Below are 72,089 nucleotides of genomic sequence, written 5' to 3'. Positions count from 1 at the left end.
GGACTCATCAATTCAGTTCAATTTATTTCAACAATATTTTCAATATCTCACACTTCACTTTTCCTCCTTTTCCTTTCTTCCCTCTCTTTCCTTTTCTCCACTTTTCTTTCTTCTTCTTCTTCTTTCTTTCTTGTCTCTCTTCTAGCCTCTTCTATCTGGCATCAGTTTTCTTCTTTCAACTGTACAGTGTATCTACCATCTATATGTACTGTACATGTACTAGCATACAGTTGTATTTGTATTTGTTGGCATGCTAGCAGTGTTTCATAAATGTAACAGTACTAAGCACAGGTGCAATATAAATAATGTCTATTACAAAGCAATGTTTTGAATGAAACTGTATATGCATCATCTCACACTGAACTGTTCCTCTCTTCTACTCTCTCTCTCTCTCTTTCCCTTTCCCTTTCTCTCTCCCTTTCTCACTTCCTTTCTCACTCTCTTGTTCTCTCTCTTGTCTTTCCTCTTTGCCATCCAGTATGATGTACTTTTAGTTTATGTCTGCTACTCAAAATAAACAGTTTTTATCTGAAATTTTTAACAATTGATGCATAATGGATTTTTAGATCTTTGCTGTGACTTGTTATATTTATATGTTATATGACATTGATTGTTGTCATGTACATTTTCTGCTATTTATTTAAGTTAATATTGTCTGTTGGGAGCCAGGGGAGTACAAATAATCAAATAATTCCTCTGGCTCTCAACAGAAAGGTTAAATTACATTACATTGTTATGTTATTTATGTTATTTGTAGTTACTGTCTATGATATGTTAATGTATTGTTATATTTATACAAATGTGAGCTGTAAAACGATTTTTATGCCTTCATTTTATTTTGTGCATGACAATAAAGAAATTCAATTCAATTCAATGAGTAATATTTTAGCATTGATAAAAAATAATGTGTACAAAACATTCTTCTCATCAATCAAATTTAAGCATCGAGCTTTAGAAAAAGTGATCCTTACAAGAACAAAATTCAGATTTAATGCAAATTTATGCCTTAGTTATCGATGTACAGTTATCTTTTTGTGACATTCCACAATTTAATAATAATTCCTAAATTCCTTAATTCCAACACATTTCTGTACAACGTAAAGATTCTTATTCACTCTAGGTATACAATGTAATTATTAACGCTTTTGTCAAAATATAATCCTAATTTCCCTGATAAGACAAATACTATAGTGCAGCGGGAATTGTGCCATATAGAGGGAGGGGGAGAGAGAGCCATGGTTAGAGGGCGAAGGGAGAGAGAGAGAGAGAGAGAAAGAGAGAGAGAGAGAAAGAATAAAGAGAGAAAAGGGCGGTGAAGACTGGAGAAAAGGGGGGAAGGGTGCATGGGATAGACAGAAAAGAGAGAGAGAGAGAGAGAGAGAGAGAAGAGAAAGGGGAAGGGAGAGAGAGAGAGAGAGAGAAGAAAAAAGAGGGAGGGATTGAGAGAAAGAGAGAGAGAGAGAGAGAGAAAGAGAGAGATACAAGGAGGGGGGGGGGGTGTTGTCAGCTTACTACTAATTCCATGAAGAGAATATTGACACCTATATCATACCCATTTTGTAGTTTTTTCCTCACAAAGAATTAAGAAGAAATTAAACCTACATTTACAAGTAATCAAACCTTTATGTACAAGAAGAAATTACAATAGGGAGATGACTCGCATTATTTTAATCACAGGTAATAAAAGCATCGGGGCGTACTTGATATGGATGATCAAATTTTGTACCAAAAGACGTAAAACCTAACTTTACCATTTAGCTTTATACCTGTATAGCCAGGGCATTTCATTTTTTTCCTCCAGTGTTGTTTTTTTTTTTCGTTTAATTTTGTATCTTTTTGTCTGTTTTGTCTTGTTATTTGTTTAATTGTAACTTTATTTGTGATGTTTAAAAAAACAACCTTGTTCTCTTTTGAGGAAAAAAAACGAAACCATGACATGGACATTTATCTTGTTTTGTTTCGTTATGTGTTTTTTTTTCCTGTAATTTTTTGTTATTTGATTTTAAAATGTTTATTGTAGTACCTTCTCTCCCGCCCCCCCCCCCCACTCAGTGTTATTTAGGGTACGCATATGCTCGTACCCAATTTTTGAAAGCACCCCCTATCTGAGGACTGCCAACATTTCCAAACCCCCTTTCGCGGGCTTTTCGCGGGCTTTTCCTGCCTTGGAGACCCCCCTAAATCAGGAAAAATGCTCATTTTACCCCCCTAAATTCGGAATAATTTCTCAGGAGTCCAAAGAGATGAGAAAAAAAAAGAAAAACACCCCATTTTTAAAGAAATCTCTGGGTGAAAAGTCAAATACACCCCTTTTTTAACAATTCTCGGGCCGGACTTTGTCGCACGAAAAGTACCCCTTTACCGGACATTTTGGCAACACGCATGCGGTCATTCCGACCTCTGAGTGGGGGGGGGGGGGGGGGGGCCGGTGTGACCGCGCCGTTTGTCCTACCAGTTTCGTTTGTCCGTCGGACATAATATGCGGGTTTTCTGCTCGCACGGATCGTCCGAGGGACGATCCGTGCGGTTTGCTATCCGCACATTTTGTCCCCCATTGTTTTACGTGTATATTTGATAAAAGGAAGCAACTTGGCAAATCAATGTATTTCATATGGCTCCGTTTAGTCTCATTTCACGACGCCCCCTATCGTCAGAGCATGGTCAGCGTCAGCAGCCTAACATGTTAGCCTATGGACGTTTTTTAAAAAAATCGTTAAAAATTCATTTTTTGTTTAAACGAAAAGCACATCCACCCCGACGTACGTTATCGCTAGCTCTTTCATTTGAGCCCTCATGTCTCATTGACTTTTGAAAGCTCACCCACCGTAATTTTTCAAAATAGGTTGCAAGCTCGCCATTGCCTATAATACACATGTGAAACAAGTCTAACTTTGGACTCAGTTTACCAAGCGATTTGAAGATTATAGGTCGAGCACACGAAACATAAAACGCATGAATTATCATAGATCACTTCTGCCTATTTCATTTTGTCCATTTCATCCAACCCCCCACCGTAATTTTTCCATTTAGTAAAAGCAAACATTTTGCCGAGTTTAGCAAAAACATGAATATTCATGAACGGTCAGACAATACAGCCTTTTAGTACGTAACGTATAGTGAATGGGAATGTGCGATAATCCGTTCAGGAGGTAGAGGTCAGTGGTTTGTGCTGGCAATGTTCACGCGAGCGAAAATGAGACAATCGGAGCAATATGTAGACTCATAGCAAATCATGGGGTTGACAATTTTTTCTAGAAATTACATAATAATAACTCTATTTTTTTTTTAAAGCAAATGGACCAGTCCTTTTGAAAGTAGAAGTGAATATTTTCTTTAGAACCTTTATTTTATGAAGGCATACTCGTGATATCGGCCCCACATCTGTTGTAATCGATTATACTTTTGTACGTGGCTTCGTACATCAACCATCTCACTACTAGTATATACTCGTGATAGAAGCCCCGCTCTAAGTATTTGGGGGCGTTTCGAGGTTTAATGAAGGAGTTAAATGGGAAATAAAAGTGATTAAAAATGGGGTTGAAAGTGAGTGGGGGAGGCTAGAGTATTTAAGATAAGGTAGAGCGTAGCACAAATTGGCGGATGCTCAGGGGGTAGGGGTATTTAATTACGGTCAGATGAGCATATTTTAATACCTTATTCATGACACTGGCAGGTCACTAATTGGCGTATGGTGAAGGGGCGGAGTCCCCGGAAGCGCAGGGGTTTTAGGCATTAAAATTAAGATCAGATTAGCATCCAGGGGCCAGCCTTAGGTCCCAAGATGGGGTCCAGGGGGCAGAGCCTCCGGAAGCTTAGGGGTATGGGCATTTAATTACGGTCACATGAGCATACTTTCTTTTCTATTTCTTTCTATTTAATTCTCTTTAATATACTTTTTCTAAAGTGTGTGTGTGTGTGGGGGGGGGGGGGGGGGCTTGAGCCCCCAAGCCCGCCGTAGTAACCCTCTAAATAGTAAATAAGCACATTTCTTGCCTGACTGTAAATTTTGATATTTGTCATTCTCCCACAAACGCATAAAAAGTATAATTTACTAAAAAGTGTGGAAAATCCCGGAAAATTAGGCCGTTTCAGCAGCATCTGTAAATCACTGGTATCAAATTAGAACAAAAATTTCACTTTTAAAGTTTATTTTGGTGGGCGGGGGGGGGGGGGGGGTAGCAACTGGCTGATTACTTAGACCCATGGTGTCGAGGGGCTCTTTCTTTATTTTTGTTCGGTAATAAATAAGGTTAGTTTATGTAGGTGTCACTCAGGCGCGGACATACGGGGGGGCGACGGACCCGCCCCCCCCCCCCTCTTTGAAAAAAAAAGAAAGGAAAGGAAAAAGGAAAGAAAGAAGGGCTAAAAACACGAGTTAGAAGTGGACCAATCAAGGCGCTCACTTATCCGTATCAGGGGAAAAATACACGGGGGCTCGGGGTGAATCACCCCCGAAATGCCAAAAAGAGCCCCCGAAAGTCATAAAAGTAGCCCCCGAAATTTTTAAAGTATTTTTTCCCCTGATCCGTATATAGGACAAGGCCCTTGGGCAGCTAGCCATACTCCGATATTTGAGTCGTTTTCCGATCAGAACTAGCCTTTACTATCATTCCAGGATTTTGTTTCTCAGAACCTGAGACAAAGTCACCCAATCCCTTTAAGTTTCAAAACGTAGACTTCATTGACCTGTACATAGGCTTAGGAACCGGGGGTGCTTGGGGGGCACCGCCCCCACCAAAAAAAATAAAAATATATATATATATATTGGGGGGCTCAGATATCATTGAGCCCCCCCCCCCCAATACTTCGGCCGGGCTCGGTTATCATGAGCCCCCCCCCCTCCCCCCTCCCAAATATTTTGTTCGTGCTGATGAGTTGAGGGAAGTGTATGCCGGAGATATTGACTTTGTAGCATTAACTCGGCAGCTAACAAACCTCCAAGACGTGTATGACGATGAGAGGAAACCTATCAAATACATTAAAACAATCTGTGAGATTTTCAACAACAGTCCAATCTATAAGAGATCATTCTCAGAGGTACACATTCTTCTTCTCATTTACCTTACCATCCCGGTTACAACGGCAACTTGCGAGAGAACATTCTCTGTCTTGAAAGGGATCAAAAATTATCTGATAAGTACAATGACCCAAAGAAAGCTCAACCAAAGCTTAATATTACTCATATATAAATCTCGTACAGATAAACTGGACTATAGTTTGCCCAAAACTTGGTTTCCAGGAACACAAGAAGACAAAACTTCTTTGGCACATTTGTCTGAGGCTGCATGTGCACCTCAAAAGAAGAAAAGTCTGAAATTTTTCGCCGCGATGACATAGACGAGGAACAAAGAATTTATTTCCAGGTCCAAATTAAAGACAAAGGAGGATCTCAGAATTATATTTTTTGGGTGGTGCCACATTTCAGTTTTTAAATATGTCCGTTTATAGGCATTACAATAAAGTTTTGTTTTTCACGTTCCTGGGGTATTATTTTTTCCAAAGGTGTTAAATGTGTGTTATTTTAACACCTAGTACTTTGTCTTACTTAATAAAAATAAACTGAATATCTTACAATTCAACGGTTTCTTCAAGTAGGCCTACTTTTATTAATTTCTTCAACTGCTTAAAATTAAGGCTACAAATGCTTTGTTACTGTAGAGCTGTAGTGTGAATAGGCTACTTAGTAATTCACATTTATAGATTGGTACACATCATTATGCTTGATCATCCTCTCCTATCTGTTTGTTGTCATTCCTCTGTTACTCATCCCTTATTTGCTACCTATGATATTTGAATATTCATGATTTCCTTTTATTGTATAAATAAACATGTAAATACCTATAAATGCAAAATAAACCATGGAGGTTTAAAGTTGTAAAGCCCAGGGCAGTTCAACACACGCAATCATGAAATAAGGGTGTTAGTACAGCCTGTAATGTCCCAATATTGAATCCCGTGAGATAATTGTGCCAAAATTGATTTTTTTGGCTAACTTTGTCAATTTGGGGGTGCTGAATCCAAAAAACTTTGGTACCATTTTTTTCGACCACGTCTTAGGCAGCCATTTTGAATTTCAAAATGGCCACCATAAAAAATGCATTTTTTACCATTATTTCATATTATAGACATTGGAGAAGGTGCAAATGTGGGATAAAATGTATGCTTATGATGTCTGATATATCAATACACATTTTTATAAAATTTTGCTTTATTTCGATTGGCCGCCATCTTGAAATTCAAAATGGCCGCCATTGCTAATCCTATTTTATCTCATGTCTCAAGTTATAAGCACCTGGAAAGGTTTGTACCGTAACAGTATCATAATACTGATGCTGTGTGTGTTTTCAAACAAAACACAAGCTCCCAGTAACTGACCATTCGAATTGGCCACCATTTTGAAATTCAAAATGGCCGCCATGGAATAACATTTGCTATATTAATTCATTTGAAAGTACCTTAGAATCATCCATTTTGAGAGTTCATCTGTATTTAAAGCTTGCAGGACCTGGTACTTAGAATACCGGCTGTCATCTTGATCATCGTATATATGCCTAAACGCATCACCCCCCCCCCCCCCCCTTTCTTCCACCCGGGGGGGGGGGGGCTTAATTATAACATATAACAGTTACTGAATGTGGTGTTAAAGAAAAACTAGAAAAATAAATTCCTTGGACTGGACGTATTAAAACTTCAGTGTGCAAATACAGGCCTGTTATTCCAGAGATAAGACATGATGAGACACGCATCACATCAGAATGCAGTATCACGTGTCTATGCAGATTGCCAGCATACATCTTTGATATGACATGTGCTCCCCATGTGCTCTCACCCACGTGGATGTATGTGTATAGATACACTATGTAAGTCTGTGTCCCATACAGATTACACACAACTGACAGATTGTTTTACTGTCCCACTAAACCTATTTACTTGTGTAAAGACTCAAGACCTCTACAATGTTCTTCTATGCATTCTGATTTTGTCAGAGCAGCTGTCACCATACCACATGATTTGAGAGGTAGGCCTTTTAAACTATTAAATTTGCCTACAATGTACATTTACCTTTGTTGATAAACAGATGTCAGTTGCTGTTGTTTTATAAGAATGTTTAAATAGACATTTGAATATGTGTAATGTGAAGTATTCTCTTTGCTCAAAGTCAATGATGTTACCATCTCGCACATACGTACTGTACAGTAGCTATTTGTATCTGTGTTATTTCCTATGAGTGCTGGGTGTTGAACAGTTTATCAAAGTTATTATAATTAACCCAAAATGATCGGAATAGGCTCCAAGGGAAGCAAATTTATCAATGATGTATTTGTGATCCCTACAATAACAGTGTTTATCAATATGGAATCTAGGGGGAAATTTTTATGCCAACATGGACATCTTAATTCACTACAAACTAGTAACAGATTAGTGAATCTGTAACCAATTGATGCATAATCTTTGCTGTTTTTCCCCTTCACTCCCTTCAGGGTCTGATTCAGATCTTAAATGATGAAAGAGTGGATATGAGGAAACAAAACTGTCTCATGTGTGTCAATTTCCAGGTTAGCCAAGAGAGAACATAAATGATTTATTATTTTTTTATCTTTTCAATACAAAAGTGAGTGATGCATTAATGAATGAATCAAAAATATATTGAAATCTTACTGAAATTAGATTTTGTGAATAAACGTCAACAATACATTACAAACGATTTACATTCCACCTTTATGCTGTCATTGTTATGACTTCATTAATTTGCTCGAAATGAAAGAAAATCTAAAGCTCATTCAGTCATCCGGTCTCTTTCCAGGACTGAACGAGCAGACAAGATGGAGACCTCCGGCCGAAGTTCAAATAAGTGTATCGTATGTTTGCAAGCTGATGAATCAACCCAAATGAACTTGACACCATCCAAATCATCCCTAGAAAAACTCAAAGACTTTGCAAAAAAACGCTCTTCTTTGGGGGAAACTACGATTTCTCCTGTTTGGGAAAGGATAGTAAGTCTTACAGATGAACAATATTTTCAGTCTGTTTTTCATTGGGCATGCTACAAACAGATTGTAAATAATGCGAAGTTGAAAAGGGCAGAGAAAAGGGTTCTTGATGCATCATCATCATCATCAAAGACAGCAGTCCAACCAAAGAAAGGACGGCCTTCAAGATCGGTTTCACCGTCATGCAGCAAAGGAGATGTACCAGGGCGACTAAGAAGATCAAGCTCTGCACCGCATGCCAAAAATTGTGTGTTTCAATGCAAAAATGCACATAGTGGTGAACTACATAGAGTAGAAACAGAGTCTATGGGGAGAAGATTAATGTTCATCAAATCAAACACAAAAGATGAAAAATTACGTGTGGCGTTAGCTCATGTTAATGAGCCTACAGATTGTTCTGCATTTGACTTGATGTATCACAGAAATTGTCTAAGGGATCATGAGCGAAAGGTACAGGGCTACTCCAACTCAGAGATGAGGTCCAAATTAAACATTGGCAAACATATTGCTGATATTGACATATTGAATGCTGTGAAATGTTCTTTGAATGAAGGGTTTACTGTGACGATGAATGAAGTTAATGAGTTGTACGTTTCATTCCTTGCTGACAATGACATCGACCCCGGACCTTATCACCACAAAAAACACCTGAAAGCAATAATATCAGAAAACATTGAAGGAGTAAATTTCATAAAATCACATCGTGCCAATGAAAGTGAACTTCTCGTAGGTGAAAAGCTGCTTGGAAAAACTGTTTCTGAACTTCATGAGCAACAAACAGAAGAAGCTGATGTTGAATGTCTTCAGGAAGCAGCTACGATACTAAGAAAGGCACTTGCATCTTCATCTGCTAAATGGAAATTTACAGGTATCCAGTCGATGTCAGAATTTCAGCATCCTCCTCTACTGACCAGTTTCCTTCGTTGGGTTCTCTTTGGCACAAAATGCGTAGGCATTAAGGGAAGACGTAGCCAATCATCAAGAAAAGCAGTCAATCTTATGGCGCAGCAAATGTTGCTTAACTTCAAGACTGACCGTCAAGCAGCATATTCACCAGAATCAGATGCCGAATTCAGAAGGAGGCATGAAACGCCGTTATCAGTAGGATTGGCACTCACAATACACAAGAAGACAAGAAGTAAAGATCTAGTTGATCTTCTATCCCATTTGAACATTGGATGCTCGTATGATAAGGTGCTGCAAATTGAAAAGCGGATTGCCAGTGGAGTTGCAGAAAGGATGGAGACATCTGGTGGGTTTTGTTTGCCACCTTTCATTGAGAAAGGAAAGTCTCTATTTTTCGCAGCGGACAATATTGACTTCCTTGAAAACACTGCCGACGGTCAGAACACTCTCCATGGTACCATTCTGGTAATCAATCAGAACCAGGGTGGGGATAGTGACTCAACCACAGGTCTCCCGGTCAGTGAACCACTCCGGATTCCAGACGATGTCAAACCCATTGATGTAGACATCAAACTACAGCATCCACCATCTCTTGAAGTCAAAACAATCACTGCCAGTTCATTTGAGTTTGGCTCCTTTCAGCATGCCATCAGCGAAAATGAGATGTATGACAAGGCGTGGTTCATGGCATCCTTTTCTACAAGGTCAAATACAACTTCAAGTGCAACACACCCTGTAGCTGCAAATGAATCTCTACACATTGATATTTCTCAACTGACTGAGCCTCTTGATAGTCAATCACCGCTTACAGAACAATCAAGTGATGATGAGACTAGCCTCCACGTCCATTCTGATCAGAACAGTGATACACAACCTGAGGACGAGCAATCTTTGGAGTCGGTTACTTCAGGTGCAGCTTTTGAACATTACCTTGTTTCGGATATTGAACAGCCTATGGCAATGACAACTCCTAGTCTAGACAATTCAGGTGGGAATTCCAGAGTCCATGGAATTGAACAAAGTGAAGGAAGCACTAAAACTTCTGAAGGACCTGGTGTACACTCATCAGCCAAAGCACTGAAGAAGACAGTAGTGCCAACCTGGGCAGCCACCAATTCCTTACTCGTTCAGGCACAGCAGAAAGGAAATCAATCCTTGACAAAGAGTGCGATTGTTGCTCCTCTGTTACGCCGACCTCCCACTGACTATTCATCTCTCTTTACAATCTTAAGTCTTGCTCAAGGGATATCAGCTGCTGTGGTTGGTCCTCATAAGAAAACAGTCATCACCCTTGATCTTGATTTGTATGAGAGAGCAACCAAACTTCAATCTTCCACAGGGAACAAGAACTGGATTCTTCGAATTGGTGAACTCCATGCCTGCTTCGCATCACTGCATGCAATTGCAAAATATCTCGAGGACAGTGGCTTGGAATCTATTAGCATTGAAGCAGGCCTCTTTTCCCCTTCAACGATCCGCCAAATATTCACTGGAAAGTGGTTCAAACGTGGTATTGAATTCCACATGACCAACATCATGGCGGGCTATGATCTCCTGTTTGAAGCATCAGTACATCATGAGCACTTGGACAGCATGATTAAGAAATGCGAAGAGCTTCGTAAGAAGTTACACGAGAGAGATAGTGACATTAAACAGGTTTTTGAGGAGGTAACTTCGATGATTAAAGAGCATTATCAAACCACAATCATCCAAGAGAATGACGAGATGGCAACATTCTTACTCAACTACATGAAGCAAGTTGAGAGTTTACTGCATGTGATTCGAGCTAGCAGACAGGGGAACTGGGAGCTGCATCTCGCTTCCATGGAAGAGCAGGTCAAGTACTACTTTGCACATGACTTATACAAGTATGCTAGGCTCGTGCCAATCTACCTTCTTCAAATGCATTCGCTGAAGACATCTGATCCTACTACTTGGGATGCACTAAAGGCAGGGGACTTCATGGTCACTAAATCTTGCATCCCATTCACGAACCTATTTGTTGACCAAACATTGGAACAGCTGATCAGGGAAGTGAAAGTAGCTGGCGGCATCACTGGAATAACACAAAATGAAGAAGCACTGGGTAGGTTTTTCCTGATTGCCCCTGAATTGGTCATCCTCATTCAAGACTTCCAAGATGCTTACTGTTGTACCACCAATGACTCTCAAACTACGAAGGAGCACTATCAGCTCAGTGGTTCTGTGGCTCTTCGCATGCACAGAAATTCCTCAACAATCAAGAAAGCAATCATACGACACTGCGAGGGCAATCCATTTGAAATCAGGTCAATGAAGCTGATGAATATGGTATCTAACATGCAAGTTCCTGAAGCTTTCAAGGAGGACATTCTTGAAAGAGATGTAAAGGGAAAGATCATGTTCCAAGAATTTGTATCTGACAGAATAGTTGAGTCATCGGCCAAGAAATCTATCTGGGACCCAATGAGGAAGGCCAAACTGAAGACATTCAGCTCTTGCAGAAAGAAGACACAGTGTAAGATTGGAGCCAAGCTCGTCAAGCTAAGAGAGGATCGCCAACTTCTTGCAAGATTTCTCGTTGTTCAGCAGTCCAGACCTGGAATGATACATTCACTGGGTGACACAATTGGAAAATATGAATTTTCTGTCATTCCTAGGTCGCTATTTACCTCAGATGGCCTTCTCCTTATCCCATCAGACAAAAGCTCTTTCATCCATGCCATAGAAACCTATGGAACTGAACCGAATAGTCAGTCTGAAGACCAGATCAATGAGCAGCAAGATTCACCCAACATAGAGACATCAGGAGAAGACAAGAAAACAGACAAACTGTGCATCATCGATGCCATGGCAGTTGTCCAGGCCATAAAGAAGTCCCCATCAATGGTTGACTGCTCCGACTTTGCTGCTGCTTTTGTTAGGAGCATAAGGAAAATTGCATCCCAGTACGATGAAGCACGTGTTATCTTTGATAGATACATTGATGATTCCCTCAAGGCACAGACTAGAGGGAAAAGGACTGCAGGTATTGAACCAGTGAAGTTTGATATCAAGGACAATACCAACATCAAGCTCGTTTCACTGAAGACTCTTCTGTCTCACAACTACACCAAGTCGCAACTGACAGAATATCTTGGAAAGGCTGTTCTGCATGAGTATACAAATAGTAGCAAGAACGTTGTTGTCGTCTACGGAAATGCTACATATTCCAACAAGCCAGATATGTTTGATCCAGAACTCACCCATCACACACATGAGGAAGCGGATACACTCATCCCATTGCATGTACTGGATGCTACCTCAAAAGCAGCAGAGAACATCATAGATATTGATGTTTATTCTCCAGACACTGACGTCTTTGTATATCTGATGGATCTTTGTTCTACACACAATGTCTTAGGTCGCCTTTGCTTCATCACTGGAAAGGGAAATGCGAAACGTACAATTGACATTGCTGAGAGATGTTCTGCAGTTGGTAGCGAAAAAAGCAAAGGTTTGCTTGGTCTACATGCATTCAGTGGTGCCGATTGGGGTGGTAAATTTGCAGGCATCTCAAAGAGCAGATGGATCAAGCAGTATTTGGGCCTTGACCCAGAATGTGACATAGTCCATGCATTCCAAACATTAGGTGAAGAAGACTTCAACCAGGAAAGTGTGTTATCAGTCTTGGAAGACTTTGTCTGCAAGGTGTATGCTAGAAACAGCAAAGCCACAAAAGTGAGTGACCTTAGATGGGAGTTATTCAGGGCAAAAAATCTTGAGGCAGAAAAGCTCCCACCAACCCTTGGATCCTTGACACCACACATCCAGAGGGCAAACTTCGTAGCCAGAGTCAACAAGGGATACAAAGTTCCAAAACCAAAGCTGCCCCCTCTAGATGGAAATGGATGGGAGCTTTCCCCAGAAGGAACATTCAGTGCAACCAAGTGTTTAGAGCTTCCTGCGCCGAAGGCAGTCATGGAATTGGTCAAATGCTCATGTCGGAAGGAATGCAAAAGCCATTGCTCTTGCAAGAAGAACCATCTGCCTTGCACAGCCCTATGCAAGTGTTGTGACTGTGAAAATACACAGGACTATGATGTGAATGTGAATAGCCCCGATGTTGACTAGGTGAATATAAAATTGTAGATTATAAGAAATTGTTGTTTCAATGTCGCAACTAAACTCACATCCATAAGATTAGTTGTCATTTTAGACACAGTTGTAAGGAGGTACATTTGGTAGACATTTGGTCTTTGAAATCACAATCGCATGATTTATCAGTCTCAGGTTATGCCATGCATTATATGTCATTATCCAATTCAACATATCGCAATATAAAGCAGGAGTTGACTGCCGTGATTGATTCTAGAATCACATGCCTTCCAAAATGATTGATTTTGCATTTTAAGCGCTCCAATACCCAATATGTGTTACAAATCTGAAATACCATATTATGGCGGCCATTTTGAATTTCAAGATGGCGGCTAATTAGAATGGTCATCATTAAACGAAGCATGTATTTCCTTTTAAAGCATGTATATCATCATAATGATGATCCTATAACAAGTTTTAACCTTTCCATGCACTTCTAACTTGATATTCAAGTTGAAATAGGCTTAACAATGGCGGCCATTTTGAAATTCAAAATGGCGGCTTATCCGGAACAAAGCACAATTTCATGGAAATTTGTATTACTATATCAGACATCAATGCCATGCTTTTTATCCGAAATTTGAACCTTCTATGATGTCTATAATATGAAATAATGCTCAAAATGCAACTATTTATGGCGGCCATTTTGAAATTCAAAATGGCTGCCCAAGACGTGGTCGAAAAAAATGGTACCAAATTTTTTTAGATTCAGCACCCCGAAATTAACAAAGTTAGCCCAAAAAATCAATTTTGGCACGATTATCTCACGGGATTTCATAGTAGCCTCTACTATGTCTTTATCGAAGTGTCACTGTAAGTTTAGAACCACGCCCTGTGCCTACCCGCTCAGGCCACCCTACATTCAGGGGCGTCGCTAAAGGGGGGGGGGGGGTGAGGTTGAAGCCGGTGGGATTTTTTTTTTATGTCGGTCGGCCAGCAATTTTTTTTCCCTTCGAACTGTCACTTTTTATCGGACAAAGAAACATTTTTGAAAATTCAGACAATGATTTAGAGTCGGTACAATGAATCGTCTTCTTTTTCCAATAATTTAATGAAACGTCGAAGCTCCCGCGCTTCGCGTGGGACGGGGAAACTGAATTCAGACAAGGATTGAGAGTCGAGAACGGTACAACAGATCGTCTTCTTTTCATAATAATTTAATACAAAGTCTAAGCTACCGCGCTTCGCGCGGGAGGCCTTTCACCCACCCCTACCCCACCTAGGGAGCGCTTTGCGTGCTCTTTAAGCGATTCGCTTGCTCAATACCGCCCCTCCCTTAAATAAGATCCTACCTACGCGCCTGCATTGAAATATATAGCTATGATGCTTACTAAGTTGACGAAATAATTTGTATATTTATGTCGTCGACGAAAATGACCATTTGCGCATAACAATTTAGCCTTTGGCCTCGGGTTTATAGGGTTACATTTGTAGATATTGGGACATTTAAACTTGTCGATAATTGGTGGCTTGTTTTTTCGGTAATCTTTGGCCTCTATACCCCCCCCCCTCCCCCACTGAAAAGGTCTAGCGACGCCCCTGACGACACATCAGGCCTATACTTGCGTTTTGTGAGAGGCTCAAGTATCCGGGCCAGCTATTTATAGTTGAGTAATTTTTGAAGAAAAACAAACGAGTACTCGCTCTCCAATCGTATTGGTTATTTGGGAATTTCGAATGTCATTAAATATGTTTTTTTCCTTTTAACACAATGATTGTTTTGTGACTCAATTCAGGACTGACTAAATATATTTTTTTTCGTAAGGCAATAGACAAGTAATTTAGTCATATACCTGATTTAACATTTGAAGATTTCCTACACTAATGCCTGGCCGTGCGTAACCCATATTTGAACACTAAGTTGCACCTGAAATTGCAACATGTGCATTATAAGCTTAAAATGCTTTGTTTCATACAAATACACCAAAAAAAATCCCAAAAGCTTGAATGCATACTATTTCACAAGATGTAATTAAAAAATATGAATGATATTAATGATACACTTACATGTACATGCAAATGCATGATCATTTTTTGCGCTTCTTGCTCCCAGCAAGATAGCTTCCTTCTACATTTAATTTTGTTGCTGTTGTGAGTTTATATTCATATTTTTGTTATCAAACAGGAATAAATAAATGAATATATAAATACATTTGTACAATGATAGTTGTACAATGATGATAGAAGAACCAATGAAAATCGTAACTGATCTTCCTTCATTCCTTTTCTTTTCTTCCTCTTTGTTTTCTGTCCCTTTCTCTCCTCTTCCCCGTTCACTTCCCTTCTCCTTCTCTCTCTCTCTCTCTCTCTCTCTCTCTCTCTCTTTGTTGAGGGGGGGGGGGGGTAGGGGTACAAATCGGGACAAATTGCAACTGATCTCCCCTACCTTTCTTCTTCCTCTTCCCCCCCCCCCCCTTTCCCTTCCCTTACCTCGCTCTCTCTCTCATTTAAGTTTGGTGAGGGAGGCAGGGGCCTTTCGCCCCCTCCCCCTCTCCCCGATCAAATCGCAACTGATCTCTGCCTCTTTTCACCCTTTTCTTTTCTTCTTCCTCTTTTGTATTCCATTATGGCTCTCCTCTTTCCCTTTCCATTCTTTCTCTCTTTTTTTTGGCGGGGAGGGGGGGGGGGTGGTGGTTCGGGAGGGGGGGGGGGGGGCAGAGGCAAAGGTCTTTCTTCGCGATCCACATCTTGTTTGCAGGAAAATTGCAACTGATATCCCTTCTTTTCTTTTCTTCTTTTGTTTCTTTCCCTTTCCTTCCTTCTCTCTTGTTTTGCGGGGGGGGGGGGAGGCAACAGCATGGGCGGCAAGGCCCTGTCGGACCCCTTTTTCTTTTCTTCTTTCTTTCCTCTTCTCTCTTCTTTCCCTTTCCCTTCTTTTCCTTCCTTCTCTCTCTCTCTCTCTCTCTCTCTCTCTCTTGTTTGCTGAGGGGCCAGTGGAGGGCAGGCGAAGGCCTTTCGCGCCCGATCCACACCGCTTCGGTGGGAAAAATCACAATTGATCTTCGTACCTTTCTTTTCTTTCCCTTCCCCTTTTCTTCTTTTCTCTCTCTTTTAAATTTGTGGTAGAAGGGGGGGGGGGGGGAGACAAGAGCCATTTGCCCCCCCGATCCCCAACTTGTTGGCGGGTAAACTGCAACTGATATCCCCCTTCTTTTCTTTTCTTCCCTTTGTCTCGTCTTTTCCCGTTTTTCTTTCCCTTCTCTTCCTTCTCTCTTTCTTTTTGCTGGGGCAACAGCCTGGGAGGTAAAGCCCTTTCGCCCCACCCCTCCCGATCTTCTTCTTTTCCCTTTTTCTTCTTCTTCTTCCTTTTCCTTTGTCTCTTCTTTCCCTTTCCCTTAATTTCCTTCCTTCTCTCTCTATCTCTCCCTCTCTCTCTTTTGCTGAGGGGGGGGGGGGGGGGGGGGCGAAGGCCTTTCGCCCCCGATCTCCTATGTTCCCCCTTTTCTTTTCTTCTTCCTCTTCTTCCTTTCCCTTACTCTCCGCTTTACATTCTCTCTCTCTCTCTCTCTCTCTCTCTTCATTTTTTGTTGGCGGTTGGGGGTCAAGGCCCCCCCCCCCCCCCCCCCCCCCCCCCCCCCCCCCCCCCCCCCCTCCGCGCCGGGAAGACCTGTAGTATCATCTGGCAAAGCTGAATATGGGTTATCCAGTCGTTTCATTCATTAAGTATATTTATACTTGTATTAAATATGTATACGTGTGGACTAGAGTACGGACATTCGGTGCGGCAGGCGGACTATTGGTGCGAGACCTCTTCCGCACAGATTGTCCGTCGGACATTTGAGGCGCGCACGGAATGTCCGACACGGACATTCTGCGCGGATAAAATCCGCACCGATCGTCCGCTCTCGATCGATCTCTAATAGGCGGACGATCGGTGCGGGTAACATTCTACGCGGTCACACCGGGCCTTCTCTAAGGAAAAATAACACGACACTGTCTAAAGCCAAAACAACCTAATTTAAATAAAACGAATCATGAAAAGACTACTTCGATCGATGTCGGTTCGATCCATAGAGATATATAACTACTAACATTAAAGGGAAAGTCCACCCCCAAAATAAGTTTGTTTCGATAGAGGCAGAATAATAAGAAAATCAGGTGAGTGAAAGTTTGAGCAAATTCTGAATGAAAATAAGAAAGTTATGAATTATTGAAGTTGTGATCAATCAAATACAAATTGGCAACTCTGTGACTTTTATACGAGCTCTCCTTCATTTGCTTTGTGCATAATATTCCATAAAATCATGTTTTCTTCGTTATTGATGACGGAATATATATTTGTTCCTTGCAGGGGGAGTATAGAAACATATTTGCAATTATTATATTTAGGGTGCATGTATGGTTGAAATTTTTCTTGAGGGAAAATGAAAATTGTATATTTTTTTAGTACTGAGCAAATGGAAGTTGAGCTCGCACATGATACGTCATAGAGTTGCCAATTTGTGTTTGATTGATCACAACTTCAAAAATCCTAACTTCCTTATTTTTAATCGGAATTTGCTCAAACTTTCACTGACTTGTTTCTCTCATTTTCTACTCCTATTAAAACTAACTTAATTTCAGGGTGGACTTCCCCTTTAAGTATATATCTCTATGGTTCGATCCAATGCCAAGCTCTCTTTCCTTCCCAGAATTCCTTAGTCGTCCTTTCTTCCGCTGAAGCCAAGATGAAGTAAGAACACAAATAAATATGCAATGGAAATCTCATTTAATCTATCAATATGAGTAATAAGACATGAAATGGTTATCATTTTACGTTAAATGAGTGTATGTTAATTCCAGAAAATGTTTGTATTTTTCTTTTCAGGGTTGAGCTGTGTAATTTTAGTGGACTCAAAATCCATCCTGGCCATGGCCGTCGATATGCAAGAATCGACGGAAAGGTACGTACGTGGGATATATGTATTAGAAGTAGTATAATCAACGTGATCACTTGTCTAGTTCTATTGCTTGAAACGACATGGAAACAAATCTTTTAAAGTTATGCTGACTTAGAAATGTATATTATCGATGGCTGTTAATGTAGGTTATTTTTTACTAGGGTTGAAAACCCCATAACGTAGTGTAGACCAGTCTGTAGCCTGTAGGTGACAATTTAAATGACGAGCACAACGTTTCTGTCGGCACGATCCCGGCATCTCCCTTCCACAGCCCTCGGCCCGGGGCGGCACGTCCCCTGAGCTGCGTGGCTTGGCCTTGGCTCATTGGCCGTGGACGTTGTCGCCCTGACTCGCCTGTCCACGCTTGCCTTAGCTAGCCAAGGACCAGGTGACGAATGTGAAATATGAAATATGATTGTTTTGTAGGGTCCTAGGGCTAGACTATTTGGGCAATGAAGAAACGTGGCCCTGCCTGAACCGAGTCGAATGACTGATCAGTGAATGATGGAATAAAAAAATGCGTTGACTGTTGCGTGTAATCGCTTCTTCCATCAAGACCTAACTCCGGGAAGCTCCAACACCGGCGCGCAGCGTCGGAGCTTCGGTCAAACTGTCGTGGTGGCTCCGAAAAAAAAAAATGGGGCGACGTTATCGTTAAAATCTGCAAAAGGAGTACTTACAATTTTTACATCATAGGGTGCACGACTTCTCAGGGCATAACAATGATCACTTGAATTTATAATTTGAAGAAGTCTTCGATGGGAAAAAAGGGTTTTTCAGAGCACTACCCAAACGACTATTCCATGTTGCAGCGTCGATTCAAAATGGCGAAGAGACTGTACGCATGCTCGGCAGAGCCGCAGAAAGTATGAATATTCATGCTATCGAGTGCCGATCGCTCGAAATTGCTGAATATGCACGACTCGAACAAACAGAGTCCTTCTCAACCTCGTGCATATTCAGCGATTTCGAGCGATCGGCACTCGATAGCATGAATATTCATACTTTCTGCGGCTCTGCCGCGCATGCGTACAGTCTCTTCGCCATTTTGAATCGACGCTGCAACATGGAATAGTCGTTTGGGTAGTGCTCTGAAAAACCCTTTTTTCCCATCGAAGACTTCTTCAAATTATGAATTCAAGTGATCATTGTTATGCCCTGAGAAGTCGTGCACCCTATGATGTAAAAATTGTAAGTTCTCCCTTTGCAGATTTTAACGATAACGTCGCCCCATTTTTTTTTTTCGAAGCCACCACGACTGTTTGACCGAAGCTCCGACGCTGCGCGCCGGTGTTGGAGCTTCCCGGAGTTAATCAAGACCTAGACCTATGATTATGAAAAGTGTCAGCAGGGGCACTGGTCCGAGAAAAAGGATTGTTCGCTTAAACAAGGATTAACTTTGTAAACCTGCACAATCTGGTCCTAAAAAATAAATATTGTCTGCATTTTGATTTTTCTGGACAATGCTCAGTAGGGGCGCTGGTCAGAGAATAAAGCTCGTCTTCATAAACGAAGATCGTCTTTGTAAACGCGGACCAATGCGCCCTCAATAACAAGGATCGTCTGCATATAAGCAGATGTTCCATATTTTTGATCGGCACATTGGCGACGCAAAAAACTGATTCCGGAATGATTTTATTCATGCATTTTACATCGACTTTGTAGTATTGTACAGAGATCTTCACATTATGAGCAATAACTCCTTGGGAAGACGGGACAACCCATAAACGGTCAACTAGGGTTATTTTCCCCTGGGGAATCCAAATTTGGCATTGCTAGCGGGCAGCTCGGTAACCCGAAACCCGCAGATCGCTGATGAAAAAAAAACGTCAGCGAAAATGCAGACGTTTCTTGTTTATGAGGACGCATTTTGTCTGCGTTTATGAGAATATCCTCGTTTGTGAGGACGATTCTCATTCTCGGACCAGCGCCCCTACTGATGCTGCGATGATGCTCCATGTGATGTAGGGTGTCTGATCACGCACTCAGTTTTGTGTGCTAAAATCGTTTCCATAGAGATTGTACATATCCATATTCAGTCCATATATCGTCGCTGTTTTCACGAAGTGACAGTAGTGAACAAAAATTGCATTCACTTTGCGTTACGATTTTCCTCACTACCGTCACTTCGTGAAAACAAGGACGATATGCATTGCAAAATTGGTCAATGTTTTTATTACCAAAATGATATTCAAACCAATACTGCTCGTGATCCTGAAGGTGATCGAGTTAAGGAGGGGGTTTTCGGCCACTTTAGACAAAATCCTATTTTTTGGACTCTTTTCTTCCTATTTATTATCATTTCTTGTTCAAATCATGAAGCAAATACTAATATTATTTAAACAAAAAAAAGAATCCCAGAAAAAAAATCATGAACTGCCATGACAATACTCATTTCAATTTTCACTGTTTCGAAAACAGTTATCTGCCTAGCGAGACAGTTTTCGGTCGCATGTACAAAGTCAATAGGAAGCGCGCATGTGCACGCTGTGCTTTTCCTCGCAGATCTATAGCACTAGCGGGTGGAGCAGGTATCCTACGCCGGAGCTTGCCATGCCGAAAACTATCTCTGCGGTGAATCGGAATATGGAATCTGAATTAGACAGAGATATCGTGTGTGCGCTGCAGTGTCCGGCTGCATTGATTTACTACATGCAATGAGATACTTTTGAGCTTGCGACTTACACAAAATCGGGCCCTAAATCTGAAAAATACATGAAATAAAGCTCATTTTAAGGTACCCATATTCCCTACAGACACGCGTAAGATACTTGATTTTTTCAGATTCGGGTAGTGGGACCCCGCTAAAATGTGATATTTAAGGATATATCTTCCATTGCAAATGTGGTTCTTGCATGGTATGGTATGTGTCGGAATATGTGTCGGATATGTGATATGCTATTATGTGATTTAGTTTACCGTATTTACCGGCGTAAAGGCCGCACCGCCGCATAGGCCGCACCCCCAACTTTGACATTTCGTAGAGAGAAAAAAAAAACGGACCAAAGAAAATAATCATAATTTTCTCGTAGAACTCTATTATTCCTACAAACTAATACCAAAATTATCAATCATTTTTATAAATTTACAGGAAGTTTACCTAAAAAATTATCGTAATTTAGCAAATCTTCATCGATTTTTAGGCAGATTAGCACATTCATTGGACACTAGAGGGCGCTTTGCATGCATACAGAAACATGAATGGCCTGCCATAACCAAGCTGTGGCCATAATGTTATCCGGTCTTACCCCTATCGTACCGCCAAATGGAGAAAATAAACAAGCTTTTGTATTGTTATTAGAGATCTACCGAGGTTAGTTTGTCGCTTTAATTAATTAGATAGTCTCAATTATAATTCAGAATTATCTTACTGAAAAGTTAAGAACACCGACGATTGCGCTGTGAATCTCCGAAGCTGCGTTGGATTTGTTGCAACTCCCAGCCCAGTAGCTCCCCACCACAGAGTGTGTGAGCGAGGTATGATTTTGGTTACCAGGCCATGCGCTGTCTAAGCCAATGACATTTTTACAAGTACGATTTTTAGTACGAGTTTCTGGTCAGTTTTCTTCTTATTTCTTTGGTTGCACAACGATTAAAAAGATAACTTCTTCAAATTTGCTGCTGACGTGGTTCAGACTAGATCTTGTCCGATGTGTTTTCAAGTCAATTTTGTTAATATATTTTTTTGTATGAAGTTGCCTACAAATAATGGACGTGCTGTTTTGACTTGCGATTTTTACTGTTTCGGCGTATACGCCGCACCCCGACTTTTTGATATTTTCTCTTCCAAAAATACTGCGGCCTTTACGCCGGCAAATACGGTAAAGGGATTTTACCATGCATCCAATGGAATGGCCGAAAACTGTCGACGGTTGATTACCTCATCCTTTACTCTACTCAATAAGTGAGGTGACATATAAAAGAGCAGGTTTTTTTTTCCATATTTCACAAAGGGGCTCACCCCTAAATTCTAAAAATTTCTTGATAAAAACAGTGATTTAAACATTGTTTCCATGGTAACTCGGAGATTTACCATTTTCACGAAGTAAGCCCCCGAGGGATAAGTTCGGCCAGCTGTAATTGTAAGGAATATATCCATGAGCTTATTTTTTTTCTCTAGTCCCAAGGGATCACGAGCAGTTACAGTTTGAAAATACCCTTTATGTACTTCATGCTTTGCATATCGTGCTGTGCAGCTTTCGAGCTAAAATTATAACTCTGCGTGTACCACTTATTGTCCATTCTGACCAAATTGCTATGAATATTGACTAGATTGAGAGGGGGGGGGGCTGTATCTTTTGAAAGCAGTCAAGAATTTAACCAGAAATGAGAAAAATTGATAAATAAGATTGATCAAGATTACTTACCTTCCAATTTATTTATTATGCCAACCGATATTTCGTTCAATAGGAGGGGGGGGGGGGGTGTCACTTTTTTTGTCACCCTTTAGCCTAACTTTTTTTCTTTTAGGAGGGGGGGGGGGGGAGGTCACTTTTTTTGTCACCCTTCAGCATAATTTTTTCCTTTTAGGGGGGGGGGGGGCGGTGGGGAGTTCTCCAAAATGCACACATAAAAAAAATTGAAGAGGGGGGGGGGGGGTATTGTAAACTAATTGTTGCTAATGATAAGTTAACAACATGCGATTTTCATTATTACAAACACACTGACCTTTTGCTCATTTATACATATGTACATTTATATCATTTTTTTAGACAATTACTTTTGTTCTACCTGCTAAGCTCCACCCCTAAAAAACCCCTCCAAAATCCAATGACTTTTGTGACATCATGCCAGTCATTCATCAGTCGGCTAGATGAACAAAAGACATTGGTATGTCCCTTCCCATCAACTGACCACTTGTTCACAAAAGACAGTGGTAAATGTATGTCCTCACCCACTGAGTACCTTATTGCATTAGCATCAATTGCATGTTTTCATGTAATAGCCCGTTGTAACTCTTCTCACTATGAACATGACTGACAAAGAAAGCGGACAAAATATACAGTTCCTCAGGTAGACAAAGGATCATCCCTTCACTGCTATTATGTACAAATGTGTAGAACAGGTGTCACATGCATATTCACCTTTTTACATAATAGCAGTGAAGGGATGTTCCTTTGTCTACCTGAGGAACTGTATATTTTGTCCGCCTTCTTTGTCGTCATGTTCATAGTGTCTTTTCATGGTGTTGCTTGAGGATTTCTGACATAGCAACTGCTTAAAATGTTATTGAATTTTGTCAGTGAGTAGGCATTGTATACAAACATGCAATGCTACTGTGAACAGGTGGTCAAAAGGCAAAAGATATGTGATTTATGCAATATTACAGATCAACAAAAGTCAACATGAATTTGTAATTAAGTCACCCTTTAAAACGAGATCCGGCAAAGTGGATTCCCCAGAAAAGAAAAAAAGGTCGACCCGTATTGACTTTACACACCAGACTTTTGCTGAAAAAGGCTCGTATAACAAAAGAAAAAGGTCAATCTGTATTGACTTTACACGCCGGACTTTTGCTAAAAAGGGGGGGTCGCTTGGAACACGCATATGCGTACCCTAAATAACACTGAGTGGTGGGGCCGGAGTTGATTCTGCCTGAAATGTAAATATGAACACAAAAGAAGCATTCCGCTGTGCCAATTTGATACTTCTCTTACAATGGAAGGAGATGAGTTAAGAAAATTAGTATACCAAAGTGCTCGTTTGGAATACGCTGACTTAAGTGAATTCCCTGTGCACAGGCATTTTACACTGGGCTTTGATGGCTACCGTGTGTAAGACTGGCTCTACTTGGGGAAAACTCATCAATGTGACATGTTTGCAATCACTTGGTCATATTCTAACATTGCATGACTATTTTTTTCTCAGTTGCAGACAGAATTCAAGTAAAGGTTTCAAAATCACGATTCCGTGTATTTTTCTGTCATTTTTTGCTATTTTTAGGAGTTATTCATTTTGTTAATTAATGATTTTTAAATTATTCTTTTTTACCTTGAGGGTCTCAAGAAATTGCCTTCTGTTGTGGAAATTATGGTAAAATTTGTATCATTATTGGCATGTCTTGTGTTAACCATAAATATATGAATTTTTGATGCAGGTCTTCAATTTCATCAATGGAAAGTGCAAGGCCTCATTCATGATGAAGCGCAACCCGCGTCGCGTCAACTGGACGGTTCTCTACCGCCGCAAGAACAAGAAGGGTTCCCAGGAGGAGATCACCAAGAAGAGGACACGCAGGACCACCAAGTACCAGCGTGCCATCGGTGGATCTTCCCTGGCTGATATCATGGCCAAGAGGAACCAGAAGCCAGAGGCCAGGAAAGCCCAGCGTGAACAGGCCATCAAGTGAGTTGAAGTTTTGTGCAGGGTCTTATAATAAAAAAAGTAATTGTATCTCAATTGAATTCTAATATTGAGAGCATTGGCATTTCCATCAACCTTGCCACAAGCAATAAAAAGGGAGGGGGGTTAGTACTAAGGCTACGACAAGTACTAGCGCTGTTAACATCTACTGGAGTATGATTTAGACAGGCGCCATTTTTTATATTTTTTTCTTCAAGTGTAGATTTGTGCCCCCCCACCTGGCACTGTTCCGCCTGTCGCTCACCCATGCCCAAAAGAGCACCGGCAGGGTACCGTGAGTCGGGGGGAAATTTGTCATCTTTAGTTTTAAAAAGAACATTGTGATGTCACTATTATTGTGATAAGTTCAAAGGCACCAATCGTTCCCTTCAACTGCAACTAGCAGTAAAATCGCGAGTCATGAGTATGAATTCATTAGAAATATTGCCTCTGTTAAGAATTTTTGTTATAGAAATAAAAGAATCATTCTTCGGTGATTCTGAAAGCTATTGGTCTCCGCCAGTGGTTCAGAACCTTTTTATGCCTCCGCCACCGAAGGTGGTGCCGGAGGCATCATGTTTTCGGGTTGTCCGTCCGTACGTCCGTACGTCCGTCCCGTTTGACTGTTATCACAATATCTCAAGAACCATTTAAGATTTAAACTTAAGACTCGGGAATAGTATTTATCACCATAGGAAGACGATCTGATTAGATTTTGGAGTACGTAGGTCAAAGGTCACAGGTCACAGAGGTCAACTTATGAAATTCCTTGTATTGAGTTTGTTGGCGCGATATCTCAACAACCATTTGAGATTTAAACTTCAAACTTAAGGATAGTATGTATCACCATAGGAAGACGATCTGAGTAGATTTTGGAGCATGTATGTCAAAGGTCAAGGGTCACAGAGGTCAACTTATGAAATTCCATACATTGAGATTGTTATCATAATATCTCAAGAACCACTGGAGATTTAAACTTCAAACTTAATGATAGTGTGTATCACCATAGGAAGACAATCTGATTAGATTTTGGAGCACGTAGGTCAAAGGTCAAGGGTCACAGTAGCCTTTTGACAAGGCCTCGTGACTCTAAGCGGCTGAGATGAGTCTAGATACCCGGAGTGAACGCGCGACCGAGTGACGGAACGTCACGAGGCCTTTTGGAAAGTGGGTTTCACTGCTGCGCATGAATTATTCATAGATACATATTAACATGCCAATACGCCTACTTTGGATTTATTGACCAATCAGAACGGCGATCTCCCAGTTGGCCTTAGCACGTACGTAATAGTTCATAGCATGTAGGTCCATGTTCGCACTACGTAGAGTTTACTGTGTGTGTGTGTGTGTGATGGATACTACTATGCTGACGTCGTGCGAGGATACGTTCGCTGATTGAACGCTCCATTTTCTGGAGCGAATTCTAGTCGGAAACAAGGGTTAACATAAGAAATCCAAATCAGATTGATAAAGGCCACTAGGATGGGCTCCTCGCTCTCGCGTTCAATTGGGTTTTCGCGATTAGTCTCGTTTTAGTCGCTCGGCGTTTATCAGACAAGTGGCCTTGTTTAAAGGCTAGGGTCACAGAGGTCAACTTATGAAATTCCATACATTGAGATCGTTATCGCGATATCTCAAGAACCACTGGAGAATTTTCACTTCAAACTTAAAGTAGATATTCATTGATTTTAAAAACTAACTTTATTTTCCTTATTGCAAAGTTGAAACTTTGATTCGACAAGGTTATCAAAATTCAATGCTTGGGAACAATCCAAGTAAAAGATTATTATAAATTACAAAACGCTTAAATACAACCCCGGCATAGCACCTGAGAAGCTCTCCGAACGCTGCTGAGATATGTGAGATCACAGTATGGACATGATTTGCACAAGCAGACGATGTCCCATGACATCTCACACATTTTCAGTGCCTGTGTTTTCATCTTCTCTTAAGTTCTTTCTCTTAGTTCACTACCGTCAGGCTAAATGTATAATTTATTGCCTCACTCTAAACCCTGCGCATGGTTTTATTTTGATGACAAATGCAGCGATACAAAAATAAAGGAATCTGTCGCTTGTAAACAAAATAAGACGCCATTGTATATTCAGCTGCACCCACCGCGGTATGTTCGGCGGTTCAAGAGGGAACAAATGCCGTCCTTAATATCATTCCGGGCGGGTTTCAATTTGAAAGTCTGGTTTTTTTTATTGTTAATTAACCCATATCCTGTGTATTTACAAGCAAAAGATTTTAGTCACCAGAATCGGGGCATATCCACTTTTGAATGGTTTGACATGCCATTACATTTATATACACTAAACTCATTATAATTTGACAAATAATAGCTTTTCAATTATGTTCATTCTTTATGGGATGTCGTCTGCTTGGGCAGTATTGGTCCATATAGTGACGTCATTAAAACATCGTTATTTTTCCGGCGAATCTCTCGCATATCCCAGCTGCTATGGAGGTGGTTGTATTTGTATTTTTATAAATCACCCGATATGTAGTTGACCTAAAACTTGTACGATGGCCATCTGTTAGCTTACCAGTTTCTAGTGATACATTAGTTGACACATTTGTGATTTTCTTTGAATTTCACCTTTAATGATAGTATGTATCACCATATCATAATATCTCAAGAACCACTGGAGATTTAAACTTCAAACTTAATGATAGTGTGTATCACCATAGGAAGACAATCTGATTAGATTTTGGAGCACGTAGGTCAAAGGTCAAGGGTCACAGAGGTCAACTTATGAAATTCCATACATTGAGATTGTTATCATGATATCTCAAGAACCACTGGAGATTTAAACTCCAAACTTGTTTAAATTGCTCTATGGCGGAGGCATCATTTTCGACTGCACGCAGTCAAAATTCCATCTAGTTTTTTTCTCTCTTATTGAGCTCTGGTATAAATTATGGCTTAGATTGACTCGATTGATGGTAGAGTCTGGCATAAATGGGGATCTCCACCCTGAGGGTTCTGAGTAGACAAAATATTCATAGAAGGCATTCAGTAGAAGACGTCTTGTAACTAATGAGCTCTTTGCATTTGTTATTTCAGGGTTGCCAAGGAAAAGACCAAGGCCAAGAAGGCTATGAAGAAGTCTACAGCTCCACCCAAGGTAAGGATTCTATTTCAATCATTTGAATGAAACTAGCTTCAGATATTTGCAGGCTAACACCAATCCAAATTAAAATTAAAAAAAAAGAAGGAAATCTTCACAATGAGTAAGGTATTAATTAACATCCTTGTGAAATATTAGGATCAAATGCATTTTTTAAACAAAAGAAAAAAGAAGATTGTTTAACATAATTTTTTAGACTTGGAATCGTTCGACTAGTAGAAAAAATGTCAAATGTTTTATTTTATTATTTTATTTTTTGTATTGGTAACAATCTCTCTGATGTTTTGTAGGGCAAGCACATGCATTGGGAATCCGTACTCTCTAAATTAAGGCTGCGACGGGGAGTCGATTGCTCGAGTACCCGCACGGTTTACAACTACTCGGGTACAATTTCTCGTACCCGAGTATTCGACCGCAAAAAAAAAAAAAATGTCCAGGCCCACGCTTACCCGTGCCAGGGAGAGCGGCGACCGCTGGCATGGTACCGTCGGTAAAAATGTTTCCCAACTCAAGCACTGTGAAACTCGCCTTTCAGAAACTGGGACCAAATGTCCAGATTTCTGTTTGGACTTGGAGGAAAATGGATTATTCTGCCATCTTTGGTTTTTAAAACAGCATTGTTTACTGTTATTATTCTTATTAAATTGGCGCCTTCAACTGCAACTCAAAGTAAAATTGCATGCGTTTTCGGAGAGGGACCTGGTAAAATGCCGAGTGGTAAGGTAGTGGCAAAAAAAGAAAAAAAATCAAAAAATCAAATTTTTTTTAAAAAAATCAAAATTTAAAAAAAAAATTAAATAAAAAATCAAAAAAATTATAAAAAAACATGGCGTCCGAATATTTGAGTATTCGCTTGTGAGCCTGGGAGTGTACTCGGGTACCTCATTACACTGTTGTGCACAGCCTTACTCTAAATGAGCGAAAGAAAAAACACTTGCCAACAAAATATTGTGTTACTGTTGCTTGCATGGGTTTACCATCTTTATTTGCCATTGATAAGCAGGCAATTTTTTGTTGTTGTTAAAGAAAGCAAAGATTTAGGAGGGGGGGGGGGGTTGGTCAGCGGTAAGCGGAAACTGAGGGATCTATTCATACTATACAAACAACACAAAAAATTTTGTAAAATGTGCAGTTCCATCCTCTTTTAGGCCCTGAAAACCTCAAATCGTCGGGCTTCATATATTGTATTGAATTGAAAGTATGTATGTCGCACTTGCATGTTTAGGTACAGTTGTTTTGTATCTCTTTGTGGTATATGAATAACACCAACTGCTTTCTGTGAGCTAAAAATCTACCCCTTTTCTTCCCCTTTTCTTCCCACTATTCCAGGCGAGGGCAGGCGCCAAAAGCAAGGCACAACAGAAGGTGAAGTCAGCAGCACCACGTATTGGCGGAAAGCGATGAGCACATTGGAGTTGGAGTAAAAAAAAAGTGTACAGGTTGCCGGAGTGAATAAATAATTCCATCTGCAATGCAGTTCACATTTTTGTCATGTTGTTTTCTGTGTAGTAAGCCTTATGGATGGAGTTGTTTGGAGATTTTAGAATGCCACTGTTTACATACGGTAGTACATGTGCATGTATCTAATGTATGCTGGTGATGTGGTTGGAAGTGTTTCATAGAGGACCGGTACTATGGTAGTCATGTACAATTGTTGAGCTTCGACTCTTGTGCCATTGTGTCTGATTTTTGTGTGCTGAAGTGACATTGCATGATACGAAGAAGGGAGATATGTTTTGAAGATGTTATGCCCGATGAACAAAGCCTACACGAGGAGAATTATTTGAACAAGCCATTCTTGTGATGTCTCAACCTGATCTCTAAATATGCGGTGGATTTGATAAAATGGAGTCACGATGTATTGTAAATGTATGGATGTGTTCATAATGACAGGGTGTTTGATTAATGGGATGATGATTGGAATGGCTGTGAAGGGAAATGGGGGGGGGGGGGTGGAGTATGCCCCAATCCCTCCCTTCTCTCACTTTCCTGCAATGGAAGGAAGAAATGGCAAAATTGATGATTATGATAGTGGTGTAATTCATGATGATGGTGCTGATAGATGTATGATTTATTTACAAATATGACAATTTATGATCAATATGGTAATGGTGCTAACAGTGTTAATTATAATGATGGTGATGGTGATGATGGTGATGGTGATGATGGTTGTGATCATGATTGTAGCAACAGTGATACGCATTAGCTCTAAGCAAGTTCTGCAATTCAAGGTTTAGCGTTGATATCTCTCGTTATTACATGACTGTAGCAGAGCCTGCTCATTCCCCTCAACGATGTCCCATTTGTAATGATTATGTAAATCAATGTGCATTAAGCAGGGCTCCCACTTGGCCGAGTTGGAGCCTCGAGTTGTGGTGAGCTGGCGCGATCTTATGGCAAGCCGTGTTATCATTATAACATATTTCTTGATATCAAGAAATAATTGTACGTTGTAAAGCAATGGTAATTCTTGTTATCAAGAAATGTGTTTTAATGATAAAACTGCTTGCCATAAGATCGCACCAGCTCGCCACAACTCGAGGATCCAACTCGGCCAAGTGGGAGCCCTGCTTAACATCTAAATATGAAGCCAAGTCAAAAGTGAAATTTTGCAAAATATATTGTTATCTCAACGTTAAATTCTTCATTGTGTTTAATGGCAACGGTGCATTTTGAAATATTCTGCTTTTGAGTTTGCCCCATATTCAGGTGTATATGTACTACACATTCCATAATCATTATAAATGGGGCATCGTTGTAAAGAAGAATAAACAGGCTTTTCAATTATACTTACATCCAGTATAATAATATAGTAACAAGAGAGATAGCAACGCTCAAACTTGGAATTTCAAAACTGTTTGTGAGGAGTTTAATTGATACTCTTTCTGTCCAAGAGTGCGATAATGTTGATGAACTCACTAGTGCATGGTAAACACAGGGTGGAAGCTCTCACCATGGAGGAACTCGTCTTATGAAGAGAGAGAGAGAGGGGGGGGGGGGGGGGGGGGAGTGAGAGAGAGAGGGGGGGGGGTGAGTGAGAGAAAGAGGGGTGAGTGAGTGAGAGAGAGAGAGGGGGGGGAGAGAGAGAGAGAGAGAGGGGGGTGAGAGAGAGAGAGGGGGGGGGGGGGTGAGTGAGAGAGAGAGGGGGGGGGGGGTGAGTGAGAGAGAGAGAGGGGGGTGAGTGAGAGAGAGAGAAAGAGGGGGGTGAGTGTGAGAGAGAGAGAGGGGGGTGAGTGAGAGAGAGAGAGGGGGGTGAGTGAGAGAGAGAGGGGGGGGGGGGGAGTGAGAGAGAGAGGGGGGGGGGGTGAGTGAAAGAGAGAGGGGGGGTGAGTGAGAGAGAGAGAGAGGGGGGGTGAGTGAGAGAGAGAGAGAGGGGGTGAGTGAGAGAGAGGGGGGGGGTGAGTGAAAGAGAGAGAGAGGGGGGGGGGGGTGAGTGAGAGAGAGAGAGGGGGGTGAGAGAGAGAGAGAGAGAGAGAGAGGGGGGTGAGTGAGAGAGAGAGAGGGGGGTGAGAGAGAGAGAGGGGGGGGGGGGGGAGTGAGAGAGAGAGGGGGGGGGGGTGAGTGAGAGAGAGAGAGGGGGGTGAGTGAGAGAGAGAGAAAGAGGGGGGTGAGTGTGAGAGAGAGAGAGGGGGGTGAGTGAGAGAGAGAGAGGGGGGTGAGTGAGAGAGAGAGGGGGGGGGGGGTGAGTGAGAGAGAGAGGGGGGGGGTGAGTGAAAGAGAGAGGGGGGGTGAGTGAGAGAGAGAGAGAGGGGGGGTGAGTGAGAGAGAGAGAGAGGGGGTGAGTGAGAGAGAGGGGGGGGGGGTGAGTGAAAGAGAGAGAGAGGGGGGGGGGTGAGTGAGAGAGAGAGAGGGGGGTGAGAGAGAGAGAGAGAGAGAGAGAGGGGGGTGAGTGAGAGAGAGAGAGGGGGGTGAGAGAGAGAGAGAGAGAGAGGGGGGTGAGTGAGAGAGAGAGAGGGGGGTGAGAGAGAGAGAGAGAGAGGGGGGTGAGTGAGAGAGAGAGAGGGGGGTGAGTGAGAGAGAGAGGGGGGGGGGTGAGTGAGAGAGAGAGAGGGGGGGTGAGTGAGAGAGAGAGAGAGGGGGGGTGAGTGAGAGAGAGAGAGGGGGTGAGTGAGAGAGAGGGGGGGGGGGTGAGTGAAAGAGAGAGAGGGGGGGTGAGTGAGAGAGAGAGAGGGGGTTGAGAGAGAGAGAGAGAGGGGGGGTGAGTGAGAGAGAGAGAGAGAGAGAGAGGGGGGTGAGTGAGAGAGAGAGGGGGGTGAGAGAGAGAGAGGGGGGGTGAGTGAAAGAGAGAGAGAGAGGGGGGGGGGGTGAGTGAGAAAGAGAGAGAGAGAGGGGGGGGGTGAGTGAGAGAGAGATAAAGAGAAGAGAGAGATAGATAGGAGAAAGAGAGAAGGGGAAGGGAGAGACAGACAGACAAAGAGAAAGAGGAGAGAGAGAGAGACAGACAGAGATAAGAGAGAGAAAGAGAGAGAAGGGGAGGGGAGAGAGAGACAGGCAGAGATAAAGAGGAGAGAGAGAGAGAATGAGATGGGGATGCAGGGGCGGTTGCGGGGAAGAGGGGGGGGGGGGTAAAATATTGAGTGATTACGTAATGGAAATTGAGAATAAGAATTGTGCGTTTAAAGGCCCAATGTACTACTTTTAGCTACTTGCTCCCTCTATATAGAAAACAATGCCTAATTGGTGACCATTGGTCCCCATGATCCTCTTTTTCTTATGTTATTTGAGAGCCGAGTTGATGAGATAGCCACCTGTCAGTGACCTTCCTGGGTGGTCTAATCCCTCCTAGCCAAACTAGTACAGATGGGCTTTAAAACTCAGAAGTAGGCACAAAGTTGTCATTTTGTCTCATGTAATTTCAAAGACAACGTTTACAAATTATTTTGTCAGAGGAATAATCACAATATTTTGAGTTGCCTCGATCTATTCATCATTATCACCGAGAACATCATTCAGCAACAAAAGAACAATATTTATTTTCTCAAATAATTTCTTAAAGGAATTCGGTATCTTTGCCTCAGATATTAAACAAAAATCCTGGATTCAACTCATGCTGCAATCATGATTATAAAAGTTTAGGTCGGTCAGGGATCCAGTGATTTTTACAAGCCGATCGCCTGTCTGATTATCAAGATATTATGATCAGAAATCGAAATCTCAAAAACCGTTTTCCAATTGGTTATTATAACACTACAGTCTATTGGGAAAACGAGTATGTTAAAACAGTACACTCGATTTTTACTTTTTTGAAGCACTTCATATATTGTATTGTATTATATATTTATATAACCTTGAGGGGTATATCAGAAATATTGACCAAGCTCAGATCATATTGCCCCGAGTCGAAAGACGAGGGCAATATGGTCTTAGCGCGGTCAATATTTCTGATATCCCCCGAAAGTAAAGCCAGTCAATATTTTTATTGTTATCCAAATCAGACATCTAGAGCAAATACAGACATCCACCATGACAATCTCAAGAACTGAACAAACTTTGTCAAACCAACACTATGCATCCAGTGCTTGAATTTTTTTTCGATACACTGCAAACAGTGTGTATTTGGTGTGATTATTACGTCACAATAGAGTGCGCGCAAAGTGCGTAGGTTCTCGTACGCATTAGATGCGCAATGAAAATGCGACGCGGTCAATACAAGATGCTCGGATGCGAGACCGTGGAAAATACCAAGGTATATTTTCACTCGTCTCTTCACGCAAAGTCAATACGCGCAGGGAGACCAAGGAAAATACAAAGAATATACCCCTCCGTTCCCACTGCTAGTGAAAACTAGGGCAATACGGTTTTGTAAATGACCAGCTCAGATGTCTGATACGGGTAATAATTATATAATATTGACTGGCCTTGAGGGGTATATCAGAAATATTGACCAAGCTCAGATCATATTGCCCCGAGTCGAAAGACGAGGGCAATATGGTCTTAGCGCGGTCAATATTCCTGATATCCCCCGAAAGTAAAGCCAGTCAAGATTTTTATTGTTATCCAAATCAGACATCTAGAGCAAATACAGACATCCACCATGACAATCTCAAGAACTGAACAAACTTTGTCAAACCAACACTGTGAATCCAGTGCTTGACAAAATTTTCGATACACTACAAACAGTGTGTATTTGGTGTGATTATTACGTCACAATAGAGTGCGCGCAAAGAGCGCAGGTTCTCGTACGCATAATATTAATAGATGCGCAATGAAAATGCGAGACCGTAGAAAATACCAAGGTATATTTTCACTCTTCTCTACACGCAAAGTCAATACGCGCAGGGAGACCAAGGAAAATACAAAGAATATACCCCTCCGTTCCCACTGCTAGTGAAAACTAGGGCAATACGGTTTTGTAAATGACCAGCTCAGATGTCTGATACGGGTAATAATAAACTTTATTGTTGTACTGTACATCAATATTGATAATTCTGAAGCGCAATTTGTTTAGGGCTTCAATATTACACCATATCACAGACACTGCTGCCACGTAGGGCCATGCATCTCATGATCTCAGATTAAATATTGTTAAACAATGCCTTTAAGCAACTCCAAAATTAATGCTCACACTGCTTGGTATAGGTAAAGGGGGGGGGGGGGGGGAGGGGGGGGGGGGTAAGAGGACACTTTTTTTTTTTGGGGGGGGGGGTCTCGAAATTTGAAAATTTGACATTTTGTTCCGTTGGGGGGGGGGGGTAAGGTCACCTTTTTTAGGTCAGCCATTGGCAATTTTTTTTTTTTTTTTTTTTATTACAAAAAACAAAAAACAAAAGGGGGGGGGGGATTCACAAAAATCATACATATAAAACAAAAATCAAGGGGGGGGGGTTAACCCAAACCCCCCCCCCCCCCCCCCCCCCTGCGTACGCGCCTGATGTACATACATTTGTGAATTTTTAAAGTGTAATGAGTTTGAATAAATTCAACAAAAAACATCAACAACATAAACAGATAGTTTTAAAGATATGAAAAAGTATAATCAATGACCTGTACGGTGGGGGGGGGGGGGGGCGGCTGAATAATGTTTTGTGTCGCAGTAGGACGATGCGGTTGAAGCGTCTAACCATGCTACCGACGTGGGGTCCAGGGGTACGCCCCCGGCCATCAGCCTTGAATTATCAGCTTTCGTCTGACTCATGTGCTTTTATAATTATGGTGTCTCACATTAGAGACGTGGACAAAATGGCTAGTTCGTTCTTTGGTGAAATATGGTCTTCCAAAGGAAAACCTTTTTACTCTTTTTGTCGGTTTTATTCGCCCCTTACTTGAATAGCCTATGCTAGTCCTGTTTGGAATAGAGGACTCACTTAAAATCGATACGAGAGATTGGTGAGAATACAAAAAAGAGCGTTTTCGTAGGGATTATAATGACTATAAAAATGCACTTGATGAATCTGAACTCCGACCATTCAAGGTAATACAAAGTTTTGGTCTGGGGTCATGGATTGGTTCAAATGAACATATTCGAAGCATATGTGATTCTACAATATTCAGTGATCGTTGTCGCGGTTGAAATCGAGTCTAAAGTTATGAAATTGTAAATAATAAATTATGTTGTATAATTATGTTGTATAAATTATGTTGTATAGCTCCTTCTCAAGGCCAATATTAATTGAGCTATAAAAAAATGTCTCTTGACTAAAATCGACCGAATTGCTATTCCCGTTTGAAAATTATATATCACAACTACATATTCTGAGATTTTCATTGTCGCAGCTACCATTGTACGACCGTAGGCGCTATTTGAAATTTATCAAAATCTAAAGGGAGCACCGGTAAATTTGGATATTCAATTTTACTCGAATTTGACAGTGTTTTAGGGGCTAAATTTCTAGTGCTTATAATACATCCTCAAGGGCATCCAAATATATCAAAAATGTAAAGAATCACTATCCACCCATTTTTCAAAATTTTCCCAAAAGTTTGAATTATACCTTTAAGACAAAAGATGCAAAGAATTATGTGTAACGTTCTTTAAAAAAATCATTTTCACTCACTGATCAATTTAAACAATTTCTCCCACATAAACAATGTACTAGAACACTTAATGATTTAAAGAAAATTCCGAATTTTAAATTTAAAACAAGTCACAAAATAGTCATATTCATTCATTCAGTCATTCATACCAAATTCAATTCGCCTGTATACTAAAACTTAATCATACAAGTATGCTCGTGTTTATATTCATCCTAATAATTTATCATTTTAATGTCTTGATTTATGTACATCCTTTTAATGATGTAGTACATTGTACCAATATGTTTGAATGATTTAGTACATTGTACCAATATGTTTTAATGATATTTAATTGCTATTTGAACTTTTGAATTTGTATAATTATTTCAAATACCACTATACTCACAAATGCAATATTGAAATATGAAGAACTGATAAGATATCAATTCTCTTAGTCAATATGTTAGCATATAGTTATGTTTATACATTTTATTTTTGAAATTATGTTCATCAACTGTTTTTCAATGGTTTATGGTATATATAGGCAGTAGCAACATGACAATTAAAACAAAAATAACTAAATGTTCCGTAATTTTTACAATGTATATATTTTCATTTTGTGTAATTCATGTGCAATTCAGTTGTGGAACTGTCATTCATGAACGCTGCAATGAAATATCATTTATCTATTTATCTTTCTAAGTACTCTGATATATTTGATCGCAAATTTGCACATGGATATAACAACAAAATTCGGGCAGGCTGTTTTATCTTGGGGATATTACCACTTTGATATTTATTTTATTTTGACTTTACATGCCTGCCCATAAAAGATATGCAGATTTGTCGGATCTAGGCCCACTGTAACAGTGATATGACCAAGAGGAACAAAATTTTTATAATGACAATTCATTCTACACCGGCACGTACCGTATTAGTATTATCACGCCCATAAGGCGCAGTGCGCGCATTGCCTAAGTCTTTGTTAAGTCACAATTGAATGCGCCGAAGTGCACATGCGCACACATACCATGTCAACGCAATTTCACAACAAATATCATTGGCACATTATAGCTATTCCTATACATACATTCGAGGCAGCAAGTCAAGAATCTAGCTGATAAAGAAAATCTTCTGCAAGAAACAACAGGAAACAAATTTCAGTATGGGCGGAAAGAAAAGAGAGCCAAAGAAAAAATTGCCTCCACTTAAAGGAAGGAAACCCCGCCCCACTACTCCACGTCCTGAGCCTCGACGTGAGATAACTGATGATGAAATTGACGTGTATAAAAGCAATATACAACAGATACATCGGGATTGTAAGGGCACTTTTATTACTTGATTATTATAACCCTGGTTTAACACATTCGCGAATATCTTAGCTTGTTCATTTAATTTGTCTTTATATGATGTTACGGAGTGGGATGAATAATTATGATGTTTTTGTTTGATGGTGGTACTACTTTATTCAATAGATAGCGAATTGGGAGGATGGGGGGGGGGGTGTTGCTTACACTCTCGCCCCGAAGAAATTGATATTCTTTTAATTCGGCGAGGGGTGGGTCATATGTATCCCCGGTGAAGCTGTATTACTCTTCTTTCTATGACAGTCCGTTCTTTGCATATTAAAAACTTAATAAGGGCTCTATTAAATACGAGATGACCATTGGCTAAAACTCATTTTTAACTTTTTTGTTTGTTAACAAAACAAAAAAATACTGGGTTAAAACTGCCTAATACGAAAGTTGGTATGTGTCCGACTTATCTCGGAACTTCGTCAGACCCAACTTGTTTGATTTCTCCTGAATTTGTAGTAAAAAGTGATCGCGATTGGCCAAATTTAAGAATTATTCATATTGTGTATAAGAGTGCCCCGAAATTAGTTTGACACATGACTGCCCCCATGTTATTGTTAAAGCATTATTATGTTAATACATTTTTGTTTTCAGAGGGGGGAGAGCGAGAGAGAGAGAGAAAGAGAAAGAGAAAGAGCGAAAACTGCATATAATGTAGGCAGAGAGAAGGAGAGAGAGAGAGAGAAAAAAAAAGAGATCTAGATAGAGAAAGAGAGAAAGATGGATGGAGAGAGAGAGAGAGAGAGAGAAAGCTGTATATAGACAGAAAGAGAGGAAGAGAAGACAAAAATATGCTTAAATTAAATGCTTTATGTGCACAGAGAGAGAGAGAGAAAAAAAAAGAGGGCGGAGGGGGGGGGGGGGGGTACGGATTATATATAAAATAATGTCCAGCTTATTAATGGTCTATTTATTGATTTAGTAGTCAAAGTTCAAAGGCGCCTTGGTAACATTTTTCAGATGACAGATAGTGGTGTTAAGGTTGTGACTTCAATGCTAGACGTGAAAATAATCTGAAAATTTGAGTGAAAACGGAACATTATTCATGGTTCAAATTGGGAAAAACTGATCTGATCGATTCCTTAATTCCCCTAACTATATTATTATTATTTAATTACATTTTAGGTAAATAGAAATCGTCACAAAGCAATAAAATAGCTTTACATTCCATTCCAGACATTTAAGTGTTGACAGATTTTTTTATAGCCTGTTTTATGTCTTTTTTCATAATAAAACGGTTGGGAAAATTCAAAAATGGTTGGGAGAATTTACTGTTAATCACTGTTAGAGGGTGTCATACATCGACTCCTACAAAGAAAACCATAGATATCTTAGTGGTTTGAGAATTTTTTTCAGGATTTTTTGCATGTCAGAGGGTTAGTACAGTAGAAAGAATATAGTAAGTAACATTTTATACAAAAATTAAGCAATTTTTTTTCATCAACCTTCAACAATGTTACCAAGACACTTTAAGCATTTAAATTTCTACCATAAATGGGTGCATAAAACACAATTTACTCATATGGGTCTGATTATCGAACAAACCACAAATACTAATGATGATGATAAGAAAAATAATCATGTGGAGCATTAATATATAGGCCTTTATATACAGTCCCAATTCTTTGTAAATACACAAACGTCGTGTTTCCAGACGTCCAGGTTGGTAATCCGGACAGCTGTTTTAAATCAGTAATGTGAAGAAGTTTACAAACAATTTCCGTAAACCTTTTTACGACGGAACCATTTACGACGGAAATATCTGGTTGATGCAAAATTTTCAAAAGTGTCTGCTTTATTTTTGTTAAGCGTTCGGACACACAACACCCAACATAATTTTGTTAAGTCAATTACAAATGGGAAAGCATATGACACAGATGATCGTAAAAGCTTTACAAAATGAAATATATTATGACATAACAAAGGCATTACGTAATCCGAACAAGGTTTCCGAAGGCAACCTAATAGGCTAGTGAACCTTTCCTATATAATTTGATTTCTTGAAAGTCTTTCTAATTTTGTTTATACGGAACAAAATGTTTATTACTATTATCTCGTTTCCTCAACCCTTCAAGATGGGGAGCTACTCGAAGAAGAATATGAGATGGTGCATCCACGGAAAGAGCGTGAAGCTCCACTGCCACCTGTGCCGTCAGCACCAATCGTCTCACAGAACAACGCCCCCATGACCCCTGAAACCGTGGCGCCTCAAGCAAGCGCTACCACTACTACCTCCACCTTCGTCACTACCACGCCCTTGCAGCAACCGCCTCTTGGACCACGCCCACCCACCGGCCCCAAGAAGAATAATATGCGCAATCGTGGACGTCCAGTAGACTGGAAACGAAACTCTGGCATGGTAGGTTCAAGGTTTTAAAATAAATATCAAAGTCAAAATAAAGATCAAGTTATATCCATACAAAACATGAAAAATGCAACAAACCGCAAACGGAAAAAATGGTACAATGAAGATAACTTTATAACACAGGACAACTGAATATTAAAGTAACATCAAATGAATTATAATTATAGTATGTATACACAAGTTGTTCTTATATGTAAAGATACAGTTTATTAAAACTTTACAAGCATGCAGAGAATCTGTCGGGGATAATAAGGTCAATCCCCATTCTTATGATGTGACCTTTTAGGCAGTTGCCTCTTTTTTTAGAATGGATTCTTATTATGCATGGTTTACTCGAAACCTAGCGGTCCATAATAGTAATACCCCAAGCAGGATAACACTCATGTACATTAACGAGAATGGAAGGAAGAGGCTGACTCTTAGCGTTCCATATATAAAATGCCCACCCGAAACCACTTGCTTGGCCAAGGTCTAAAACTTGTCTAAACTTAGTCCGCTTAATCATTATTTTTGTGAAGGTGGATATCAGTCCGGAGAAACCGGAACTGATTTCCTTTGATGTGCCTCAAGTTCTGGCACCACGCCCTCCGGTACTGGCACCACGCCCTCCAACATCAAAACCAGACGGCAACCGCAAACACGCCAATCTGGCACCACGCCATCCGACATCAAAACCAGACGGCAACCGCAGACACGCCAATCTGGCACCACGCCATCCAACATCAAAACCAGACGGCAACCGCAGACACGCCAATCTGGCACCACGCCCTCCAACATCAAAACCAGACGGCAACCGCAAACACGCCAATCTGGCACCACGCCCTCCAACATCAAAACCAGACGGCAACCGCAGACACGCCAATCTGGCACCACGCCCTCCAACATCAAAACCAGACGGCAACCGCAAACACGCCAATCTGGCACCACGCCATCCAACATCAAAACCAGACGGCAACCGCAGACACGCCAATCCGGCACTATAATGTGGGGTTGTTTAGCTGTATGGTTAGTACTCAAATGAAGACACATAGAGAAACATCAGAGTGAAGTTGCAATCCAGCATGACTGGTTATATTGTGTATATAAGAGCCCATACACCACAGTGTACATTAACTGTGTGTATGTGTGTATAGCATGTAGCATTGAGTCAATGTATTAGATCACATATTACATCCCCCTTACAGAACAATAACTGAGTCCATAATGTTCAAACTTGAAGTATCCAAAGATGAAGTCCTATCAATAAGTCAATTTTTCTGGCTTCTTGATTACCCGGCCACTGCGGGTGGTCTGCTGGTGGTTGGGGATTGGGACAGGGTTTGGGGCAGGGTTTGGGGCAGGGGTTGGGGCAGGAGAACCTCTGATGACCGGCGTTGGATCAAGCGTCATCTCTTCGCGTGTACGAGGATCGGGTGTCTTGGTTACCTCCTCATCATGATGGATACGCCTGGGCTCAATATCAGCGAGGTGTTGCCGGTTTCTGCGTAGCACCCTTCCATTAGGCGTCTCGACGAGATATGACCTAGGCTCATGGCATTGCTCACGAACAGTAGCTGTTATCCAGTGACGTGATGTCTGGTCTTGGACTCTCACAAGCTGCCCAGGTGAGAGTGGTGCTAGGTCATGGGCTGATTTGTCGTGATGATACTTCTGGCTCTGCTGTCGAAGCTGCATACGATGGTTAACATCATCACGACCAGGGGAGTTGTTGCGGATTCGAGTTGGTAAGTTGTCCTTCATCTTCCTCCCGTAAAGAAGCTCAGCTGGGCTTGGTATGCGGCTGTCAATTGGAGTGGCACGGATACATAGTAGAGCCATGTTGGGGTCGATACCACTCACTTTAGCTTTCTTGAGCGTATTCTTGACAGTTTGAATCATTCGCTCAATGAAGCCATTTGACCTGGGGTAGTGGGGAGAGGATGTAACATGGCTGAATCCCCACTGTGTAGCAAAGTCACTGTATGTTGAGGAGTCAAAATGTCTTCCGTTGTCGCTAACGATTCTTTCTGGAACTCCTTGTTCTGCGAACACCTGACGGGTCGCATTGACTACTGCAGCACTGGTACACTCTTGAGGCATTTTCCGGATGAAAGGAAACTTTGAGAAGTAATCTGCAATGATGAGATAATTGTTCCCTTCAAAGTGAAATAAGTCTGTACCTAAGACTTGCCAGGATCGTGTAGGTATCTCGTGCTGGAGAAGAGTCTCATGGGGCTGCGAGGGTTTGTACTCTTGGCAGACTGAGCAGCCTTTCACCAGGACCTCGATATCGTCATTGATTGATTCCCAGTACACAGAAGCCTTAGCCCGAAGTCGTGTCTTCTCGATACCTTGATGACCTTCGTGAAGCTTGCTCAGTATGTACTCCCTCATGGAGTGTGGAATAAGGATTCGTTCACCATTCAGGATCAGTCCATCCTCAACTGCAAGTTGATCTCGAAAGGCCCAGTATCTCTGCAGCTGCCGTGGTAGCTCACGTCTCTTCTCTGGCCACCCTTTCACAATCACCTTCTGTAGTGCTGCAAACTCTGCATTCTTGGCTGTTTCCTCCTTCAACTGACTCAACCGGTCTGGAGCAAACTGTACAAAGTTGATTTGCAGGTCAAGGTGGATGTGTTCTGGAGGACCAAGAGGACGTCTGGATAGGCAGTCAGCTACTGGTACATCCTTACCAGGCTTGTAGACAATTGTCAGCTTGTATGGCTGTAGACGAAGGAGCATACGCTGGAGTCTAGGTGGGGCCGCTGCCAGGTGCTTATGCTGGATCATCTCCAGGGGCTTGTGGTCCGTCTCAACTATGAAACTTTTCCCGTACAGGAAGATGTGGAATCGTTCACAGCCGAAGACCACTGCAAGCAGCTCTCGCTCTATGTTGGCGTACCTCGTCTCTGCATCACTGAGGGCCTTTGATGCAAACGCGATACCCTTTCCATCCTGCAGTAGAGTCGCTCCCAAGCCCTGCAGAGAAGCATCTACCTGCAGTACCGTAGGCTTGTTAACATCGAAATACGCCCGAGTTGCATCGTGACATACCTTGTCACGTAAATCATTGAAGGCAGACTGGTGCGTTGGAGTCCATTGGAATTCAGCGTCCTGCTTCAAAAGACCACGTAGGCTTGCAGTCTGGGCTGAAAGATTTGGTATGAATGGGCTAAGGTAGGTTATCATACCAAGGAACTCACGAAGCTGGCTCTTGTTCTCAGGTGGAGACATTGACTTGATTGCCTCGACCTTGTGAGGATCCGGATGGACGCCATCTGCATCGTAGATCATACCGAAGAAGGAAATCTGGTTGACCTTGATGCTGCACTTGCCACTGTTGAACTGCAGACCGTACTTCACAGCTTTGGACATGAGGTGGTGCAGATTCCGATCGTGCTCTGCTTCACTCTTGCCGAACACAACAATATCGTCAGCGATCCCTATTGTGCCGGGGCAACCTTCGAGGATTTCGTCCATTCGCTGCTGGAATACATCCTGAGACATTGCTAGACCAAAAGGCATCCTGAGATATATCCCACCGCTGCCACCATATAATGTGGGGTTGTTTAGCTGTATGGTTAGTACTCAAATGAAGACACATAGAGAAACATCAGAGTGAAGTTGCAATCCAGCATGACTGGTTATATTGTGTATATAAGAGCCCATACACCACAGTGTACATTAACTGTGTGTATGTGTGTATAGCATGTAGCATTGTGTATAGCATGTAACTTTGTACAGTTTGCTCCAGACCGGTTGAGTCAGTTGAAGGAGGAAACAGCCAAGAATGCAGAGTTTGCAATCCAGCATGACTGGTTATATTGTGTATATAAGAGCCCATACACCACAGTGTACATTAACTGTGTGTATGTGTGTATAGCATGTAGCATTGAGTCAATGTATTAGATCACATATTACAGGCACCACGCCCTCCAACATCAAAACTAGACGGCAACAGCAGACACACCACCAACAAGTTCCATAGAACAACTCAAAAGAGCGCCAGGCAACGTCAGAAAACAAAACCTTCAGGTATGACAATGTCATTGAGAATAAGTGACGGATAGGATGCTAACTATATTAAAGGGAAAAACACACACACAAAAGACTTGGGGAGGGGGGAAGAAAAGAAAGATGAAGAAGAACAAAAAAGAGCGCAAAAAAAAAAAGATTATGAAATAGGCAACACGTTTAAAAATTATTTTAAACAACTAAAATTTCCATAGAAAATGCAAATCAATTTTCATTAAACTTATATCGAAGTTTGGTGTCGTGGTAGAAATATCATTATTGCCAATTTGAAGAAGAAAATATGATTTATTTTAACCCTCTGCAAAAAAACAACATCCCTTGATATTTAATGGATATGTATACTAGATTTTAATGATTAACCATCCTTTCGATTTGCAGACGCACAGACAGTCCAGCAGTCTCGTGCGATGAAGTCTCACCCTCCTGCACAACCCAAACATGATCGTCTTCTCTTCAAGCGTCCTCAAATCAGCAACACCGAAATGATCTATCCCACCATCGATCACGGTAAGATCATGGGCCAACAGGATGACCAATCTGTCGAGGAGGAGACCTACGACTACATGCATGGCGAAGAGATCTTCATCTTCGACATGGACCTTGGTGAGGATGACGACGCCATGAATGATGGCAAGAAGCCTGCTAAAGCCACTTGCGAGGCTTCCCGCGCACCAATCGTCTCACAGAACAACGCCCCCATGACCCCTGAAACCGTGGCGCCTCAAGCAAGCGCTACCACTACTGCCTCCACCTTCGTCACCACCACGCCCTTGCAGCAACCGCCTCTTGGACCACGCCCACCCACCGGCCCCAAGAAGAATAATATACGCAATCGTGGACGTCCAGTAGACTGGAAACGAAAGTCTGGCATGGTAGGTTCAAGATTTTAAAATAAATATCAAAGTCAAAATAAAGATCAAGTTATATCCATACAAAACATGGAAAATGCAACAAACCGCAAACGGAAAAAAATGTACAATGAAGATAACTTTATAACACAGGACAACTAAATATTAAAGTAACATCAAATTAATTATAATTATAGTATGTATACACAAGTTGTTCGATATGTAAAGATACAGTTTATTAAAACTTTACAAGCATGCAGAGAATCTGTCGGGGATAATAAGGTCAATCCCCATTCTTATGATGTGACCTCTTAGGCAGTTGCCTCTTTTTTTTAGAATGGATTCTTATTATGCATGGTTTACTCGAAACCTAGCGGTCCATAATAGTAATACCCCAAGCAGGATAACACTCATGTACATTAACGAGAATGGAAGGAAGAGGCTGACTCTTAGCGTTCCATATATAAAAAGCCCACCCGAAACCGATTGCTTGGACAAGGTCTAAAACTTGTCTAAACTTAGTCCGCTTAATCATTATTTTTGTGAAGGTGGATATCAGTCCGGAGAAACCGGAACTGATTTCCTTTGATGTGCCTCCAGTTCTGGCACCACGCCCTCCAGTTCAGGCACCACGCCCTCCGGTACTGGCATCACGCCCTCCAACATCAAAACCAGACGGCAACCGCAGACACGCCAATCTGGCACCACGCCCTCCAACATCAAAACCAGACGGCAACTGCAGACACGCCAATCTGGCACCACGCCCTCCAACATCAAAACCAGACAGCAACCGCAAACACGCCAATCTGGCACCACGCCCTCCAACATCAAAACCAGACGGCAACCGCAGACACGCCAATCTGGCACCACGCCCTCCAACATCAAAACCAGACGGCAACCGCAAACACGCCAATCTGGCACCACGCCATCCAACATCAAAACCAGACGGCAACCGCAGACACGCCAATCCGGCACCACGCCCTTCAACATCAAAACCAGACGGCAACAGCAGATACACCACCAACAAGTTCCATAGAACAACTCAAAAGAGCGCCAGGCAACGTCAGAAAACAAAACCTTCAGGTATGACAATGTCATTGAGAATAAGTGACGGATAGGATGCTAACTATATTAAAGGGAAAAACACACACACAAAAGACTTGGGGAGGGGGAAGAAAAGAAAGATGAAGAAGAACAAAAAAAGAGCACAGAAAAAAAGATTATGAAATAGGCAACACGTTTAAAAATTATTTTAAACAACTAAAATTTCCATACAAAATGCAAATCAATTTTCATTAAACTTATATCGAAGTTTGGTGTCGTGGTAGAAATATCATTATTGCCAATTTGAAGAAGAAAATATGATTTATTTTAACCCTCTGCAAAAAAAAAAACATCCCTTGATATTTAATGGATATGTATACTAGATTTTAATGATTAACCATCCTTTCGATTTGCAGACGCACAGACAGTCCAGCAGTCTCGTGCGATGGAGTCTCATCCTCCTGCACAGCCCAAACATGATCGTCTGCTCTTCAAGCGTCCTCAAATCAGCAACACCGAAATGATCTATCCCACCATCGATCACGGTAAGATCATGGGCCAACAGGATGACCAATCTGTCGAGGAGGAGACCTACGACTACATGCATGGCGAAGAGATCTTCATCTTCGACATGGACCTTGGTGAGGATGACGACGCCATGAATGATGGCAAGAAGCCTGCCAAAGCCACTTGCGAGGCTTCCCGCGCACCAAGCAGTGAGAAGCCTTCAAAGGTCACCTTCGAAGCTTCTCGTGCACATAGCAGTGATGACCCGGAAGAGATTCCCGAAGAGCTAAGTGCTTAAAAATTTTCCCGATCACATTTTTTGGTTTCATTTGGGTCATTAGGGTTTACTAGTTTCACAATTTTTGGTTCAAAATTCTGAAGTTGGATCCTATTTTTTTAATTTCTTTTTGGGGGGTAATGTTTGATTTGAAAAAAAAATCAAATACAAAATCTCGGCCATGCCAAATTTATAATTTTGAAACAATTTAAGTTGAGATTGATCTACCTAACCACTTCCCACATCACCGTCATTGAGTATGCTTGCGCATTAAGTATACTTCACTAATTCTATCCGTCTTTGATGTTCAGTCAAGGCTATGATTCCATATCAGAGCTACCAGTGCAATATTATAGAAACATAATCCATCTCTCTGGGGTTTTTGGAAAAAATATTCAGAATTCTGATAATTGTTAGCTGATTTCCAAAAAATACCAGCAACAACCTCATTTTAGTTTTCTAATGATACATTCTAATTATATTAGTTTTGCGCTGATTCTCAACAATATTACTAATATTAGTTCTATAAGCTTTCAGCTAATCAAAAACAAATACCTGTAGGACAAAATCAATCTCTATTTAGTTTTACAAACAAAGATTCGGACCTCTATTAGAATAGAGCTCATTTGCTGCAACTATAATCGAAGTTATAAAAAGCTTATAACTACGGCCTTCGCCAATATCATCTCAAGGCGATGTAAGTCCATACAACTTGAACTATCCCGGGTGATAAGATAAGGTCAACATACTATCACATACGACACCTGCCAGTCATTTCTAAGTGTACACGTCATGTTTCCGTGTTTGTCTCTGTTTTTTGTTTTGTATGTTCGTTCATGTTTATGTCCGTCTCCGTTTATTGTTTTGTTTGTTCTTGTTTTTTTCTGATTTTCTGATTGTGTGTGTTTTGTATTTGTCTGTCTCTGTTTCATGTTTTGTAAGTCCGTGTTTTTATCTGTCTCTGAGTCATTCGGGTGGAGGCCTACTGGTTTCACATCTTTTGGTTTCATTGTTCAAAACTTAAATCTGGATCGTTTCTACAGTTAAGATAAATTCCATGTCTAACTTTGAGAATATATAGACATATTAGTATATTTTTAAACAATAATGTTAACAAACACTTTACGATTGAAGAAGACAAAAAGAAACCCCTTCTAAAGGGAAATTTACATGAAGAGCTACACAGCAAGCGCGACCCATTATAAAAGGGTCAGGCAACAATTTAGCAGAAGAACGATGTCAACGTGACAACGGACGAAACCTTATGAAATTAGCAGAAGTTAAATAATTTATCAGAAATATAACCCTTTCGAGGTAGTGGAAATAATTTGGAGCGCCATTGCCTTTAGCATGTAAAACAAGGGATAATCGCTCGAGGCGGAGGCAGCTCTTCAGAGGGAGCGGAGCTCTTCTGTTGCGGGAGAGAATCTCTTTAGGAAGTTTAGCGAAATGTAATGCGTAAGACCGCGGCATTTTACGGATTGGCGAAGAACACATTTGACCAATCAACGCACGTCTTTTAGCTATCTAAGACTTCTTAGTATGCTGTCATTCATCGTAATACCTGCACGCCTCTTGTTGAGAGCTGCACCCCTCTAAAGATATGCCACCCCTCTTAAGAGATGCCATCCCTCTAAAGAGATGCCTCCCTTTAAGAGATTCCCTCACTCTGAAGAGCTTCCTTCTTTTCAGGTAGCAAAGCGAAATGTGGTGCATAAATCCGTGGCTATTCAACCTAACACCGTATCTGGCAAAATAATAATTAGTTTTCATCTATCCGGGACTTAGCTAGTCCAAGCAGGCATGCACCAGAGTCCGAATTATGATTCTGATAAATGCCTGTCTGGACTAGCTAGGTCCCAGATTGATGGAAAATGATTATTTTGCCAGCTACGGTGTTAGGTTGAACAGCCACGGATTTATGCACCACATTTCGCTTTGCTACCTGAAAAGAAGGAAGCTCTTCAGGGTGAGGGAATCTCTTACAGGGAGGCATCTCTTTAGAGGGATGGCATCTCTTAAGACGGGTGGCATATCTTTAGATGGGTGCAGCTCTTAACAAGAGGCGTGCAAGTATTAAGAGGAATGACAACATTTTAGAGAGGGTAATAGCTTTTTATCGCAATAGCAGCTCTTTAGACGTCCATTATTGGAAACACCAAGTTCTAAGCAGGAGAACAGCTCCTATTAAGATTGGGAGAACAGCTCTTGAGAGGCATGTCAGCTCTTAACAAGGAGCGCCGCTCTTCTGAGGGAGGGCAGCTCTTGAGCAGGAAGGCAGTTCTTTAGGAGGAATGTTGCTCATAAGAAGATCGTGGCCTACTCTCGAGGAAATAGAGAGAGGGCAGCTCTTTTAGGTAGAATACAGCTCATAGGAAATGCACTCTTATAAGAGGGAGGAAAGCTCCGTAACGGGAGCTCTCTTAGGAATATCAGCTGTAGGGAGTGAAAATAGCTCTTGAGAAGGAGAGCAGTTCGGGGAGGGGTCTTCCCTTTAGAGAGAGAACACCTTTCAAGGGGGAATGGGTCCCTTTAGAGGGCGACCACCCTTGGGAGGGGGGGGGGGGCTTCTTTAGTAGGAGACCACCATTCGGGGAGGGGGCTTTCCTTTAGTGGGGAAACACCCTTCTTTGGGTGAGGGGCTTCCCTTTAGAGGGGACCACACTTCGGGGGGGGGGGGGGGGTTCCATTTAAAGGGACGAAGGAAGTAGAGGGTCAATATAGCAAAGAGGCTCAGGGGAATGAACACATAGATAGGGATCAGGTTGCACATTTTGATTCACCTAATTGAGAGTCGGGCCCAGAATGGGGGAGGAACGGGTGGACTCAGAGGTCACTGGTATTTGCACCCATCTCTCCTGCCACAGAACTGTTTTAGTGTCTCTCGGTTTCTCCCAGATCACGTCAGGGATGTCTCCTGTAGATGGAGGAGATGGGCGATAGTGACATGGTAAGGGGTTGCGTGTGCGTGGTGGCAAAGTGAGTGATGGTAACTGGGTGATCTAGGCCTCGACGTCTGCCAGTGTGAACGGTGCCTCTTGGTGCACGTGATGGGGTCTCTCCTTGCCTCTTGTACATGAACGTGCCCTCTGCGGTACGGTCTGTGGTGGACATCGGGTGTGCTCTGGGAAAGAGGAGGTGTTTTTCTGTGGCAGCGATGTCGAGTGGAGGGTATGTTATGTTTGCGGATGTGCTGCGGAAGTCAATCTTTAGAATAGAATGGTGTTTTTTTTAACCTTTGTAAGGAAGGGCACTTGCGGTGTTCAAGTCGTTGACACGTTAAAGGCTAAGTATTCTCTTTAGCTCGCATTTAATCCTGTGCACTTCGTTCTGTCTTTCCGTTCCTTTTCTGTGATTCTCTTCTTATCTATCTTTCACTACACTAATTTTCATCTTTTCCTAACTTTTTCCCAACTTCTCTCATTAATGACGATTTTTCTCTCCCCGTATATTTTTCTTTCCAGATTCGACAAAGATCTGTCCTAAAGTATCGGAGCATACACTCGAAAATTCTTTTCTAAAATTGCAGCTCTTGTTTAACATTCTACTCAAATTGTAGATTTTATCGAGCATTACTCTTCATTCTTACATTAAAATGAATGAAAAAGTCTAATGAACGTATCCCTTCGACAGAAAGATACAAGATGTTTAAGCCACTCAAAGGCCTAAATTATCTAATGTTGTTTTCATCAAATGGGCAGTTAATTATTTAGTTAAATTATAAACTCGTCTTTTTATCCGATTTAATTAAGATTTGTAGTTTTCAATGCATAGTAGCTCGCCAGATTATCATGGTTATATGTGAAAATAAAATTTTATAAGATTCATAGAGGATATATTGATAGGAAACGAACCATCCATTGATTTCTACACATATTCTGCCGCGACCGGCTACTCAACCCAGACCTTCTTTACCCTAAGCGACTTATGAAATACCAATGACTGCTTAGTCATGGAAAGATGCATTATTGGAGACGCTACATCCATCGGTATGAATGCAAGATGTTTTGCCGCCACCAGCCACTGAGAGCAGACGCCCAAGGCCCCAAGTATCTTCGGTATTACCAAATGACACCTGATTCAAAGAGCAAGATTAGTGACGGATAATCTGCAGAGAAGACGGGGTTTTGTTTAAAGACCGTCAATACTACTTGGCAAGAAGGGATTAGACCACATAGCGAAGTCACTGACAGGTGGCTATCTCATTAACTCAGCTCTAAACTAACATAAGAAAAAGAGGATCATGGGGGACCAACAGGCACCGATCGGGGAAGTTTTCTATATAGAGGGAGCAAGTAGCTACAAGTAGGACAGTGGGGCTTTAAGAACGAAAAAGTCAACAACCAGATGGTTCGAGAATATGTATCCCATCACCACCCTCCCTCATGTTACGTCGACAGAAATGTGGATCATGGAATAGTATCTATCCGGATTGTACTAAAAGAACACAGCACACTGATTGGAACCCAGAAGATGAAGCCAACATGAGCTTGATCAACGATGAGAAGATACCACTGTTCGAACAACACACTTTAATCACCCACAAGATGGCAGGTTTGACACGATTATGGGGGTTGCAAGATGGAGTACCTGCTCATCACAGAATCATCTGGCACAGTGGCAGAGAAATAATGATGGATGCAAGATGGAACAGGCAAGGAGGAACTGCCAAAGCAGTCAACCCTTATGAGCTAACGGACAACTAACAATCCATCCACCCTGACGAACTATTGGACGACCATTTTTTCTTCAATTTTTATTGACATTTCTGGACCCCAAGGAAATCTATTTTTTTTTTTTCTCATTTCATATGTATTTTCTATTTCGTTTGTTTTGTTTTTTATATTGTGACTTGGAAAATAAATACCACACTTACAGTATAATTTGAATGCTCCAGCGAAAAGATTTGATGGATGCAAGATGGAGAAAATGCGAATCGGTGAGTCATTGACAGAAATACCTTCAGGAAGGTGTTCCATCACAGATGCCATGCATCATCCCATCGAATGGCCGCACAGATCAATCCCCGGACCTGACAGATTGTAAGCTGTAACATGAAGAGCTATCTGAAGATATGAAGATCACCACCACTACTTCCCGTGTCATTTGAGATCTATATGAAAGAATCATCTTAAGAGGTGGCGGAATCAGAAGGAGAACTTTTAGATGAATAATTTCCGCCCCTATATTAGCTGATAAACGATTTTAGTACATTTAAAAAAAATGATCTAATAAAAGGATACGGTGGGGAAAAGATGGAGGTCCTCCTCACCGCAGAATCATCCTGGAAGAGGCTTGAAGGAGCTGTTCCATCACAGAGTTGTTGTAATGCATCATCCATCAAGTGAGCGTCAAGATTACCAGACCTGACTCATGTGATATTTCTCACATGATATTTTGAGATTAAGGTCTTCACCACTTCTCTTGGTTGCAGTCAAGACCTTCATGGCAGACTCACCTCTGAGGTTGAGGTATTGCAAGTGAAAGGGGAGTGATCCATCCTGCAAAGAGTGCTAGCCATGAGAACAATGATGCAGACATCTACGATGATATTAATAATGATAATAATAATAGTAATAACTAGACTTTAATTCGTCACTTAGACGAATTAGGTGATACGTATGATAATGGTCTACATAACGAATAATGCATTACACGATATATTATTTTGTAAACTGCTTCTCCCATTCATATGCTTCTCCCATTATGATCTATTCATATGTCAAGATTAAATTGTGTCTCCTTGATCATCATGGATCTAGGGAAGATAGATTGAAACAATATATGACCTTCGACCCTGTGCAGTAACCAGTTACACATTTGACTCTAATTTACATCATGAAGAACACCTTTTGACGATTTTTATCTTATTCAAAGAAATGAAAATGTAATTGATAAATGATTATCATCATTATGATAATGATGATCATGATGATCATGATCATGATCATGAGCGCGATCATGACATCTTATTGAAAAAATGAGGGTTGATTTAGATAGCATATAGTCTCAGCTACAACATACTAAAAAATCAACAAAATCCAAGCCGAAATAACGGCGATATTGCTCGCAAAAGACGGGAATGTAGACTCCAGATTTTAGAAAAAGTCATCTCCCATAGGGATTACACGCAAAAAGTAATGGATTAAGTGAAAATAGGGTAATAATAAAGTAAAAAGGGTTATTTATGACATTATTTGCGAATCTACGTGTTTAAATAATCAAAGGAGATGGTACAGTGAAGGTCAAAAGGAAAAAAAAGTGAGAAAAAAAAAGTGTTGGAGACACCCGGACTCGAACCAGGGATCTCGAGGTTGGAAGTCAAGTGCGTTAACGATATACCAAAACATCTCCCATAGCGATTACACGTAAACGGGAAATGGAATTCAGAAATCCTACTTTGCAAGTGAAATATGAGCATGATATCGGCATCTAATCGAAAAATAAAAGACACACGTGTGATAGCTTATTGTCTCAGCTACAACATATCCAAAGCTCAGCGAAAACAAAGCTAAAACAACGGAGATTTTGCTCGCGAAAGACAGGAGTGTAGAATCCAGTTTTGAGAAAAAGTCATGTCCTATAGAGAATACACGCAAAATGCGTAAAATTGACATGCCTCCTTTAATCGCAAAAATACACCATGATACTTTTGTCAAAAATAAAAATTGTGAATACTACATTTGTAGAAAATTGTCTCAGCTAGAACATATCAAAATTAAAAAGAAAATTGATCAATATTTACAGAGATACAATCCATTTTCCAAAAATATGCTGACGTCATAATATGCAAATTGAAATTTTGAGTTTGGAGGCCATTATGATGACGTCATGAGTTAATTGAGGATAAAATGAGACATGAAATCAAATTTCCGACTCATAATCTATCCAAATATGAAAAAAATATTAGGAGTTTCTATCTATTCTAAAGAGTTACAATGAATTTTATATAGGCATGTTTTTGCCCATGTATTGTGGATAAAGATAACGCAAATCCGCGCGTGCTGTCAACTTTGACGGACGCTCATTGCGTTAATAAAAGGTGAACAAATTATCAAAATGCTTGGAAAAATGTACCGAATATGATGACAGAAAAAAATCGGCGATTCTAAGTTGCAAAATGCCAGTACGCGCGAAAACGCGCGCGCATGCGCGTGTGCGCTATTTTTTTATCAAATGCTCCATATGGCCTGAAACGTATGCAAAAAAAATTTGGGATGATTTAGAGCATTTTAATTTTTTTCGCGCGCGTAAACGCGCGGACATAAGCGTACGCGCATTTTTGCGCGCATTTATTGACTTGAAATTGACCGGACGGATATTGAGTTTAATCATGATAAATATGAATGAAAAATGGCTTTCCTTTATGAAGATATGATCATAAGTTGATTTTCACAAAATGGCGCCTGGATGACGTCACGATGACCTTGACTGTCTGAAAAGTCACACAGTTCTAAGTTAGACTAAGATCTATCATCATTGAAAGTTTCATGATAATGGCTTTATTCAGTCTTGAGATATCTTGCGAACAAATTCGAGGAAGAATAATAAAAATAAACTAGACTTTAATTCGTCACTTAGACGAATTAGGTGATACGTATGATAATGGTTTACATAACGAATAATGCATTACACGATATATTATTTTGTAAAATGCTTCTCCCATTCATATGCTTCTCCCATTATGATCTATTCATATGTCAAGATTAAATTGTGTCTCCTTGATCATCATGGATCTAGGGAAGATAGATTGAAACAATATATGACCTTTGACCCTGTGCAGTAACCAGTTACGCATTTGACTCTAATTTACATCATGAAGAACACCTTTTGACGATTTTATCTTATTCAAAGAAATGAAAATGTAATTGATAAATGATTATCATCATTATGATAATGATGATCATGATGATGATGATCATGATCATGAGCGCGATCATGACATCTTATTGAAAAAATGAGGGTTGATTTAGATAGCATATAGTCTCAGCTACAACATACTCAAAAATCAAAAAAATCCAAGCCGAAATAACGGCGATATTGCTCGCAAAAGACAGGAATGTAGACTCCAGATTTTAGAAAAAGTCATCTCCCATAGGGATTACACGCAAAAAGTAATGGATTAAGTGAAAATAGGGTAATAATAAAGTAAAAAGGGTTATTTATGACATTATTTGCGAATCTACGTGTTTAAATAATCAAAGGAGATGGTACAGTGAAGGTCAAAAGGAAAAAAAAAGTGAACAAAAAAGTGTTGGAGACACCCGGACTCGAACCAGGGATCTCGAGGTTGGAAGTCAAGTGCGTTACCGATATACCAAAACATCTCCCTTAGCGATTACACGTAAACGGGAAATGGAATTCAGAAATTCTACTTTGCAAGTAAAATATGAGCATGATCCCGGCATCTAATCGAAAAATAAAAGGCACACTATTGATAGCTCATTGTCTCAGCTACAACATATCCAAAGCTCAGCGAAAACGAAGCTAAAACAACGGAGATTTTGCTCGCGAAAGACAGGAGTGTAGAATCCAGTTTTGAGAAAAAGTCATGTCCCATAGAGAATACACGCAAAATGCGAAAAATTGACATGCCTCCTTTAATCGCAAAAATACACCATGATACTTTTGTCAAAAATAAAAATTGTGAATAGTACATTTGTAGAAAATTGTCTCAGCTAGAACATATCAAAATTAAAAAGAAAATTGATCAATATTTACAGAGATACAATCAATTTTCCAAAAATATGCTGACGTCATAATATGCAAATTGAAATTTTGAGTTTGGAGGCCATTATGATGACGTCATGAGTTAATTGAGGATAAAATGAGACATGAAATCATATCTCCGACTCATAATCTATCCAAATATAAAAAAATATTAGGAGTTTCTATCTATTCTAAAGAGTTACAATGAATTGTATATAGGCATGTTTTTGCCCATGTTTTGTGGATAAAGATCACGCAAATCCGCGCGTGCTGTCAACTTTCACGAACGCTCATTGCGTTAATAAAAGGTGAACAAATTATAAAAATGCTTGGAAAAATGTACCAAATATGATGACAGAAAAAAATCGGCGATTCTATGTTGCAAAATGCTAGTACGCGCAAAAAACGCGCGCGCATGCGCGTGAGCGCGATTTTTTGTCAAATGCTCTATATGGCCTGAAACGTATGCAAAAAAAATTTGGGATGATTTGGAGCATTTTAATTTTTTGAGCGCGCGTAAACGCGCGCACCTACGCGTACGCGCATTTTTACGCGCATATATCGACCTCAAATTGACCGGACGGAGATTGACCTTGATCATGACAAATATGAATGAGAAATGGCTTTCCGTTATGAAGATATGATCATAAGTTGATTTTAACAAAATGGCGTCTAGATGACGTCACGATAATTTTGAGTCTTTGAAAAGTCACGCAGTTCTAAATTAGACTAAGATCTATCATCATTGAAAGTTTCATGATAATGGTTTTATTCAGTCTTGAGATATCCTGCGAACAAAATCGAGGAAGAATAATAGGAATAACTAGACTTTAATTCGTCACTTAGACGAATTAGGTGATACGTATGATAATGGTCTACATAACGAATAATGCATTACACGATATATTATTTTGTAAAATGCTTCTCCAATTCATATGCTTCTCCCATTATGATCTAGTCATATGTCAAGATTAAATTGTGTCTCCTTGATCATCATGGATCTAGGGAAGATAGACTGAAACAATATATGACCTTTGACCCTGTGCAGTAACCAGTTACACATTTGACTCTAATTTACATCATGAAGAACACCTTTTGACGATTTTTATCTTATTCAAAGAAATGAAAATGTAACTGATAAATGATTATCATCATTATGATAATGATGATCATGATGATCATGATCATGATCATGAGCGCGATCATGACATCTTATTGAAAAAATGAGGGTTGATTTAGATAGCATATAGTCTCAGCTACAACATACTCAAAAATCAACAAAATCCAAGCCGAAATAACGGCGATATTGCTCGCAAAAGACAGGAATGTAGACTCCAGATTTTAGAAAAAGTCATCTCCCATAGGGATTACACGCAAAAAGTAATGGATTAAGTAAAAATAGGGTAATAATAAAGTAAAAAGCGTTATTTATGACATTATTTGCGAATCTACGTGTTTAAATAATCAAAGGAGATGGTACAGTGAAGGTCAAAAGGAAAAAAAAGTGAGAAAAAAAAAGTGTTGGAGACACCCGGACTCGAACCAGGGATCTCGAGGTTGGAAGTCAAGTGCGTTACCGATATACCAAAACATCTCCCATAGCGATTAAACGTAAACGGGAAATGGAATTCAGAAATCCTACTTTGCAAGTGAAATATGAGCATAATTCTGGCATCTAATCGAAAAATAAAGGGAACACTTTTGATAGCTCATTGTCTCAGCTACAACATATCCAAAGCTCAGCGAAAACAAAGCTAAAACAACGGAGATTTTGCTCGCGAAAGACAGGAGTGTAGAATCCAGTTTTGAGAAAAAGTCATGTCCCATAGAGAATACACGCAAAATGCGAAAAATTGACATGCCTCATTTAATCGCAAAAATACACCATGATACTTTTGTCAAAAATAAAAATTGTGAATACTACATTTGTAGAAAATTGTCTCAGCTAGAACATATCATAATTAAAAAGAAAATTGATCCATATTTACAGAGATACAATCAATTTTCCAAAAATATGCTGACGTCATAATATGCAAATTAAAATTTTGAGTTTGGAGGCCATTATGATGACGTCATGAGTTAATTGAGGATAAAATGAGACATGAAATCATATCTCCGACTCATAATCTATATAAATATGAAAAAATATTAGGAGTTTCTATCTATTCTAAAGAGTTACAATGAATTTTATATAGGCATGTTTTTGCCCATGTATTGTGGATAAAGATAACGCAAATCCGCGCGTGCTGTCAACTTTGACGGACGCTCATTGCGTTAATAAAAGGTGAACAAATCATCAAAATGCTTGGAAAAATGTACCGAATATGATGACAGAAAAAAATCGGCGATTCTATGTTGCAAAATGCCAGTACGCGCGAAAACGCGCGCGCATGCGCGTGTGCGTAATTTTTTTATCAAATGCTCCATATGGCCTGAAACGTATGCAAAAAAAAATTGGGATGATTTGGAGCATTTTAAATTTTTGCGCGCGCGTAAACGCGCGGACGAACGCGCACGCGCGCATTTGCGCACTTTTATTGACCTCAACTTGACCGGACGGATATTTATCTTAATCGTGATAATTATGAATGAGAAATACTTTTCCGTTATGAAGATATGATCATTAGTTGATTTTCACAAAATGGCGCCTGGATGACGTCACGATCATTTTGACTCTCCAAAAAGTCACGCAGTTCTAAGTTAGACTAAGATCTATCATCATGGCAAGTTTCATGATAATGGCTTTATTCAGTCTTGAGATATCTTGCGAACAAATTCGAGGAAGAATAATAAAAATAAATAATAAAGAAAAATCTTGACGAAATCAAAAGGTGATACGTAGACTTCGTTACGTATCACCTAACTAGACTTTAATTCGTCACTTAGACGAATTAGGTGATACGTATGATAATGGTCTACATAACGAATAATGCATTACACGGTATATTATTTTGTAAAATGCTTCTCCCATTCATATGCTTCTCCCATTATGATCTATTCATATGTCAAGATTAAATTGTGTCTCCTTGATCATCATGGATCTAGGGAAGATAGATTGAAACAATATTTGACCTTTGACCCTGTGCAGTAACCAGTTACACATTTGACTCTAATTTACATCATGAAGAACACCTTTTGACGATTTTTATCTTATTCAAAGAAATGAAAATGTAATTGATAAATGATTATCACCATTATGATAATGATGATCATGATGATAATGAGCATGATCATGAGCGTGATCCTGATATCTAATTTAAAAAATGAGGGTTGATTTAGATAGCATATAGTCTCAGCTACAACATACTCAAAAGTCAACAAAATCCAAGCAGAAATAACGGCGATATTGCTTGCAAAAGACAGGAATGTAGAATCCATATTTTAGAAAAAGTCATCTCCCTTATGGGATTACACGCAAAAAGTAATGGATTAAGTGAAAATAGGGTAATAATAAAGTAAACAGGGTTATTTATGACATTATTTGCGAATGTACGTGTTTAAATAATCAAAGGAGATGGTACAGTGAAGGTCAAAAGGAAAAAAAAGTGAAAAAAAAAAGTGTTGGAGACACCCGGACTCGAACCAGGGATCTCGAGGTTGGAAGTCAAGTGCGTTACCGATATACCAAAACATCTCCCATAGCGATTACACGTAAACGGGAAATGGAATTCAGAAATCCTACTTTGCAAGTGAAATATGAGCATGATCCCGGCGTCTAATTGAAAAATAAAGTATACACTTTTGATAGCTCATTGTCTCAGCTACAACATATCCAAAGCTCAGCGAAAACAAAGCTAAAACAACGGAGATTTTGCTCGCGAAAGACAAGAGTGTAGAATTCAGTTTTGAGAAAAAGTCATGTCCCGTAGAGAATACACGCAAAATGCGAAAAATTGACATGCCTCCTTTAATCGCAAAAATACACCATGATACTTTTGTCAAAAATAAAAATTGTGAATACTACATTTGTAGAAAATTGTCTCAGCTAGAATATCAAAATTGAAAAGAAAATTGATCAATATTTTCAGAGATACAATCAATTTTCTAAAAATTTGCGGATGTCATAATATGCAAATTAAAATTTTGAGTTTGGAGGCCATTATGATGACGTCATGAGTTAATTGAGGATAAAATGAGACATGAAATCATATCTCCGACTCATAATCTATCTAAATATGAAAAAATATTAGGAGTTTCTATCTATTCTAAAGAGTTACAATGATTTTTATATAGGCATGTTTTTGCCCATGTATTGTGGATAAAGATAACGCAAATCCGCGCGTGCTGTCAACTTTGACGGACGCTCATTGCGTTAATAAAAGGTGAACAAATTATCAAAATGCTTGGAAAAATGTACCAAATATGATGACAGAAAAAAATCGGCGATTCTATGTTGCAAAATGCCAGTACGCGCGAAAACGCGCGCGCATGCGCGTGAGCGTAATTTTTTTATCAAATGCTCCATATGGCCTGAAACGTATGCAAAAAAAATTTGAGATGATTTAGAGCATTTTAATTTTTTGCGCGCGCGTAAACGCGCGGACGAGCGCGCACGCGCGCATTTACGCACGTTTATTGACCTAAAATTGACCGGACGGATATTGATCTTAATTATGATAATTATGAATGAGAAATACTCTTCCGTTATGAAGATATGATCATTAGTTGATTTTCACAAAATGGCGCCTGGATGACGTCACGATAATTTTGAGTCTTTGAAAAGTCACGCAGTTCTAAGTTAGACTAAGATCTATCATCATTGAAAGATTCATGACAATGGCTTTATTCAGTCTTGAGATATCCTGCGAACAAATTTGAGGAAGAATAATAAATAAAAAAAATAAATAAAAATCTTGACGAAATCAATAGGTGATACGTAGACTTCGTTACGTATCACCTAACTAGACTTTAATTCGTCACTTTGACGAATTAGGTGATACGTATGCTAATGGTTTACATAATAAAGAATGAATTACACGATATCATATTATTTTATGAAATGCTTCATCCATTAAGATCTATCCATATGTCAAGTTTAAATTGTGTCCCCTTGATCATTATGGATCTAGGGAAGATAGATTGAAAAAAATATGACCATTGACCCTGCGCAGTAACCAGTTACACCTTTGATTCTAATTTATATCATGAAGAACACATTTTGACGATTTTATCTTATTCAAAGAAATGAAAATGTAATTGATAAATGATTATCATCATTATGAAAATGATGATCATGATAATCATGATGAAGATCATGATCATGAGCGGGATCCTGACATCTTATTGAAAAAATGAGGGGTGATTTAGATAGCACATAGTCTTAGCTATAGCATACTCAAAAATCAACAAAATCCAAGCAGAAATAACGGCGATATTGCTCGCAAAAGACAGGAATGTAGAATCCAGATTTGAGATTTGAGAATTATCTTCCACAGGGATTACCCGCAAAAAGTAATGGATTAAGTGAAAATAGGGAAACACTAAAGTAAAAAAGGGTTGTTTATTACATTATTTGCGATTCTACGTGTTTAAATAATCAAAGGAGATGGTACAGTGAAAGGTCAAAAGGAAAAAAAAGTGTAGAAAAAATTGTTGGAGACACCCGGACTCGAACCCGGGATCTCAAGGTCGGAAGTCAAGTGCGTTACCGATATACCAAAACATTTCCCATAGCGATTACACGTAAACGAAAATGGAATTCTAAAATCCCACTTTGCAAGTAAAATATGAGCATGATCCCGGCATATGATCGAAAAATGAAGTACACATTGGACATAGCTCATTGTCTCAGCTACAACATATCCGAAGCTCAGCGAAAACAAAGTTAAAAAAACGGAGATGTTGCTCGCGAAAGACGGAAATGTAGAATGCAGTTTTGAGAAATAGTCATGTCCCATAGAGAATACACGCAAAATGCGAAAAATTGACATGCCTCCTTTAATCGCAAAAATACACCATGATACTTTTGTCAAACTGGAAAATTTTGTATACTACATTTGTAGAAAATTGTCTCAGCTAGAACATATCAAAATTAAAAAGAAAATTGATACATATTTACAGAGATACAATCAATTTTCCAAAAATATGCTGACGTCATAATATGCAAATTGAAATTTTGAGTTTGGAGGCCATTATGATGACGTCATGAGTTAATTGAGGGTCAAATGAGACATGAAATCATATCTCCGACTCATAATCTATCTAAATATGAAAAAATATTAGGAGTTTCTATCTATTCTAAAGAGTTACAATGAATTTTATATAGGCATGTTCTTGCCCATGTATTGTGGATAAAGATAACGCAAATCCGCGCGTGCTGTCAACTTTTACGGACGCTCATTGCGTTAATAAAAGGTGAACAAATTATCAAAATGCTTGGAAAAATGTACCGAATATGATGATAGAAAAAAATCGGCGATTCTATGTTGCAAAATGCCAGTACAGTTTTTGCATGAGCGCCTAACAGGCTGCCATGCTAATTTTTTGCTCTCCTAAAGTTTCACTTTTTGTGTGGTACTGGTGGCAATATTAGTGTTATAATTCATACTACTTTGAATTGATATGCCAAGGATCAGTTTGGTATATTTGGATTCACTTTGAAGTAGGCACGCATCGAGAGAACTTTGCAGACATTTTTTCAACTTTGGGTGACCAGCAGTATATATTTCAGCCATAACATTGCTGTGTGCCCTCTTCATGTGGAGCTCTTCTATTCAAAGTGTTCATCAATGCTGAATGTCCAACAATAGGAAAGCTTTGTTGAGAGTGCAACAATGGCATCATTTAAAAGAGAGAGAATGATGGTCTGTATAGCGACTGTTCTTTCAATCCTCCTGGGAATGCAAAGTCAACTGTTTGTGAATGTTCATGGTCCTTTCATACAGGATTGTCTTTCTCATGTCACAAATGGAACAAGATTACATCACAAAGGGTTCTGCAAAGCATATACATGCTACTATAGCAATTCTACTGCAACGTTCAATGTTGAACTTCTTAGCTGTGGAGATGTGGCATCTAACCCTGGCCCAAGGGGTAGCCATCACCCTCAAGTCTCAGGCACATCCCCAGGCAATGTTCATTATAACAGACATGAACTTCTTGAAGTTCGCTCTTCCACAGACATCAATCGTAATTTTCCAATTACAGAGCATGTGCTCGGCTGCATAAGGGAGTTGGGGATAGATGCATATGAAATTCCTCAATACAAGAAAACTCACAGAGGTGTGCGTGCTGGAGCCAGGAAGCAGCGTCAGATCCCAAACCGAATTACATTTGATAGACCTAATTTGGGTTATTGTAGAACAGTTGGTACTTGCCATGCCAATCTGAGATCTCTGCCATGCAATGATGAATCGAAGTTGAATTTCTGTTCAATAAATACTCAGTCGATACGGAACAAATCGATTGACTTTACTGAACTCGTACTGCAGCATAATTTAGATATCGTTGCCGTTTCAGAAACGTGGTTGCGTCCATATGACAGCGCAGTGATTGCTGAACTCACTCCCATGGGCTACTCATTTCTTCATGTACCTAGACAGAACAAAGTTGGAGGCGGGGTTGGATTTCTTCACAGATCAAACATACCTGTGCGTCAAAAGAGTGATCATTTGAAATTTGACACTTTTGAGTCTATTCACCTAGAAGTAACATGTAATTCAAAATCAGCCCGGGTCATAAACGTTTATCGTTCTGGTTGTGATAAACATGGGAACATTGTCGCTTTTGATCAGTTCTTAAAAGAATTTGAAAACATGATTGAGGACTATTTATTTCATCCGTCTGACATTTTGATATGTGGTGATTTCAACATCCATGTAGACAATCCTGCTGATTGTAATGCAAATCGCTTTAAGTCCTTACTGCAGTCACATAGCCTTGTGCAATATGTTAATGGGCCTACCCATATACGCGGCCACTGCCTCGATCTCCTGCTTACTCGAAGCTCTTCAGACCTGATTTCGGAGGTTAATTTTCATCCAGGACTCTCTGATCATTATGGAATCATGGCTACGATTAACCTTACTAAGATACCTCTTCTCTCAACTACGCTTAAAACTCGAAATTTGAAACAAGTGGACATTAAACAATTTTCAGATGATGTGTGTATGTCACTTGCAGGGATAAACATTGAACTTAATTCAGTAGACTGTGCTGTGATATATTACGAGGAACAGCTCACTGGTGTTCTAGACAGACATGCACCGATCAGCACCAGGACTGTTCGATCGAGGCCGTCAAGCCCTTGGTTTACCGAGGATATCCGTTTAGCTAGACAGGCCTGTAGAAGATGTGAACGCCATTGGCGCAAAGCCAAGACCACGTCTAATAGGGACAGTTTCAATCTGCAAAAAGATACTGTTCATAAATTGATCAACCATGCAATTACCGAACATTATTCAACAAAAATTGATGAAAGTCATGGTGATCAGAAGAAGTTATTCAGTATAGTGAAAGGGCTTCTCAACACTACAAGTAAACGTGTAATGCCTACAGCTGAATCTGATGAGACCTTAGTCAACACTTTCTCTGAATACTTCTCAAACAAAATTGCTGATATTCGCTCTGTGTTTACACTGCATATTGCTGAATCTAAGATGGAGGATATACAGCTATCCTCAACAGCAGCTACAAAGATTCCGACTTTGGATACATTCTGCCCAGTAACAAAGAAAGAAATTGAAGCGGTCATTATGAAGGCTCCTAGCAAGTCCTGTGAACTAGATCCAGTCCCGATGTCTCTGATCAAACGATGTGTCAATGTGTTTTCTCCTTTTATTACTTCTCTGGTGAACAAATCTTTTGCTGAAGCCATATTTCCAGATAGCCTCAAAATCGCCTACATTCGACCTCTGCTGAAAAAAGCAGGACTGGATGAGGAAGTTCTCCGAAATTACAGACCAATATCTAATCTGAAATTTCTTGGTAAAACACTTGAACGGGTTGTCTGTGCAAGGATTCATAAACATGCCAGTGAACATGATCTCAGCGATGCATTCCAGTCTGCATACAAGCCAAACCATGGCGTAGAGACAGCACTTTTGCGTGTTCACAACGATATTATGTGTGCATTCGATAATGGTGAAGTATCAGCTCTAGTGCTCCTAGATCTCAGCGCGGCTTTCGACACAGTAGATCATAAACTCCTCCTTTCACGTCTCAAGAGTCATCTGGGAATTGATGGACAAGCTTTGAAATGGTTTAGATCATATTTATTATATCGCCCTCAGTATGTCCGTATTGGTAGCTCAATCTCTAACCCTGTGTACCAAGATTATTCTGTTCCCCAAGGATCTGTTTTGGGGCCAGTCTTGTTTACAGTGTATACGAGTCCTCTGCGTAATGTGATAATGGAGCACAATGTACAGTACCATTTTTACGCAGATGACACTCAATTGTACTTACGGTTAAAACCATCCCAATGTAATGTTGATATTGGTATAAAAACTCTTGAGTCATGCCTTAGGTCGGTTAGTCAGTGGATGAATGATAACTTTCTGAGGTTAAATGAAGACAAAACTGAGTACATGTTGATTGGATCTGCCAGGCAGTTGAGTAAATTTTCTGCACAAAAGATCATGATTGGCAACTCAGAAATAAAATGTGTTAATCAGGTTCGTAATCTTGGAGTTTTGTTTGATGCTGGAATGACCATGAAATCTCAGATTTCAAATGTTGTTAGTTCAGCATCATTCCATATTCACAATATTTGGAGGATCAGAAAATATCTGAATCAGAAAGCCACTGAGCAGATTGTTCATTCTTTTATTACATGTCGTTTGGATATGTGTAATTCACTGTATATTGGCCTTCCTCAAAATCAAATAGCCCGTCTGCAACGAGTTCAGAACATGGCAGCTCGGCTCGTCACTCTCCGCAGTAGATCAGACAGTATTTCAGATATATTAAAATCTCTTCATTGGCTATCAGTCTCAAAAAGAATTATGTATAAGCTGTTACTCATTACTTACAAAACACTTCTTCATTCTTCACCCCATTACTTGTATCAGATTTTGAAACCGTACACCCCACAAAGGAATTTACGTTCAGGTTCGCAGCTCCAGTTATGTACACCCAAAACCAATAACAAATGGGGGGACAGGGCTTTTGCTAACGTTGCACCCAAACTATGGAACACTTTACCACTAGAAATAAGACAATCATCATCAGTCGAAACATTTAAGAAGAAACTTAAGCACCATTTGTTCATGTCGTAGTTTTAATATTGTAAAATTATGTCGTAGTTTGTATAGTCTATAATTATGTCGTAGTTTTAATATTGTATAATTATTTTGATGTTGTACAAGAGCGCCTTGAGCAGTCTTTTAGAATGGATATGTGCGCTATATAAATTGACATTATTATTATTATTATTACGCGCGAAAACGCGCGCGCATGCGCGTGTGCGTAATTTTTTTATCAAATGCTCCATATGGCCTGAAACGTATGCAAAAAAAATTTGGGATGATTTGGAGCATTTTAATTTTTTTCGCGCGCGTAAACGCGCGGACATAAGCGTACGCGCATTTTTGCGCGCATTTATTGACTTGAAATTGACCGGACGGATATTGAGTTTAATCATGATAAATATGAATGAAAAATGGCTTTCCTTTATGAAGATATGATCATAAGTTGATTTTCACAAAATGGCGCCTGGATGACGTCACGATGACCTTGACTGTCTGAAAAGTCACACAGTTCTAAGTTAGACTAAGATCTATCATCATTGAAAGTTTCATGATAATGGCTTTATTCAGTCTTGAGATATCCTGCGAACAAATTCGAGGAAGAATAATAAAAATAAATAATAATAAAGAAAAATCTTGACGAAATCAAAAGGTGATACGTTGACTTCGTTACGTATCACCTAATAATAAAAATCTTGACGAAATCAATAGGTGATACGTAGACTTCGTTACGTATCACCTAATAATAATAATAATAAAGAAAAATCTTGACGAAATCAAAAGGTGATACGTTGACTTCGTTACGTATCACCTAATAATAATCATAATACTCGTAATAATGATAACAATAGTAATAATACTATTTATAAACGATGATATAAAAAAACGATAATAAAGAAAATACTGATACTAAAAGGATAAATAATAAAAATAATGATAATGATAAAAATAATTATAATTGAAGTGATAATAATAATGATAATAATGATATTAAAACAATGATGATAATAAGAATGATTTCGGTGATCAATAAATTATCATAATATTAATAATAATATCAGTTTCTTTTATTGCGCTATGCCATTAACTGACCAAAGCTAGTTGATAGTGTCACCGCCTCACTCTTCTTTACCTGCATTGTTCATACATGCAAATTGAGCAAAAGTATCACTTTTCTGCTATGGGATTATAAAACATTACTTAAATGAATACTTGCTAAATCACGAATGCTCTAACTTATTGTAATATAAAAGAAAAATTGTATACATGTGTTTTCGATTTTTGTTGTTGACATTTCATTAATAAAATCTATGGGGAACCATAAAGGGATGACGCAATCATTATGCTAGTTTAGATACAGCCTACTTGATACATACCAATGAAATTATGGTAGATTTTCTTTTTTAATTTCTCATTTTTCGTCTAAGTTTGATGAAATTTTCAATGTTTTCTCTGTTTCAACTTTCTCAATTTATTCAATTCAACTTGCAAATGGGTCGTACTTTCCCTTGACCACCCTTCTGGCTCCAAACGGACAATAAGATACAAGAGCGTTATTCAATTGGCCTTTGTGGTCAAGAAAGGTGGACATATGGAACAGCATGGATCTCCGTCTTCTGAAACCAAGCACATCTGACCAATCTACTGTGACAGAATGGAAAATCATCTTCGTATAACGCGCATTTTACATAATTTCGTTGTTAAAGCTCTTTGATAAGAACTGCCCATTCGATGGAATCACAAAAGGTTTACAATAAATCATTTTAGTCCGTCTTGTGTCCAATTTTTGAACTTTTCATTTAAAGAAAAAACTTGTTCAGACTTTGTCATTCCTTAAATGCGAGATGCAAGATTGCATTCATGAATACAAATATTTTTATTAAGATGTGCAAAAGAAAAGGATTGTCGATGGACTACAAATGACGTGAAATGATAACGGGGCAGGATGCATGGGACACAAGCCATGTGGGTGCGATGTGACACCCAAATAGTCATGTGAATTTTAGATTTACTTTTAATCAGGAGGTTGTCTTACGTCGAAAGCGAATTCTCTTTTTACCATCGATTGGTATTTTATGTATATCGGGTTATCAATATGAACAAAGAGCTCTTCTCTGAGTCATTCTTATTTTGGGTAAAGAAGGTGTTTTCTATCCTGCCCCGTTTGTGCTTTCCAGGAGCGTCCGTAGAAAATGTAGTCAATTTCATTAAAGGGAGAGGGGTGGGAGGGGGGGGGGTAGTAGTCTGCTCATTCAATGCTAAGGTATCATTTCAATGTACATTATCGTAGCCTAGCTGGCAGAAGGGCGTTAGATCGAATTTCAGCTAAAAAATAAAGCGATAAGCAGAAGGGCGTTAGCACTAAATCGCCTCAAACTTTTATAAAACTGATTTATTTCCAAAAAAAAATTGTGGCCGTGTTCTTCTATAACATTTCTATCTGTGTTTTAAGTTTAAAACCAATTTTCGGGACGGAAAGCTGTTTAAATATTAAACAAATCTTTAAATGCGAATAATTCGAAAAGTACTTTTCGAGTCGCTAGCGCGCTGATGCCCTTCTGCCAGCCGGCCGACGGTTCTGCATAGGTACCCGGATCAGGAACTCGGATCTTCATCGGATTTTCATTACTCTCTGTACAACTACTACTTCAAGGGAAAAGGATTACGTGCAAGTTTAGGAAACTTTGTTCTTTGATTTTTTACCTACTGAATTACTTCTTGTACCTTTCATTACATTGTGTCTAACCCCATGTTCTAAAGGAAAGCTTCTTCGGGACTATCCGCAAGCATCACACACTCTGCACCAGTCATCGCCGACACAGAATCTCACCTTTTCCTTTTCAGAGTACATCTAGTGTTCATTGCAGCCCTTACTTGCAGAGGACATGTTCATATGCAGGAGACGGGGAAAGAACACATCACATGTATCAAGGGGTACCGTACACACTGTCAGACGGAGAGGTCTCGATCATCCAGTTACCATCACTCATTCTGTCGCCATGTTCACGTAGCTCTTTATCTTGTCACTAAGCTCATCTCCCCCATCTACAGGAGTCATTTTTGACTTGATCTGGATGGAACTTGGAGGCAAGGAATCAATTCTGTGGTGTGTGAGATGGGTATCAGTGGTTTCTGTTTCCATCCATTCTTTTCTCACTCGAACCCAGCTTCCCGTTAGGTGTGGTCAAAATGTGCAGTCACCCCTAGTGTCCATTCCAGCTCTTAAGGTTGGACTGATGGTCTGGTATTTCCCGGTTGATAGGACCGCATTGACGGATATCTTCGATGATCTGAACAACCTGGCCTGAAGGGATGGCGGGAGAGCTTACCCATCCTCCTCGTTGGAGTGGACAGGGACAGTCCTTGGTCTGGACCAAAGACTGTACCTCTCTACTCCAAAAAGGAGGATGGGTAAGCGCTCAAGCCAACTCTTCAGGCCAGGTTGTTCAGATCATCGAAGATATCTTTCAATGCGGTCCTATCAACCGCGATATGCCAGACCATGAGTCCAACCTTAGAAGCTAGTGCATTCCCAAAGTGGACATACCACCAGTTCACCCTTAGGAGCTTGTGCATTCAAAAAGTGGACAAACCATCGGTCCACCCTAAGCTTAGGAGCTAGTGCATTCGCAAACTGGACATACCATCAGTTCACCCTTAGGAGCTAATGCATTCCCAAAGTGGATATACCATCAGTTCAACCTTAAGAGCGAGTGCATTCCCAAAGTGGACATACCATCAGTTCACCCTAAGGAGCTAATGCATTCCCAAAGTGGACATACCATCGGTTCACCCTAAGGAGCTAATGCATTCCCAAAGTGGACATACCATCAGTTCACCTTTAGGAGCCAATGCATTCGCAAAGTGGATATATCATCAGTTCACCCTTAGGAGCTAATGCACTCCCAAAGTGGATATACCATAAGTTCACCTTTAACAGCCAATGCATTCCCAAAGTGGATATACCATCGGTCCACCCTTAGGAGCTAGCATTCCCAAAGTGGACATACCATCAGTTCAACCTTAGGAGCAAATGCATTCCCATAGTGGACATACCATCAGTTCACCCTTAGGAGGTAGTGCATTCCCAAAGTGGACATACCATCAGTTCACCCTTAGGAGCTAATGCATTCCAAAAGTGGACATACAATCAGTTCACCCTTAGGAGCTAGTGCATTCCCAAAGTGGACATAGCATTAGTTCACCCTTAGGAGCAAATGCATTCCCAAAGTGGACATACCATCAGTTCACCCTAAGGAGCTAGTGCAAACCCAAAGTGGACATACCATCAGTTCACCCTTAGGAGCTAGTGTATTCTTATAGTAGACATACCATCAGTTCACCCTTAGGAGCTAGTGCATTCCCAAAGTGGACATACCATCAGTCCACCCTTAGGAGCAAGTGCATTTCCAAAGTGGACACACCATCAGTCCACCCTTAGGAGCAAACGCATTCCCATAGTGGACATACAATCATTTCACACTTAGGAGCTAATGCATTCCCAAAGTGGACATACCAACAGTTCACACTTAGGAGCTGATGCATTCCCAAAGTGGACATACCATCAGTTCACCCTTAGGAGCTAATGCATTCCCAAAGTGGACATACCATCAGTTCACCCTTAGGAGCTAGTGCATTCCCAAAGTGGACACACCATCAGTTCACCCTTAGTGCATTCGTATAGTGGACATACCATCAGTTCACCCTTAGGAGCTAATGGATCCCAAAGTGGATATACCATCAGTTCACCCTTAGGAGCTAGTGCATTCTTATAGTGGACATACAATCAGTTCACCCTTAGGAGCTAGTGCATTCTTATAGTGGACATACCATCAGTTCACCCTTAGGAGCTAATGCATTCCCAAAGTGGACATACCATCAGTTCACCCTTAGGAGCTAATGCATTCCCAAAGTGGACATACCATCAGTCCACCCTTAGGAGCTAGTGCATTCCCATAGTGGACATACCATCAGTTCACACTTAGGAGCTAATGCATTCCCAAAGTGGACATACCATCAGTTCACCCTTAGGAGCTAGTGCTTTTATAGTGGACATACCATCAGTTCACCCTTAGGAGCTAATGAACTCCCACAGTGGACATACCATCAGTTCACCCTTAGGAGCTAATGCATTCCCAAAGTGGACATACCTTTAGTCCACCCTTAGGAGCTAATGCATTCCCAAAGTGGACATAGCATCAGTTCACCCTTAGGAGCTAATGCAATCCCAAAGTGGACATACCATCAGTTCACCCTTAGGAGCAAATGCATTCCCATAGTGGACATACCATCACTTCACCCTTAGGAGCTAATGCATTCCCAAAGTGGACATACCATCAGTTCACCCTTAGGAGCTAGTGCATTCCCAAAGTGGACATGCCATCAGTTCACCCTAAGGAGCTAGTGCAAACCCAAAGTGGACATACCATCAGTTCACCCTTAGGAGCTAGTGTATTCTTATAGTAGACATACCATCAGTTCACCCTTAGGAGCTAGTGCATTCTCAAAGTGGACATACCATCAGTTCACCCTAAGGATCTAGTGCAAACCCAAAGTGGACATACCATCAGTTCACAATTAGGAGCTAGTGCATTCCCAAAGTGGACATACCATCAGTTCACCCTTAGGAGCAAGTGCATTCCCAAAGTGGACACACCATCAGTCCACCCTTAGGAGCAAATGCATTCCCATAGTGGACATACAATCAATTCACACTTAGGAGCTAATGCATTCCCAAAGTGGACATACCAACAGTTCACCCTTAGGAGCTAGTGCATTCCCAAAGTGGACATACCATCAGTTCACCCTAAGGATCTAGTGCAAACCCAAAGTGGACATACCATCAGTTCACCCTTAGGAGCTAGTGCATTCCCAAAGTGGACATACCATCAGTTCACCCTTAGGAGCAAGTGCATTCCCAAAGTGGACACACCATCAGTCCACCCTTAGGAGCAAATGCATTCCCATAGTGGACATACAATCAATTCACACTTAGGAGCTAATGCATTCCCAAAGTGGACATACCAACAGTTCACCCTTAGGAGCTAGTGCATTCCCAAAGTGGACATACCATCAGTTCACCCTTAGGAGCTAATGCATTCCCAAAGTGCACATACCAACATTTCACCCTAAGGAGCTAGTGCAAACCCAAAGTGGACATACCATCAGTTCACCCTTAGGAGCTAATGCATTCCCAAAGTGGACATACAATCAATTCACACTTAGGAGCTAATGCATTCCCAAAGTGGACATACCAACAGTTCACCCTTAGGAGCTAGTGCATTCCCAAAGTGGACATACCATCAGTTCACCCTTAGGAGCTAATGCATTCCCAAAGTGCACATACCAACATTTCACCCTAAGGAGCTAGTGCAAACCTAAAGTGGACATACCATCAGTTCACCCTTAGGAGCTAATGGATCCCAAAGTGGATATACCATCAGTTCACCCTTAGGAGCTAGTGCATTCTTATAGTGGACATACCATCAGTTCACCCTTAGGAGCTAGTGTATTCTTATAGTGGACATACCATCAGTTCACCCTTAGGAGCTAATGCATTCCCAAAGTGGACATACCATCAGTTCACCCTTAGGAGCTAATGCATTCCCAAAGTGGACATACCATCAGTCCACCCTTAGGAGCTAGTGCATTCCCATAGTGGACATACCATCAGTTCACACTTAGGAGCTAATGCATTCCCAAAGTGGACATACCATCAGTTCACCCTTAGGAGCTAGTGCTTTTATAGTGGACATACCATCAGTTCACCCTTAGGAGCTAATGCATTCCCAAAGTGGACATACCATCAGTTCACCCTTAGGAGCTAATGCATTCCCAAAGTGGACATACCTTTAGTCCACCCTTAGGAGCTAATGCATTCCCAAAGTGGACATACCTTTAGTCCACCCTTAAGAGCTAATGCATTCCCAAAGTGGACATACCTTCAGTTCACCCTTAGGAGCTAATGCATTCCCAAAGTGGACATACCTTTAGTCCACCCTTAGGAGCTAATGCATTCCAAAAGTGGACATACCTTTAGTCCACCCTTAGGAGCTAATGCATTCCCAAAGTGGACATACCATCAGTTCACCCTTAGCAGCTAATGCATTCCCAAAGTGGACATACCTTTAGTCCACCCTTAGGAGCTAATGCATTCCCAAAGTGGACATACCTTTAGTCCACCCTTAGGAGCTAATGCATTCCCAAAGTGGACATATCTTTAGTCTACCCTTAAGAGCTAATGCATTCCCAAAGTGGACATACCATCAGTTCACCCTTAGGAGCTAATGCATTCCAAAAGTGGACATACCATCAGTTCACCCTTAGGAGCTAATGCATTCCCAAAGTGGACATACCTTTAGTCCACCCTTAGGAGCTAATGCATTCCCAAAGTGGACATACCATCAGTTCACCCATATGAGCTAGTGTATTCTTATAGTAGACATACCATCAGTTCACCCT

At 40.4% G+C, this 72,089-nt stretch overlaps 2 protein-coding genes across 2 annotated transcripts; both read left to right on the top strand.

The window, feature by feature from the left end:
* Positions 1–17,567: 17,567 nt before the first annotated feature.
* On the top strand, positions 17,568–28,845 carry LOC587551 (60S ribosomal protein L24). Its single transcript, XM_030994862.1, has 5 exons — positions 17,568–17,685; positions 17,821–17,896; positions 23,991–24,238; positions 27,306–27,366; positions 28,699–28,845. The coding sequence occupies exons 1-5, from the start codon at positions 17,681–17,683 to the stop codon at positions 28,771–28,773; spliced, it is 465 nt and encodes a 154-aa protein (XP_030850722.1). The 5' UTR covers positions 17,568–17,680; the 3' UTR covers positions 28,774–28,845.
* Positions 28,846–38,781: 9,936 nt separating this feature from the next.
* LOC115927981 (extensin-like) lies at positions 38,782–40,025 on the top strand. Its single transcript, XM_030994414.1, has 2 exons — positions 38,782–39,036; positions 39,561–40,025. The coding sequence occupies exons 1-2, from the start codon at positions 38,782–38,784 to the stop codon at positions 40,023–40,025; spliced, it is 720 nt and encodes a 239-aa protein (XP_030850274.1).
* The last annotated feature ends 32,064 nt before the right edge of the window (positions 40,026–72,089 follow it).

Source organism: Strongylocentrotus purpuratus, unplaced genomic scaffold (genome assembly GCF_000002235.5).
Source record: "Strongylocentrotus purpuratus isolate Spur 01 unplaced genomic scaffold, Spur_5.0 spur5_scaffold_21, whole genome shotgun sequence".
NCBI classification, from domain to species: domain Eukaryota; kingdom Metazoa; phylum Echinodermata; class Echinoidea; order Camarodonta; family Strongylocentrotidae; genus Strongylocentrotus; species Strongylocentrotus purpuratus.
The sequence above is the reverse complement of the archived record's forward strand: the minus strand, read 5'-3'. Positions and strand labels throughout refer to the sequence as shown.

Coding starts and splice junctions, on each gene's coding strand:
- LOC115927981 (XM_030994414.1), top strand. CDS start 38,782: ATGGTGCATCCACGGAAAGAGCGTGAAGCTCCACTGCCACCTGTGCCG. Junction 39,037..39,560: donor GGAAACGAAACTCTGGCATG/GTAGGTTCAAGG, acceptor ATTTTTGTGAAG/GTGGATATCAGTCCGGAGAA.
- LOC587551 (XM_030994862.1), top strand. Junction 17,897..23,990: donor ATGCAAGAATCGACGGAAAG/GTACGTACGTGG, acceptor TTTTTGATGCAG/GTCTTCAATTTCATCAATGG. Junction 27,367..28,698: donor AGTCTACAGCTCCACCCAAG/GTAAGGATTCTA, acceptor CCACTATTCCAG/GCGAGGGCAGGCGCCAAAAG.